This window comes from Hibiscus syriacus, unplaced genomic scaffold, assembly GCF_006381635.1.
Source record: "Hibiscus syriacus cultivar Baekdansim isolate YM2019G1 unplaced genomic scaffold, ASM638163v2 tig00110372_pilon, whole genome shotgun sequence".
NCBI lineage: Eukaryota > Viridiplantae > Streptophyta > Magnoliopsida > Malvales > Malvaceae > Hibiscus > Hibiscus syriacus.
The window spans coordinates 158240-229980 of record NW_024062709.1 but is presented as its reverse complement, the minus strand read 5'-3'; the positions used below and the strand labels follow the sequence as shown (position 1 = coordinate 229980).

Here is a 71741-nt window from a genome sequence, read left to right as displayed (position 1 = left end):
GAATTTGAATTTGTTGATTTTCGAATAGGAAGATATCAAATGAGATACATAAAGTTGACATGTTCAATAACTCATGTATGATATTTGAAACGTATAATAATAAGTTAATTTAGTAAGATGGAACATCAGATTCACAAGATTAAATTTTTAACGTTATAAATAAAACAAAGACGTTAACATAATTATTAATTTAAATTGATATATTAATAAATTAAGTATTAATTAATATTAAAACAAAAACCCGATAAAACATAACATCAATTTCCTTCATATAATCTCCTATCATTGTCCCCTAAGTTCAAATTTTAGACGCTCCTCCCTAGTTTCTTGTCCTTGTACTGAACAGATGCGTGAGGCCTAAAAGTTATGCGTATTTAATTTGTACATTTTTTGTTTTGTTAAATCGCTCAATCGGGCAAAAATCCTTAGATAATGCGTTGAAAAAAAAAATTCTTCAGATATGGCTGTCGAAGAATTATTTGCTGAAATAAGGTGATTACTATAGTAATCTGCTTGGTCGCCAGGTGGTCCAAACGACCTATGCAGGTCGCCATGCAAGTCGAACGACGTGAATTGGTCGCCAGACAAGCCATGTGAATCCGGGAACCCATTAGCGCTTAAAATCTTCCTTTGGTTCAAATTCCCGAAGAACGAGCACTCCATTTTTGCATGAACAAGGTTGAGATACTTGGCCCTAATGAATTTCCCGAAAGAAGAATATGGATTTCGAGCTAAAAACATCTTTGGATTTACTGATTTCAGGATCTTGAATTCATTGAAATGCTTTCTCGAGTCTATTCTTCTGGGTTTAACCTCTTTGTCGAGGCCAAAATCACGGAGATTGCAGCGTTCAAGCATTGTTCTACAGACAAAAGATTCAAAAGCGAAACACCTAAGATTTTGTTTAACAAAAACAAAACCCGGTTCAATGGCTTTAACAGCTATATCGAGATCTCGATTAGCTGAAACGATCTCAAAGCTTTATGGAGAGAATAAAAGAAGCTAGAGAAGGGAAAACAAAGGAGTTGGAGTTGGAGTTGGGGAAAGGGGTGTTGAAAAGTCAAGGAAAGGAAAACGGTGCATTAATGCACCGAATTCATTTGGTGCAATTGTCAAAAGCTTCAACTAATTTGTTGAAAAAATTGTAAAATCTTAAATTTAGTCATTGTACTTTAGGGTATTTATAAGATTAGTCCTTAAGCTTCAACTATAAATACCCTAACCCATTTAGCTTCAAAACCATCCCAAATCCTTCTAGTTTTCTCTTAATACTAGAGAATTTAGAGAGTTTTCTTGAGAGTTGTTTTCTCCTTTTTATTAAGAGAGAATTGTCATTGTTTTCTCCTTGTTAGATCGAGATAAGTTGTAATTCCTATTTTATCATAGTGAAATTATTCTACCGTTGCCCGTGGTTTATATCCTATATTATTTAGAGGGTTTTCACGTAAAATTTGTGTATTTTTTATCTTCAATTTTATTTTATCATATTATCAGTTGCGATTTTGCTCTATCCGATAGCCGTATTCTACAACAATTGGTATCAGAGCCAGATTTGAGTGTGTAATATTTGCTTATTGTCTTTGTGGTTGCCACCAAAAGGTGGATCATCCAACATAACAAAGTAAGAAGGTATTACTCATTCTTTGAAGGTTCCATGGAACTATTCACGATAGTGAAATAGTGGGAGCTATCCGTAATAGAAGCTATGGCAACAAAATTTGATATTGAAAAATTCAATGGGAGAAATTTCTCATTGTGGAAATTGAAGATGAAGGTTATCTTGAGGAAAGACGGTTGTCTAGAAGCTATCAGTGAAAGGCCAGTAGATTTCACAGATGACAACAAATGGATTGAAATAGACGGGAATGCTATGGTAAACTTTCATCTAGCATTAGCAGATAAAGTATTGTCAAGCATCGAAGAGAAGAAGACAGCTAAGGAGATCTGGGATCATCTCACCAAATTGTACGAGGCCACATCGTTGCACAATAAAATTTTCCTTAAGAGGAAATTGTACACTCTCAGGATGTCAGAATCTACTTCAGTGACGGAGCACTTAAATACACTGAACACGTTATTTTCTCAGCTTACATCCTTAAGATGTACAATAGGAGAAAAAGAACGTGATGAACTTCTACTTCAATATCTACCGGATTTGTATGATTAACTCATCATCAACTTAATGTCACCAATCTAGTCTTCGATGGCGTTGCAGCTGTTATTCTACAAGAAGAAAATCGGCACAAGAACAAGGAAGAAAGACAAGTAAATCTGCAACAAGTAGAAGCGTTGACAACGATGAGAAGGAGATCAACAGAATGTGGCCAAAGTAGCAGTCACAAACATGGTAGATTGAAGTCGAGAAGCAAAAAGAATTTAAAGTGCTACAAATGTGGTAAGAATGGTCACTTGAAGAAGGATTGTTGGAATCTAAATAAAAACTCCAATCCACAAGGCAATACCGCAAACACTTCAGATGATGAAGATGCTCTATGTTGTGAAGCGTCAACCATCGTGGAAGGTAGAAAAAGATTTGCAGATATATGACTCATTGATTCGGGAGCAACATATCATATGACCTCAAGAAGAGAATGATTTCATCATTATGAACCTGTCTCAGGAGGATCTGTGTATAGTTGCAATGATCATGCCTCAGAGATCGTTGGCGTGGGAACCATCAAATTGAAGATGTATGATGGAACAATTAAAGTTGTTTGAGATGTGTGGCACGTGAAAGGCCTAAAGAAAAATTTATTATCATACGGATTGTTGGATAATAATGCAAGCAAAATTGAAACACGAAAAGGAATCATGAAGGTGTTCTGTGGAGCACTTGTGGTGATGAAAGGCGAAAAGATAGCAGCAAACTTGTACATGCTGAAGGGAGAGACTTTGCCAGAAGCAGAAGCTTCTGTTGCCTCATGTATTTCAGATTCTGCAATGCTATGGCATCAGAAACTTGGACACATGTCAGAACAAGGAATGAAAGTCCTTGTGGAGCAAAAGCTACTTCCAGACTTAACAAATATATCACTTACTTTGTGTGAGCATTGCATAACAAGTAAGCAGCATCGGTTGAAATTTAACACGTCAAATTCTAGAGGTAAAAATGTTCTAGAATTGGTTCACTCTGACGTATGGCAAGCACCAGTTACATTCCTAGGCGGAGCAAAATACTTTGTCTCATTTATTGATGACTACTCAGGAGATGTTGGGTGTACTCTATTAAGAAGAAGTCATACGTATTTTCAACTTTCAAAAACTTCAAAGCGCGGATGGAACTTGATTATTGAAATAAGATCAAGTGTTTTAGAACAGATAATGGAGGAGAATACACAAGTGAAGACTTTGATGACTTTTGCAGGAAAGAATGCATCAAAAGATAGTTCATAATGGCGAACACTCCTCAACAAAATGGAGTGGCAGAGCGGATGAACATAACCTTGTTAGAAAGAACAAGAGCAATACTGAGAGCTGCAGGCCTAGAAAATCATTTTGGGCAGAAGTAGTCAATACCGCCTGTTATTTGGTGAATCGAGCTCCATCAACTGCAATAGAGCTGAAGACACCAATGGAGATGTGGACCGGTAAACCAGCTGATTATTCAAACATCCATGTATTTGGAAGTATTGTGTACGTGATGTACAACTCCCAAGAAATTTCAAAGTTGGATACAAAATCTAGGAAATGCAAATTCTTGGGGTATGCTGATGGAGAAAAGGGTATCGCGTGTGGGATCCCGCTACCCGCAAAGTGATCATCAGCAGGGATACTATCTTTGTAGAAGATAAACTACAAGGAAAATGAGAAGATGATAGTACTAAAAAGTCAGAGACTGCGCAGATACATGTGAAAAATGAGTTTGCACAAGGAGATTCTTCTGAAGCAGAACCAGTACATGATGAACAAGAACCAGATAGTTCTAAAGCTCCAACAACTCATCAATCAGATAGTGTGAGAAGACATCTCAATTGGCACTCAGATATTGTCTTTTAACAGAGGACGGTGAGCCATCAACATACCAGGAGGCAATAAACAACTCAGATGCTTCACTGTGGATGATGGCGATGCAAGAAGAAATCGAAGCCTTCATAAAAATAATACATGGGACTTTGTGCCACTACCACAAGGAAGAAAGCCAATTGGGTCTTCAAAATCAAGCGAAATGGTGATGATCAAGTTGAGGGTATCGTGCAAGACTGGTGGTCAAAGGATATGCTCAAAAAGAAGGTATTGATTTCAATGAAATCTTTTCTCTTGTGGTTAGACTAACAACAGTTCGAGTAGTTTTGGCAATGTGTGCTACATTGAACTTACATCTAGAGCAGATAGATGTTAAAACGGCTTTTCTTCATGGAAATCTTGAAGAATAGATTTATATGCTCCAGCCTGAAGGTTTTGAAGAAAAAGAAAATAAGAACTTGGTTTGCAGGTTGAACAAATATTTGCACGGTCTAAAGCAGGCGCCGAGGTGTTGGTATAAGAGATTTGATTCCCTTATTATGTGTCTTGGATACAACAGACTTAATGCAGACCCTTGTGTTTATTTCAAGAGGTTTGGTGATAACAATTTTGTTATATTGATGTTATATGTGGATGACATGTTGGTTGCAGGACCCAACAAAGATCATATTGAAGAATTAAAGGCACAACTGGCTAGCGAATTTGAAATGAAGGACTTGGGATCAACAAACAATATTCTAGGGATGCAAATTCACTGAGATAGAAGTAATAGGAAGATTTGGCTTTCACAAAAGAATTACTTGAAGAAGATCTTGTCACGGTTCAACATGCAAGATTGTAAGCCAATTTCTACCCCTCTTCCTATTAACTTCAAATTATCCTCCAGTATGAGTCATAGCAATGAAGAAGAGAGGATGGATATGTCTCGAGTATCGTATGCATTGGCAGTGGGAAGTTTAATGTTCGCTATGATATGCACAAGACCAGACATTGCACAAGCAGTGGGAGTGGTTAGTCGGTACATGGCGAATCCAGGCAAAGAGCATTGGAATACAGTAAAGAGGATCCTGAGATACATCAAAGGGACCTCAAATGTTACATTATGTTACGGAGGATCAAACTTACTTATCAATGGGTATGTTGATTCTGACTATGCAGGGGATTTGGATAAAAGTAAATCTACAATAGGATTTGTGTTCAAAGTTGTTGGTGGAGCTATAAGATGGGTTTCTAAGTTGCAGTCAGTTGTGGCTACATTCACAACAGAAGCAGAATATGTAGTAGCTACATAAGCCAGTAAAGAAGCAATTTGGTTGAAGATGCTATTGGAGGAGCTTGGGCACAATCAAGAGTATGTCTCTTTGTTTTGTGACAGTCAAAGCGCATTGCATCTAGCAAAGAATCCAACATTTCATTCAAGGACAAAACACATACGAGTTCAGTACCACAAAGACAATAAGCAGATATTACACACTCAAATTTGGCTCGGATACCAATTGTTGCGGAATATGGCTATCGGATAGAGCAAAATCGCAACTAGGGGATGGTGTTACAGTGAGGTTGGCGAAAGAGAGAAGCGACTTGCACAGGTCGTTCGGCTTGCATGGCGACCTGCACAGGTCGTTTGGCTTGCATGGCGACCAAGCAATTTACTGTAGTAATCACCCCATTTCATCAAATAATTCTTCGACAACAATATCTTAAGAAATTTTTTCTTCAACACATAATCTGAGGATTTTTGCCCTCTCAATTGTGTGTCCAACCAACCAAGCTTTTATTGATAATGTCTTCTTCTTATTTTGTTTGGAAATACAAGATGAACCGACAATGTGAACCTTAAAGAAAATTGTTAAGCATGTCAATATAGTATTTCCACATAATAAAACATAAGTATATTATATCATATTATTTAATAGCACCTATAATTTATTTTTCTTCTGAATTTTAAACATTATCATAAGAGCGTTATTTTATACTTTTAAATCTTGTAAAAACAATTTAATAATTATTATTTTAAATTTGAAATCATAATAAAAAATTTATTCACAACCACGCCTATAGGGTTGTAAATAAGACGATACAAACATATCATGAGCTATTCGAGATTGACTCGGTCAGAGCTCGATAAATACTCGACTCGAATTGGGTTGATATGAAACGAGCTACTTGATACTCGACTCGAAAAGCTCGTGAGCAGCTTGAAAATATAATATATTAAGACTTTAAATTTTTAAAAATAAATTATTAATAATATTAACATTTATGTATTTTTTTTAAATGCAATATAGGGTTTTTATGTATTTAAGGTTTAGGTTCGAGTTTGAGGCCTCGATCGATTTAAGTTTAAGATTTTTTTAATTTCGAACTTTTATGAGCTACAGTTCATGATTTCGAGTTTGATTCGTGCTTAAAAATTTTAGGCTCGCAAGTTTTCGAGTCGAGTCTAGCTCAACAATACTGGAGCTTAACTCGGCTCATTTACATTCCTAATCACCAAATAAGTTTTTGCAAATAAATTTGTTAATATTTATTTTTAATTTTCTTTAAATTTATTTATATATAATTTATTTTATAATTATAAAATATAGTCGAATCAACAATTAAAATCATACCTGAACTTAGACCGAAATTATTTGAATAAAAATATCGCATGGAGTGATTTGTACCTAAAATTCCAAAATATCAATTTTGTCATTAATCCAATGCCTTAAGCCTCATTTGCTTATTTATATTTTAATTTAAAAGATTACACCAACGTAAACTAATTATGGATAGTAATACAAAATTTTTAGAGGAATTGTTAAATAATAATAATAATACAAAATTCAAAAAACAATTATTAAAGATATATTACCAATAATTCGATCCCTTGTTGTAGTTCGATTGTCGATGCAGTTAAATACGTTTATGCTTTTTTTTTGAAGTTTTTAGATAGATTTTTAATATTTTTATACTATCTTTATATGACTAATTTTTTATGTTAATAATTATAGGAATACGTGGCGTTTGTTATAATATTAAATATTATCTACTTTTTAAATAAAACACGCGACTTTTATTTACAGAAGAAAAATATTTTAATAATGTTGCATTTTTATAGTCATTTATTAAAATAATATAAATAATGATCTTTACAAAAATGTATTTAAAATAATTTTCTTTTAAAGAAAAACAATCACTTTAGAATGGATTTGTATTGACCAACAAATACCGTCCACGTCATTGATTTGTCTCTAGTTTTGCCACGTGTGCTGCAAAGAGATATCAACAGAAGAGGTTAAATTAGAAAAGACTCGTACCACTTGAAAGGGTGTAGCTATTATACACGCAACGTTTCCGTGGTCGTGTTCATCCGTTTTCTCTGGTGGATACCCCTGGCCCTGCTACGTCCTCTTTAAAATTAAGGGTTAATAATTGCAATAAATTGTTTAAAATATAAAAAAATGAAATATATTAGAAAATTAAAAAAGTACCATATAAAATAACATGAAAATGGATCGAATATACTCCCTATTACAAATTAAAGGATGATAACTATTGATTACCGGTGAACAAAAGCCACGTCAACATAATTACATTACTCGAATTGAATAAATTTGATTGAAAGGATTAGCTAAAACGATTAAATTAATTTATTTTTAATTTTTAAGTTTAAAATTAAATGAATTCATAATTAATATATTTTTAGAAGAATTTAAACCCAAACCATACCCAAATATGTAATCCAATCCCAAACCCCAAATAACATAATACACCCAAATATATTATCCAAACCCAAAGTGCATTATATAAATTTAAATTTAAATAAAAAAATAATGCTTGCTACTCTCCTAATTTGTATTTGTAGTAGATGTTTATGCTTAATGATAGTAGAAAAGTAGAATACGGATAAGAACAAGAGGCACAAGAAATAAAATGAAAATTTTATATTATCCTTTAGTATACAGTATATTTATTTATTTTTTTCTTCTAAATTTTGCATATAAAAATATTTGTTTGAAAATTTTATATTTATAATTATAAGGAGGAAATATCTTATATAACTATAATCCTAATAGATATAAAAATCCTAATAATAAAATATAGATATAAAAATCATAAAACGTCAAATCTTGTATTCTGATTGAACCTATGCATGATGCGACCAGCAAATGCGAGGGAATACTAGCTGATCAACTTATTAAGCATATTACTCGATCAACTTAGGTTCTTCAAACTGATGCAGTGGGGTGACATTTCTATCAAGCAAATGCAAAACCATCACCATAATCAAAGAGCCAATAAACATTGGGATTGGCCCGAAAATCCAAAGCAACAACACGGTGGCATAGTAAATAGCTCGTAACCCAATCGACCAACAAGCACCACCTCTAATCACTGCTTTCTGTGCGTAACTCACCGGGATATCTGCATTGGGCATGGTGATCAAGAAACTCGCATGAACGAAGTTGCGAACGCATTGGAGAAACGAGCCGAATGCCAGCAGGAAACAGATGAGAAGTGCTATGTATTTGACTGAATTGATCGACGAGCTCGTGTTGCCGTAAATGAGGCTGCTTTTGATGAGCCTTTGCTGAGACGCATCCGCTAGCCATGTTCCGATGAGGGAACTCAATGTCAGCGATGTCGTCGCCAGGAAAATCGACGCCGATATCGTGCTGTCGATCGTCGTGAATGATATTCCTCTATCCTTTGCCTTATTCTGCATCATCCTTTCGACCCAGGCTTTCTGGAAATGATTTTCAAGGCCAATGACAGTTGTTTCAGGGAACTTGAGGCATCGATAAAGAAGGAAAACATGGTAAACAGACATGATCAATAGCCCAGTTGGGACCAAAGCAAAATCCAAGTATTCCTTTCTCCAAGCCATGGAATTGTTCTGGTCTTTCAAATGAAGCCTAGAGAGGAAGTATTAATAGGACATTTCTTGCCATCAAACCAGGGTGTGATTTATGAACTAATGAAGTTTCACTAGTATGGGACATTGTCTTCAATTGGATAAAAATGCAGCTTTTTTGCATTAAAAAATGTAGTTTTACTTTGCCTAACTAGATAAACCAGTTTTTGACGACTCAAAACAAGAATTCAGGGAAACTGGGTGGATGGATAGCTTAATAAACCAGTACCATGACATTATATTGCCCTAGAAAGGCTATTATCTGTAGGGGGGGAAAAAGTGGGCAGCGACGTTATATTGCCAAACTTAAATTCGGGATTGAGTAGCTCGGAAACTTCATGTGCATCAATATTGTTGAAATAGACAAGTACCAGAAACAAAATATGCAGTACCAGGTTCATTATTGTATAACATCGAGAATACTAATATCTACGAGAGAAACTGACCTTAGGATTCTTAGACATGCCAGAAGGATCATTTATGACAAACCAACCAAGTCGTCATCTAGGCACGATCCATCTCTAGAAAGTTGAGAGTTAGGACCGGAACTATTGATCCGAAAACTCCCATTGGTACACATGGACTGTCCCCAAAAGCAAGGTGCCGGTAGACTTCATCAGCAATAACCGGAATCTTGAGCTTCTCTGCAGTTTCTGCAATCTAATTACATTAAACATACTGTTAAATTTCTCCCGTTAAACCACTGCATCTCACGATCTGTGCACTCAAGTCTCAAACACGGTCATATAAAATGTTCCATTTTCCTGATGCATACCTACTTTTTTCAAATGTGGACAGTGTTAGTAAAATTAATGACTGAAAGTGACTGAAAAACGAGGAGTTAGTATTGACTGAAAAATATTAAAAAAATAACCAATCAGAACGATAATCATGTCATGGTAATCCACTTCCTTAGAAGCGAATTCACCCCGAAGTGGGTAATCGCTACAATGGAAGAATAGCCCCCTGAGGTTAGAACAGCTCTCCAAATTCCGTACACCCGAAAGATAGAGTTAACTTGGTGGTATTTCTCTTCTCTCAACTCAAACTACACTCAATATAGGTATATGAAAACCAAAGAGAGTGTTTCAAAGAAAATGTTTGCTTGGGATATGTCAAAATGAATGAAATTACCCACTATTTATAGGCTAAATAGTGAGGGAAAATCGTCATTTTCAAAGCACAATTTACTTCTATTAAACATATAATTAAATATCATTTAGAAATAGGTGAAAATTTTGAGCATTAACAAACAGTATGAACAACCGAAAATACCAAGAGGAAGTGAATTGGCATGTTAAGAAGTTCGGTGGAAGCAATCGAAAAATAAAACTTTTTGCACAACGATTTAGAGTGATTCTACTTCTAAACCAAGTCTACATCCACACTAAGGATTTCTCAAATCTACTAGATTTGCTTACCTTTAAGGACAATGTGTAATCTTACAAACTCTTCAAGGTTTATACCCCAAAACCTTGAATATATACTCTTTCAAAGAGTAATTACAAATTTAGCAAACTAAAGAAAAACCTCTTAAAGGCAAATAAGTTTGCACAATTTAAGCACTCACCCAATGCACACTTGAGAAAAATAAACAATATAGCTCAGAAGTGTGTTTACAACAAAGAATTTGACAAATTAAGCACAAAACAAAACTTTGATGTTGGTAGGTTGGTTCAATATGATACTTGTTTACCTTGTAAAGCATTGTCCTTCAATTTATTCATTCTCCATTAATTTTAGCCATTTGAAGCCATTGGGGATCATTATAGCCGTTACTCACTACCAAAAATAACATTTAATGCACAAGGGATCGATCTTTTTTCAAAAAAAATCGACCGTTGTAATAAAGGGGTCGATCCTTTAAGGGAAGGGATCGATCATTTTCATCGAGGGATCGATCCTTTTGGTGAAGGGGTCGATCCTTTTTGTAAAGGGATAGATCCCAAACTCACTGGAATCCAAGTGATCGATCCTTTTTCAAGGGGATCAATTCTTTGATCAAAGGGATTGATCCTTGGAAACTTAACTTTAAAGCGCAAAAATGATCGAGTTTGGTTTTGTAAAGGTTCGACTAAGTTGAAAAACATTTAAAACATATTTTCAAGTTAATTTGGACTTTGAATTATTTTTTATAAACTTTTGATAAATTCGATTAAGTCCAAAATAATTTTTGCAATTTATTATTATATCAAAATATTAATTCAACAATATCTCCCTTTTTGATATAACAAAACCTTTTGAAAAATTATTTTTGAAAAATGCTCCCCTTTGAAAAATAATAAAACACTTTGAGAATTTATGAAAAATTTTAAGCTCCAATTTTAATTTTGAAAAAAATAATCATTTTTCATTTTATAATTACTTCACCCCTTTTTGTTATATCAAAAATAATTCAACAATGAAGATAAGATATAATTATCGATAAGCATATTAAAGTGCCAAAAGCATAAATATCTCAAAATATCAAATGCATATAAATAAGTTCAAGTACTCAACAAGATAATTATCCAAATATCAAATAAACGTTCAAAGTACCAAACATCCAAAATCAAAAATCCAAAATGTAGCAAGGTCTAAAGATGCAATAATAATGATATGATATGCATGTCCTAAGATGGTGGTGAAGGAGGGAAAGAAAATCCGTCAAGCTGACGTTGAATCGATAGCATGTCCTAATATGATCGTAGCATCCTGACGACACTCTATCTCATAAAGGCGGGAGTCGAAATAAGCTCAGAGATAATCGATAGATTGAAACATCCTCTTCTCAAAGCCTCAGAAGAAATTTGAATAAGGTGTCAGGTCAACATGAGACGCTCTCTCTGGCTCCTCACAAATGTCATTATGGGCATCGTCCATGTGCTTATCTCCATCATGCTCATCCTCTATGTCCTCTCCATGGCGAGACCCAATGTATGGATCCCTCAGGCTCCTCCGAGTAGTTGATCTTTGCCATGGTACATCCCGTATACTAGATTCAGTCGAGCCTTTGATTTGATGACGCTCGATATGTCATTGAAGATCATGCTCTCAAGATGAAGCTTGTGACTTTGTTGGATGTAAAACATCCACCAATAGTAACTCTCACGAATGGTCGAGAATTTTATACCTCGAGCACGGATGCAATATGAGATGATAAGATGGAGCAAACAATCATTTAAGGAGAAGAGGGTCGCTCTATTATTTTTAAGGTGCATCGCAACAAGAAAAAGACTTTTTTAATATCATCGTTGGAAAGAGAGAGGTCAAAAGACTAGGCGATGAAATCAATAGTAATAGTGACGGACTGACCCATAAGATATGAAACTATGGTCCAATAGGTGGTGCCATCTCGAGAAGTGGATGAAACACGAGCATTTGATTAGAAAGCTTAAACCAAAAAATGATAAGTAGGACCATAACGATTTAGAAAAGTAAAAAGTTTCATATCCTTCAAGTTTTCCTCGTAAGGAAAACCTAAATTGTTTAAAAATTCAAAATCAATCTTTTCGGCTTCTTTAATCGATCAATATTCAAAGAATTAGTCAAAATTCTCATGAGCTTTTCTATTTCTAAAGCATTGATCAATCCCATAATCAATTTGACTCGATGATTGTCCCTTTGAAGCCATAGTTTTTCTTTTTGACATTTTGAAAAAAAGATTTGATGAAAAATTGTTTTTGATTAAAAAATGTTTAAATTATGTCAAAAATGAATTTAGGAAGATTTAAAAATAAATTTATGGTCGAATGTGGTTTTTGGTTGGGGACTTTTATCGAACACCTTGTGGGCGTAAGATAGAAATTTGGTATTTTAAAAGAAATTGATTATGGGTAAAAATCCTGCAACAAAACAACAATTTTAACAATAAATAAAGGTTCTCTAACCACCTAATTCAATCCAATTAATCCAAATTTGAAAAATTGTTTAGGGTTTTGAAAAATTCTTACCCAAATGTGTTGATTCATTCAAATTGATGAAATGATTCGTTGAAAGGAAATTTGAAGGAGTAATGTCGCATAAAACCCACTTGAAATTGATTTGGTTTGAATATTTTTAGTGAAAATTAGGTTTTGGGAGTTTTTGGTTTGAAATATGGCTTGGTAGGGTTTGAAATGCGCCTAAAATTGGTTTAAAAGCCTTTCTCCGCGATTTTGGCTTGAATGGATCGATCCTTCGCAAAAAGGGATTGATCATTTTGAAAAAGGGATCTATCATTTTTGCGAATGGATCACTCTTTTTTTAGGAATATGCAAGGGATCAATCCTTATACTTGAAAATGACATCTTTTATTCCAAATACCAAATTTGATGACATAAATGGATGCAACCTAAGTTATTATTGATATAAAATTAATAGTGGAAACTTAGAGGATACTAAATGTGCATGAATGTCAACTTGAAACTTAAAATTATGTAAATTTTCATTATTGATCAATATAGTCCATTTTGCACAAATAAGGTCCAAATCAAGTCACACAAACATATAATGGCTCTAAAGATATTAAACATGCATATTTTTTAAATTTTCTACATTTAAACATCATATTCTCAAAAATAACATATATGATCAATACAAAGCATAGATAACATGATTTCACCACAACAAACAAAACATTACAAATTTAAGGCCAAAATAATCATCATAAGCATGTAAGGCCATAAAATTGCAACTCATGCAAAAATAGCTCCCCCTAACTAATTGCAATTAAACACTATGTGGGGACACATAATCATGCATATAAACATTTTAAATCATACAAAGCACAAAATTTCATGAAATTAAAACTTGTTACCACTTGAATTAAGGTTGTCTTCCTTTCTTCAAGTTTCCTTAATGTGTTTTAGAGCCTCCAAATAGCTTGATATTGCTCACCATTGCTCCAACACACCTACAAGATACATTTACTTGATTTTTGGTACCCAAAGTGCTTTGGATCCTTGATTGTTAGTTCAATGCCTCTAGTTCCCATAGGAACTCATACTTTGATGACTATGATAATGGAAATGTGAACATTTTGCCATTATTAACTTTGATGAATTGTGAGAAATAATTTATTTCTCTTTTATTAAGCTATCAAGCATATTTTTCAAATAAAAAATGTCTTTTTCAAAATTTTCATTTTTCAATTTTGAAAGTTCCAAATCCTTTTTCAATATTTCATTTTTGCCTTCAAAATCCAATTTAATTTTCAAAAGAGAATCATTTTCGTTTTTAAATTTAGAAATTATTTTCTTGTATTTAGAATTGATGGTCTCAAATTCCAAAATCAATTCATCATAAGCATCTTGTAACTCATCAAAGAATATGAATTTAATTCATTTGAGTTAAAATATACCTTTGAATCTTATTAGATGACCATAAGGCAAAGATTGGCTACTTCATCCTCTTCATCATCGGCGATGTCCTTATCACTCCAAGTAGCAACAAAAGTCTTCTTCTTACTTGAACCCTTCTTATTTAGAAGTGAACATTCATATTTGGCATATCCCCTTCTTTGGCATTCATAGCACACCGGGGGACCTTTTTTCTTACTCAATTCATGATTCTCTTCGCTTCCTTTAAAAGACATAAATTTAGTGAATCTTTTGAAGAACTTGGTCATCTCTTCATCTTCTTCATGTACCTCTTCACTTGAATCTTCTTTATCTTTATTAGTGGACTTAAGAGCGATGTCAATATCCTTTTTCTTTTTCTCTTTTTTTTCTTATTCTTGCTCATTCTCTTTCACCATCAACTCATGAGTGAGAAATGAACCAATAAACTCATCAAGATTGAGGGACTTTAGGTTTTTTGCTTCAATTATCGACGTATTCTTTGATTGCCAAGACTTTGGAAGAGAGTAAATCATCTTCCTCACAAGCTTTTCATTAGGGATGATCTCTCCATAACCCTTGAGTCTATTGACAATCACGGAAAATGTATTCATTATAGCTTTGATGTCTTCATCCGGTTTCATCTTGAATTTTTCATAGCTATAGTTAAGAAGACTGATTTTTGTTTCCCTTACTTCATCGGTTCCTTCATAAGTGACTTGGAGCTTGTCCCAAATCTCATTGACATTTGACAAAGAGAAAATTCTTTCATATTCATCCGGGCCTAATGCACAAAATAGAATGTGTATGGCCTTGGCATTTTGTTAGAACTTATTTTTCTCTTCTTCACTCTAATCTTCCATCCTATTGGTTGAAGTAGAGTGACCCATCATTATAGAGTCTCAAGCTTCTAGATCACTTGCTTGAATTAAGAGCAACATCCTATTCTTCCAATAGGCATAATTTGCTCTATTGAAATAAAGTGGCTTGTTGATCGGTTGAGAATCTTCAATGTAGTAGTAGCCGGAGGTTGAAGCCATCTTGATTGGTTGATAGAATAAGTCAATAAAACTCTCCAAGGACCTTCTCAAGTTTGTTAAACCGTTGATAGAGACCCACTCTGATACCAATTATTGAGCTCGTACGAACAACCGAAAATGCCAAGAGGGCGTAAATTGGCCTTTTAAGAAGTTTGGTTGAAACAATCAAAAAATAAAACTTTTTGCACAACGATTTAGAGTGGTTCAACTTCTAAACCAAGTCTACATCCACTATCTTAGCATTCACACTAAGGATTTCTCAAATCCACTAGATTTGCTTACCTTTAAGGACAATGTGTAACCTTACAAATTCTTCAAGGTTTATGCCCCCAAACCTTGAATACACACTCTCCCAAAGAGTAATTACAAATTTAGCAAACTAAAGAAAAATCTCACAAAGGCAAATAAGTTTGCACAATTTAAGCACTCACCCAATGCACACTTGAGCAAAATAAACAATGTAGCTCAGAAGTCTGTTTACAACAAAGAATTTGACAAATTAAGCACAAAACAAAACTTTGATGTTGGTAGGTTGGTTCAATATGATTCTTGTTTACCTTGGTTTTCCATTAATTCTAGCCATTTGGAGCCGTAAGAGATCATTATAATTGTTACCTACAAGCTAAAACAACTTTTAATGCCACAAGGGATTGATCATTTGGTGAAAGAGATCGATCATTTTTCAAAAAATTCGACCGTTGTATTGAAGGGATCAATCCTTTAAGGGAAGGGATCGATCCTTTTCATTGAGGAATCGATCCTTTTTGTAAAGAGATCGATCCCGAACTCACTGGAATCCAAGGAATCAATCATTTTGTCAAAGGGATCGATCTTTTTGCTAAGGGATCGATCCTTTAAGCAAAAAATGATTGAGTTTGTTTTTGAAAAGGTTCGGCTCAGTATAAAAACATTTAAAGCATATTTTTAAGTTAATTTGGACTTTGAATTATTTTTTAATAAATTTTTAAAAATTTGATTAAGTTCAAAATCAACTTTGCAATTTATTATTATATCGAAATCTTAATTCAACAATAATCATGTAAAAAATGCACTAGGATGTTTTGTTTGTTAAATGTGCAATTGTAATCCAACCTAGGTTCAAATCTCATGAAAAACAGTCGTTGATATTTTTTTTCAATGAGGTTGTGATTAGGGATAGGATGAGTGGTAGGTGAGTCGGTCGATTTTTTATATAATTATTAATAATTAATTAATTAATTCGAATCAAATACTTTAAGGAGGTAATGGCGTCAGTTCATTGCGATTCATCTGTCAACTGGTGGGCCGTATCTGAGGGGGGTAACCCCGATTCTATTGTTGATGACAATATGTCTCGTATGAGTCCTACTGTGCTTGATTGCATGTGGACTTACTAATTACCACAACTTAGGTTGTGTTTGGTTCACGGAATATAAGATTACCAGTGGGAATAGGATTACCAGCGGGAATAAGATTATTGAGAATGTTGTATTTTGTATTTAATTCGTTTAGCAGGAATGTAATATTAGTGTGTTTGGTTAAAGGAATAAAATATTATTGGAATGTATATTTTACCAAATTCTCCTTATTATATATTTGTTTTTTAACAAGTTTAATTCTACTATAATATTACTATAATTAATTTATATATTTTCTTTAAAAAATTTAAATTCATAAAATTTATATAATTTTTTTTACAAAATTGAAAAGATAAATAGGTTTAATGAAATGGTAAAATTTTATTTTAACCCCTGAACTTTATATAAAATTCTAATTATGGACTTTTTTTTTGTAAATCTAAAATAGTTTAATGATAAATTTTATAATTTAACATTCGTAGAATTTTTATTATTCAACGACAAAAGAATTATATTTTTTGAAAAAAAATTTAAGGGCATTTTAGTCCAAAACGCTGGTAATCTAACAATACCTAAAGGAATGGGTAATCACATTCTCGATAATATACCCCAAAATATCTACTGTTAAAAATAAAATATTATCGAAGAATAAAATTACTGACCAAAAGGGAGAATTTATTCTCTAATAATCCTATATGTCATAAAGGAAACACGCCCTTAAGGTGTTTCTATTAATGCGTTTGAAAAAGTCTGCTGACTAATGTCATGCATTATTACTAAAAATAGTTATCTTGAGGATGGAATTAAGTGGTATATGTAGTCGTTAGGTTGTTAGTTGAGAAAAATAGTTAAAGAAAAATTGATGTAAGTAGTCGTATCATTTATGTTTTAAATAGTATTTAACACTGATAAGGAAAAAATTCTAAATGGATGTTATTTGTTAATCACAGTATATTAATAAAAAAAATAGATTCACATTATTTTTATTAAATTAAAATCTAAAAATTTATTCAAGCTGTATTCAATAGTTTGAGAAGACAACAGGGGTAAAGTGGGAATTAGGAAAAATCCACTCAAGCTTAAGATTTCCCTATCCTATTCCGGGTTATGGAAACTGTAGAAAGCTCAAATTTCAATAGTGTATATAATCAGAAAGCGAAGGAAACAAAAATGGCGAGTGCAGTTAATTGCTACCTGTCTTCTTCTTCCTGCTTCGGTCTTCAATCCAAACTCAAAAGCCTTTCACTTAAAAACAATATCAGCTCTTCTTCTTCTTCATATGGTTTGCGTCAAAACTTAAGTGCTTTTAAGACTCTCAGTTTCACCAATAATCTCTCTCACAATCTCCTCTGCCAAGGTAACTCTTTTCTTTTCCCAGGTTAAATGCCTGGTTGCCTGGAAAATGCTGGGGAAAGTTGAAATTTTTAAGTATATGTTTCTGGGTTTATTTGCATTTCCAATCCCCATTATTGTTCTTTACTTGTTTCCTAGTAGATTTTATTTCGGGACTCGACTGCTTCCTGAAAATGTCTTTTTGCGGAAATTGAGATTATGAGTTTAGAATGTGTGTTAATTTTGTGTTACAGGGACTCTTAGTTTTAGCACAATTACTCGAAAACCAAATCGTTATTCTGTTGTTTGTGAGGCTGCACCGAAGAAGAAGGCCGATTCAGCGGCTAAGAGGGCTCGCCAGGCCGAAAAGAGGCGAATTTACAACAAATCAAAGAAATCTGAGGTCAAGACACGGATGAAGAAGGTAAATACTTTTTACAATTCACTTAGCTGATTGCTTAACAATGGTTATTGTGTACTAGGGTACTTCTTTGTATGCCCTGTTTCATATGAATGAATCCTTTGTACTATTATGCATCACTTGAATACAGCTGAAACAACTTCGGTAAAGTGCTAAGTAAATATGTTCTATTGCCTGTTTGTAGATGATCCGTAATGTACCGCGAAATGCTAATGTGTTGTGTGTTATTGTTCAAGGTTTTGGAGGAACTCGACACGCTGAGGAAGAAACCTGATGCTCAAGCTGAAGAAATCTTCCCAATTGAGAAACTGATTGCAGATGCCTATTCAGCGATCGATAAAGCAGTAAAAGTTGGAACACTGCATAGGAACACCGGAGCACGCAGAAAGTCTCGTCTTGCCAGGAGAAAGAAGGCTGTTGAAATCCACCATGGCTGGTATACCCCAGCTCCAGCTGCAGATGCAGCCTAGAAGAGGAGCCATGTCCAGAAATCTTCTAGTTTCCCTAGGTAGTGAACCTAAACTGCTATTTGTTGCTCCATTGTCGGTTATGTTGTCTAAATGGTCTCTCTTTGAACACATTTTGAGGATCATGTTCTGTTGAGTTTGTAAAATTTGAACACATACTCTTTCCGTTTCAACGAATACTTGCATCAACCAGAAGTATCAGAATCTGAATGGCAGGGCCACTGCAAATCATAAACATGGTAGCTCGTTGTCGACTTTAACAATCCAATATGCTTGGTCAACATAAGAATCACAAAATCCAGAAAAGATTTTATAGCTTAAATATCCAATACCTATAAAGCAATACTTGATTAGTGGTAAATAAATAAAGGCCTGCAGTTGAAAACTAAAGGTTTTCTTCATTTATAGCATATAAGATTGGCACAGCACTAAAACCATGTTACAATTTTAGAGGAAGCATTACCCAGATTTGGTCCTTTTTAACCTTTTGGATCTAAGCCTCGGTGATTTGCTATTTATCCCTCGATCCTTCTTGTGTTTTTCCCCTTCTTGCTCATTCAACTTGTTCTTCATGGCAGTCACCAAAATCTCAGTCCTTGGTTCTGGAACCATTCCTTTAGATGTCATCTCATTAAAACAGCTCAAAGCCTCTTCAACCCTTCCCTTGTCATACAACCAATGAATCATAACTGTGTAAGATAGCCAGTCCGGTCCTAATCCACTTTTCTTGATATCATCCCACGTATGTTTAATTTTTTCTTCATGATCCCATTTCACGTACAATCTCAAGACCAAATTGTATGTATCACAAAATATATTGCAAGCGTTTATCTCCATCCTCTCAAAAATACCAGGAATCTCCTCCGGCTTCTTCGAAAACTTGAGCAAGTAATTGAAAGTTACATTGTCTGGTGAACACCTTCCTTCCCTTCCATCTCATCCAAGATCTCACAAACCTTTTCCATCCTCCCAATCTTGCCTAGGTGCTTGATAAGCGAGTTGTACGTTGCGACATTCACGGCACAACTAAATTTCCTTCATCTCGCTAAACACTTCCAAAGCCTCGGGAATCCTCTTCTTGAAGCATAGTGCATCGATGACACAATTACAGATCACCACATCAGGATTACACCCTTTCTCCCACATTCCCCGAAACAATTTCATCGCCGTGCCGAGCTTCCCCTTCTTCGTCGACGCCTTTATAAATGTTCCATAGGTAAACAAATCTGGTTTATATTTCGACTCAATTATGTCCTTCCAAAACCTTTTAGCCTCGCGTACATTCCCCAACACTCACCATCCGTTGAGAATAATATTCATTGTCTTTAAATCATAACCGAACTCTCCCCTTCTAGATTGATAAAGTTTCTGCAGTTTCTACGTGCTTATACCTACATAAACAAATTAAAAGAACTTGAAATGCAACCAAATCATCTTCGATTCCGAATTCTTTCCTCTTATTGAACACCCCAATCGCATCCTCCAACTTATGTGCAGCTTCATACCTGTTAAGCAAAATCCGAAAAGTCCATTCATCAAGAAGTCCTTCTCTTTCAGACATTTTATCAAACACCTTATTCAACTCTTCGAACCGGTTTTGCTTAACGAAATCCAAGGCCAAACCATCAGTTATTGTGACCACGCATTGATCAAGAGCTAGCTCAATCTCTTCTGTTCTGCTATTTCTATAGTTTTTTAAAACGTTCTGGAATTTCAACGAATACTCGTATGAATTTTGCTGAAAGCCAGTTGTTTCATCAGAATTTGCAAATGAATGGAGAAAAGCAGGCTTCTTTATGGTACCCAGAAATGAAATATGTGAATGCTTGCCTGGTTTTGTGGGTTTGGGGTGCAGTGAAAATGGGATTTCGGGAAACCAAATGAGAATTTCCGATGGATGGCTTTCTGGGAAAATGATTTTGAAATTTGAGATTGGATTATGAGAATTATGCTCGACTAGGGATGGCAAAAAAACCCGAACCCGACGGGGAAAATCGAAAATAGAATTAAACGGGTCGGGTTCGGGATGATAAACGGGGACGGGGACGGGAAAAACCTATTTATTTTAAACGGGGACGGGGACGGGGACGGGTTTGGTAATCCCCGCCCCGATTACCCGCCCCGATACCCGACCCGATAAATATTAAAAATAATTATTTATATATATATATATATATATATAATATTAATAAATTTAATTTAAATAAAAAATATATATTTATATATTTAATTTAAATATATATATATATACCCGGCCCAATACCCGACCCAATACCCGGCCCAATACCCGACCCAATACCCGTCCCAATACCCGTTTAAATAACCGTTTATGCTAAACGGGGATACCCGTTTCCCCGCGGTTTTCCCCAATTACCCGACGGGGATCCCCGTTTAAATCCATGCGGTTTTTTAAACGGGGACGGGGATGGGGGACCAATACCCGACCCGAACCCGGCCCGTTGCCATCCCTATGCTCGACTGTAGTTGTCTTACAAGGAAAGATTCAGAGTACGCTTAGGAACTCAAATATCCTACTCCTCCGGAGTTGTCTACAAATACTAACTTCAGAGTTCGAATTTTACCGATATTATTACCGAGAATATTATTACGTTCAAACAAATTATACTTGTGACACTTAATTATAAGTAAATTTTATTTTAATTATTGATCTTTAAATTTTGTCAATTAAATCATTTAATTATTTAAATTATACCAATAAAATCATGTCGTTAACATTTAACTGAGGTAAAAAATTAAAAAAATTAATACAATTACACATTCAATATTCAGCACTTGTATATTTTATCATTTTAGTCATAATTTTAATATAATTCATCAGATGACAACACATGCCACCACATGATTAGAGATTTTTTTCATAATTTTAATTTAATTCATAGTTTTGTTTAGTTGAGTTAAATTTCAATTATTGAATAGATAAATGAAAACATTTGAGAAAGAGAGATTGACCAGAACTGAATTCATAAGAAAGTGAAAAAATCAGAAAAGAAAAGAAAACTAAGAAGGCACTTGCCTTCGTCTAAACCAGATGGGACCAATCCAATGTTGCTTTAAATATCAGCAGCATATTACACAAGAAATCCAAGAGACAATAGTCTAGCCAGATTATCATATCATGTTGGCAGTAGACAAAAACTTAAAATCCTGAAGAGAAGCTTCAGTGGATGCACTCGAGTTGCCATGGAACCATCCACTCGGACAAATAAAATACACTTACAGTGTAATGTTCTGCCAGTATGGGATAAATGACCTAGGCGTTAAGGTATACTTTGCTGTAGTGATCTGCTGCTCTGGATAATGACTGTATAGAGACTCGAAAACCTGGACCCATCTGCACACAGGAAATGGACTTCTTATAAATCACAAGATAGAATTTAAACTCAAGCATGCCCCGACATCAACGGAAAGTTTGTGACGGTTGACATTGAATTAACATCTGAAATAATGAATATTTCATATGGTGGCAGGCGTACGAAATCGTACAGCACAATCTTCATTCTTCTTCTCCCCTCTCTCTCTCTCTTTGAAGTAAAGCATTTATAATCAACATCCGAAAGAGGTAATATCAGAGCATTCAATCATGCAACTGAAAGTTCCTAGCAATTACTAACTCAGCCAAGTTTCGTAGTGTGCAAATTTTTCTATTTTTCTGTCAAATTCGGCAAGAATCATAATTCACAAGCATATCAGGTAGAGTGCGAGTAGTTTTAATAGTTTATAAGATACCAGATTCTAAAAGAAACAGGCATCAATCATCAGCTGCTATAACAAAAATATAAATAAACACGAAGAACTTACGGTGCTGCATATATGGAAGGAGTTTACATATCCCGCATACTTGGAAGCTGTAAAAAAAACCAAAATTATGTATAAAGAACAAAGAATCAGACAGAAAACAGGGTCCATGCAAGAAAGTTACCGATGCCAAATTATTCTAGAATTTCATCCAATTGGTTGTTTTATGTGGTTTTCACTATGCTTGCTGGTTTACCTTTAGTTTATATTTAGTAACCAAACCGTGCCTTGCATGTTATACTTGGTTCTTTTATCTAGTGAATTGAATTAGAAATAGTTATAATTTGTTCCCAATCAAAGTTATTTAATTAACAAGTTAACCTTCCTCAATGATTATATTTACATTTATATTGGCTTATCTGCATGCATACATCCAAAGGTTATTTTTTTTCTCAATTTGCAAGTTTCTCATATAAATTTTATTTCAACAGCGTTAATATGTAACGAAGGGTAACAACTAACCATTTTCATAGTTTATGGTTTGTGGATAGGAAAATTTAAGATTAAACTTATTTTGTATGTAACTATTTTACAGCTAAAGATAATCCTATCCATAATATCTTCAGTTTTTCCTGTTCATATACTTCGACTCTATATCAGTTACACAATAAAAACTGATTTATCCTTGAAACATATTGTCACACTAAGAACAAATCTGCAAATATAAAATATTATCACTTACTCTTCTTTAATCCTGCAGGCTTCGCTTGCAAAAGAGAATTCATAAATCCACCCACATTATCACGCAAAAACTCCTCTGACAAGCTCACCTATACCACAAGTGTAAAGTTTCACAACCTCACTTTCAGCAACGACATTCTTAATCCACAAGATAATGTTCTTAAGTAAGATATGTAACCTTTCCGATCCCGACATGAACGATAGATGTTTTGTCCATTCTGAATTTTACTTGACCTTGTTTTGCTTCTTTGACTGCTTTGGTCACATCTTTGGTTACAGTTCCTTGCTATACAAGTAGTTGTGAGGGTAGTAACGAGTCAAATAGATTTGTTAAATTGCAGTTAACACATGCAAGTACGATGGGAAGTGTTTCAACTTGGCCATGAATTAACAAAAATAAATATTAGATGATAAACCTACTTTGGGGTTTGGCATCAGACCATGCTGATTCAAAATCTTCGATATCTGCAAGATGTATAAACAAACATCGGTTGAACCAAATGATAATATTAACAGGTGACGCCATGTAAAAGAGCATCTGAAATCAAGAACCTTATACAAGCGTTTCATGAAACTATGCGTTGAGAAACATCGGTCAAAGTCAACCTTGCCAGTGCCTGCCAAGGATACAAGGTCAGGTTCAGAGCGAAACCATAGATTACTTGAGAGTTATGTCAAAGGAAGTATTGACTCCAACATCTGCCTGTTCAAGCTAAAGGAAACATAAAAGAGAATACAAAAGTAAAAACGTAAAGGGCGTAAACTCTAACGAAGGTAATATAACAGTAATTAATTTACACAAGGAACAACAGAATTACGTAGATATAGAAAACAATATTAACAAGAGTGGTTTAATACTTGCAATTTCCTCGATAAGTTCAACACCACCAACAATATCAGCTCCGGCAGCTCTAGCTTCATCAGCATCTGTTCCTTCAGCAAAAACAGCCACCCTAACCTCCTGAAAATTCAAATATAGTATTGTAAGAAAACAATAAGGCAATTTAGCGCAACATATTCCCAGGATCTAGAAGAAAAAGCACTGAATACCTTCTTAGCACCATGAGGAAGTGCCATTGTACCACGAACAATCTGCATTTCGATTGAAAGAGCGTTGAGTATACGAAAATTAATTGTAAGTACTTCAAAATAATGTATGAGATTAATCTTAAAAAGAATAATCCAGACAGGCTAAGATACATACCAGTTCGGATCGCTTTTGGTCGATACCCAACCGCACATGAGCTTCAACGGTCTCGTCAAAATTCGCCTTGGCATTAGCCTGAACAATTACTAGGCATTACGTGCATAAATTAGCAATGACAATAAAACAACTAAACTAATACATAGACTAAGTACCGAATCTTCAATTACAATAAACAGAGTGTTTCTTTTTCACAGAAAATATAATGAAGAACTAACATACTAGTAACGTAGAGGAGATACTAAAATGTTTCAAAAGAAGAAGCATTTACACTGACCTTGACTTCCCTAATGGCATCCATCAAATCAAGAACAGGACGCTTCTCCTTCTTTTTCTCAGGCATAATCAGCAAAGGGAAGGGAACTTTCTCCTCCTCAGCCACCATTCTGAAAGGTTTCCTCCAAACTCGACTTTCCGCCTGAATTCTTCGATTCTCACTCGCCATCTCCTCGCTTTCTGCATTCCTCACTGCCCCGTCTCGTTCAGGGCGATCCTCGGGTAGAGGGGCCACGCGTGCGGGATACGACACGGATGAGATATTGGGTACATCTTTGACATAACGTAGGTCCTCCCGGTTCCACATGGATCGAGGCCCTTCGGGGGAAGCTGGAGTGGATTGAGGGGATTGTGTTTGTTGGTGTTGGGGGTCTTTGGGCTTGGGGTTGTAGGAGACTGGTTGAATGGGTGGGGATTGGGAAGAAGAAGAAGAGAGGGATCTATGAAGAGGGACGAAAGGAGAAGATGAGAAATGGGGGAGGGAAAGACGGCGTGATTGAGAGAGGAGGAGCTTGAAGCCTGCCATTTTTGTTTATTCCAATCCACTGCAATGGATGCTCGTGTGGCCGTCTGTAGTATGCAAAGAAGGGTTGGGGAAGAGAAAGGACAGGAGAGAATAGGGTTTTGGCTTCGGCAGGGGGGTTAGTTGGGCTAAAATATAATATTTTCAAGTCCCTAAACTTGATAGCGTTCACAATTTGATCCTTGATTTGTTTTATTGGTCTCTTTCTGATAGTGATATGATATTAGTATATACAAATTTGATTTTTTTTATTCATTTTGATGATATGATATTTTGAGAATGGCTCAAATAGCATAATATTAAAACCTCATATTATATAAAAATAAAAAAAAATATTTTTATATTAGATTTAAATTAATGTAAACAAAAATATTAATGTTAGAACAAAATTATTCAATTTATGATAAAACAAAGTCATGCCATGAATCAATAATTCAATATATGATCATCGGCTAAAGAGTCCCCCCTCCTAATAATGGCACAATTAGTCGATTACTCTTAATGTTTTGTACCAATGATTATTTTCCTCTCTAATTTTTAGGCTCTATTTGATAAGATATCTAAAAAGCACTTTTAATTTAAAAGATAGTTTTAATTATAAAACTAATATCTAACTGGTCAAAATTGAAAGAAAAAAAATATAGTATAAACGATGGTTTCAAACCATTCGTAAAAGCTATAATTCGAGCATATTCATTCCCATTTTACGTTAGAAGCAAACTTATATTTTCACTCTTACTAATCCATGGGTTTCACTTTAATTACGTATTTATATTTTATTTAAATAATTTAATAAAAACATCCTTAAAAATAATTTATTACTTTTTAATAATTTATTTTAATTATATAAAAATAAACAAAATTAATGATTTATATGTTAAAATATTAATGGTAAGTTATATAAAATATATTTTTATTATAATTATAATTATATCTTTATTTGTATTTTTTATTTTTATTATAGTTTAAATTTTTATAATATATATATATAATAATAATAATTTTTAAAATATGGTATAGTTGAAAATAATATAATTCATATATAAATGTAAATATAATTTAAATATTGTATTTTAAATTTACAACATAATGTCTATAATGGATATTTTATATTTTTAAACTCATTTTTTAACAACAACCTCAACAATAAATTTTAAATTACACTTTCGAGCAACACTTTTAAAAGTTCATTTCCACAAAACTTTTAAAAGTTACTTTTCAAAAGCAATGCCAGACTGGTCTTTAATTATTTTATCTCTTAACGTTTCATTTTTTATCAAAATAATTATTGTTATATGAAAATTATTGATTAATTTATTTTCAACACATGTTGCTTAAGTAGTATTTTCACATGTGTTCAATTACAGGCGTAACATATGTCATGTCATCATTTCGAGTATCATGGTACATGTCACATTATTATTATTGGTGACATAATATATATAACATCATCATTTTGGGTGACATAACACATTATATCATCATTTTAATTGATATGATACATGTCATGTTATCAATTAATCATATGTAAAAACAATATGTCAATAACATGTTGATTGTTACTAAACTAACAATTTTCATCTAACATTATTTGTTTTGACCAAAAATTGAAACGTTGATGGATAAAATGTTGCAAATAAAGAATATGAAACAAAATAACCTTTTTGTACCATCGTTAGAAAGTAATCATGTCATTATCATTTTCATGTATCATATATATTCATATGTATCAAGTCAAGAATTGATAAATATTTAAATGTAAGAGATCAAAATTTTATTTTTAGACAAAATTAATTATAAACAAAATAATAGATCAAAAATTTTAAATAAAAGATATTATATATACTCAATTTTATAAAAAATATATATAAAAATTGAAATTCAAATTAAAAAATAACATGAAAAATATGATATATTTAAACGTTTTCATGAAACTTTTAAAAAGCCAACCCATTGGGGTCAAGAACATGGCTAAACAAGACCCATAACGATTTGGGCTTTGTTATCAATTTTTTTTCCAGGGTTTTTTTGGCCTAATAAGACAAATAGCAATAATATTTTATCCCAATAGAACATGCTGAAGTTTATTTTGTGATTTATGATAATTGCTACAGTATTCTTGGAACTCGTCATGTCGAAGTGATGAGTTTTTTTAGAAAATCTATTTTATTCGCGAATTTCATATTTACTTATTTTTTTTAAACTTGTCATGTCGAGGTGACGGGTTCAATTAAATAATATATTTTGGATATGAATTTTTTTCGAATTTAAAAAAATAATGGAACTTGCCAGCTCGACATGACGAGTTCCTTTAAGTTTTAGTCAGCATGTATTGGCTATGAAAAGAGGACATTTTTTCTACGATGAACTTCTATACCACTGAAAAGTTTCTAAAATGAAATGAAATATTATTGAAAAGTTTCTAAAGTGAAGTTATTGGGCCGTGAAAAGTTTTTGTCAAAGAGATTAAATTGGTTGAAATGAAGTAATATATTACTGAAAATTTGTTGAAATGAAATGATATATCACTTAAAAGTTTTTGTCATTGTGCATTAAATAATCATTGATGATAGCTCATTTTTCTTTTAAATTGGTTAATATTTTGTGAATCTTCACAAAACTTCTACTTTTTACAACTTCATTGAACCACCATAAATTTCTTTTCCTATAATGGCTAACAATTTTTTCACAGTTGTCCATTCCAATGGCCAAATTATACAAATTGATGAAGGTGTTGTGTTTATGTCATAAAGGCCCATAAACATGATGTTCCCTATAGATGTAACTCATCACTAAATGAAGCAAAAAAGTGAAAGAAAACTTGGAGCTTCTATTTCATGTTTGAGTTATCGACACATAATTTAAGAGACTCCACTCACATATGGAGCAAAACTTCTTGAGGATGATGACGATGTTACTATGATGGTTGGATTACATCAATCTTCAAAAATCAAATAAATCGAGATATACACTGAAATGACAAATGTTGTAAATCTTCATACATCAAAAACTACACTTGTCACTGAAGAAGCATGACCATCAACAGATTGATGAGTTTAGCGAGGATGATGAAACTTTAGTTCCAATGATGATAGACTATTTATGATTGTTTTATTTTGTTAACATTTTGTTGCTAATTACTCCATGTTATCTATTTGACATTGCTAAATTGGGCCATTATTGTTCAATTTTGTGCATGACTATATTTTCCAGAAAACAATGTTTAAAGGGCGAATTCTGTAGATTTTTTATTTTTCTGGAATCAAGGCTGGACGCATGGGAATGACTTTAGGCATGATGATGTCGACATGGCAGAATATGTAGTCTAGTTAGCTACAACTTCTAGAAAACGATCCAGTTAACAGAATCAAAGAGGAAGGCTGGTCGGACGAAAGCTCTTTAAGAATCAAGAATGAACAATTTTAATTGGATTAAATGTTCGGGGACTTTTATTTTAATTAGGAATTATCTCTCTATTATTTAGGATTCTAGTTTGCTATTATTTAGTATTTACGTATTTGAATACTTTAGAATTATCTTTAAGAATTTTAATTCCTTTAGGTATTTTATTTTCTTTAGGTGTTCTAATACCTTTAGTTAATTTATTTTCTTTAGGTTTTCTCAAGTTATAAATATCCATCATGGTGAAGCTTTACATATGTATTGTTTTCTTGGCATTAGTTAGCTTTGGGATTTTTAAAAAGATTATTTTTCTTCTTCTTCTTTATTTTCTTTCTTTCTTTCTTTTATATGCCAAGTATAATTTCTATCATGCTTATCTTAACTTCCATTTAGGCGACAGCTGAGCAACGACTCAATCCGTTTTGTGAGAATTGAAAAAGCGTTTCACATCTTCAAATTTCTTTATTGATTCTCGGCAATCCATGATTTGCAATCGACCTTTCCTTAAAGTATCTTCACATTTTCAATCCAAGAGTGCATATTGGTTTGATTGACGTTGTGATCTATCGTTGGGGAGGAAAATCGACTTGTAGCAAATTCAAATCCCTAAGAACAAACTTAACAACAGTTTGCTAAGGGAAATCAAGATCGAATTCGATTCTCATCGAGACACCATAATCTGAGCACTTGATTTTCTAATACTAAAACACAACATTGGCGTTAACATCGATATACGATGTCAACCAAACAAGGGCTAATTCCAAGGATTGACTTTGAAAAATTAGTACATCAGAGAGAAGAGTAAGTTACAGATGTTGGACCTTGTAGACTTTAACCGGCAAGTATATGAAGTAAAATCTATTTCAGTGATCGAGACAAATTGAGGCAAAGCAAAGCTGGAGACTATCTCTCATCATAATTATTTTCAATCTTTTATTATTCTTGCATTCTTTATTTGTTTATTTATTTAATTTACTTTGTTAAATTCCCTTCTTTATTTTTCTCAAAGATTTTTTGGTTAAAGATAAATTCAAATCAACATTGGAAATTTCTAAATCTATGTGGATCGACCCTTTCTTTTACCCGCTCCTCATCTGAAGATAAGTTTGAATCTGAATTGTCAAAGTCAGAGTAATCATACGAAAATAGACTATTTAATAAAAAATAATTTTTTATATCACAAGTCATATTCAAAGCAAGTCATAACATATATAAGTTAAAAACCATAAAATCAAGTGAAACAAAATGATTCAAATTAACTACAACATAATATTTAAGGTAAAACATATTAAATAATAAATATAATTATATAACTATAATTAAAAAATAAATTTGGGGTTAAAAAAATCATAACAAAATTATATAACTATAATTATATAACTATTCTTTCACTTCAATCAAGCTCGAATTTTAGGCTTCAATCGAGCTTCTAATTTTTTTTGAGTTCAAGCATTTTTGAGTTCAAGTTTCAATATTATATTTCGAGTTTGAGTTGAACTTGATAATATTTAGCTTGTGAGTTTGAGTTGAGTTGAGCTTACTTTTAAAGTTTTCAAGTTCGAGTCGAGCTCAGCAATACTCGAGTTCGACTTGGCTCGTTTAACAAACGATGTTGTTTGGTTTAATTTTTTTTTAAAAAAAACAAAAATCCCGGTTTTTTCCGTTTTTTTCCAGTTTTCAGTCGATCTGGTTCGAACGGTTCAGCGGTTCTGGCCGGTTCACTAACAGCGGTTCAACCGGTTTAGATTGAACAGGACTAAGCAACGGTTCCCGGTTGAACCGGTTGAACTGGCCGGTCCGGCCCGGTTTTCAAAACAGAGCATTAAATTTAACATGGTTCAAGTGGTAAGCAGTTTAATATCGCTTAAGTTATATCTCAACCATCAAAGTCAGTTGTGTGACCTGAGTCGGTTTATATTAATCAAGACTAAATCTAGGAATTAGAGGACAACCAAAAAAAGAATATATTATAATAATAAATAAAATTATTTATTATTTTCATATAAAACAATACTAATTAGACAAAGAAAATAACAATTTCAAACGCATATTAATGTCTAATGTAGTCGCCCATGAATCTTTAGTAACATAGATTTTTGTAATTTTTTATATAAACTTCAAATTTAATTATAATTTTAGTTAGAGAGGAGAGGAAAGAGAGTTTTAAGAGAGAAAGATGAATATACTTATTAGATTTAAAACTTATAATTTAATAAAATATTGGGAATAAATATCAAATTAAATTTAACACAAACAACCAAATGTATTTTTTTAATTTTTACGATGTTAATGATATTAAAATCAATTTATATTTATTTTACAGTTTTCTCTATCTCAAACAAATGATATTCATCAACACAAACTCTATAAATATATATAGATTAACCATGAATTATGCAACACTCTCAAGTTTCCCGGAAGGTTCGACGGCATGGCATTCTGTAGAAGGCAGCAAAAATAGGCTAAAAAATCTAAAGCAAGGCATTGATGTTATTTTCTTGACGATCGCCTTGTTCCTTAACTTCACCATTTCTCCTCCTGGAAACCTCACGTTTCAGACAAGGCACCGCAGTGACATAGTAGTGCCATGTATGGGAATAACAATCCTCATATAACGTACCACTTACAAGCTTGCTTGCTTTGTTATTATAATATCCTCCCACTGTGCTATGGTACAACACCAATCGCCTCTCCCCCACTGTCGCTCCAGCTACTGCTCCTGCTGTTCGTATTGTTGCTTCTCGCCGACATCGATGAGCGCTTGCCTTCGATGCTGCTCGTTCGGCTCGTTGTAGGAGAAGGTTGTAATGGAAAGGCGTATGGCAAGAGTCGGCCAATGAAGAAAAGATGATCGGCCGGTGAGGTTTTATATGGATCTAGAGATGGTGAATCCGGGCGGGTGAAACACCCGAATTCGAAATCCAAATGTGGGTCATTTGGGGTGCTAGGGAAGGAGAACCGCTCACCGGAGCTTGACCTTTTCCTGCCACTCTCCATTGGGCTGTATCGGTTTTTTCAAAGATATTTGCATAGTTGATTTACCTTTTGATTATATAAGCATTACTTTAGATTATTTATAGAAACTTTATGTGTTATTTTTATAAGTGATTGTATGAATAAATCAAATTGAATTTCTTAATTATGATTTTTTTAATGTTTTAAAAGCGAAGTGTCATTAAAAATGCAAAACAAAAGGAATATATATATATATATATATATATTAATTTCATCCAACTCTTTGGATGAATCCTAGAATTGTAGACAAAGAAGTCCTTGAGAAATTTCCTTTTTGTCGCCCATCTGGGTTTCTTCGGATGAACTTTTGGGTCCATTTGAGTTCATAATGTCTTTTGGTCTTATCTTGGAACAAAAGTATCAAACTGAGTTCATTAAATGAATGCATATTACATTATAAATTTTTTAAATTATTCGGATTCGAGTGATAACGAGATTTAATTTCATATTCGACCTTATGAGTATACAATATCATTACACAGCTAGACAAGATGGCAAGAACACAAACATGTTGGAACTTCGATGATAGAGTTAGATTTCGAAGCTTCACATTGTTATTTATAGTCTAGTAAAAGTAACTAGTACATAGTGCAGGACATGAACCATCGGATGACAGAAGAGAGGGGGCATATTATTTTTGTTTTTGGTCCTTAATTGATTAAGCTCCCTTTTATTTGATCTGGGAACGCTTAAGAGATGAACTTCCATGGAATCCCATTGGAACTCTGCCTCTTTGATCATCACCATAGTAATGTGACTCTTTCGTCTGAGCACTCATCATCATCCCGCTACGACCACTCGAACCTTCCGCTGCCGATGACGACGACTCACCCGAGCTCTTCCGGCGCCTTTCGTTATGTCCGGCCAATCGCCTCCGACAGCTCCGCTTCGATTCATCAAACTCTGGCAGCTCATGGAACCTGTGAAAAGTGCATATGTGTTATAGGTAACAAAGGGGTTAGTCTTGATGGACTTGTTGATCAAGTAATTAGGTTAACCTGCTGCATTGCTGACAAAAGCGTTGCCTGACACCACCAACGATCACAAATGGCGCCTTGGCATGAATCTCACACACTTTATGTCGCCGGTGGTAGCGCTTGGCATCGGATAAATCGAGTCCGCATTTCTCGACTTGACAAGAAGGCGGCGACACCCCACCCCCGCCTGCGGATCCTCTCCTTCCATACGATTTCTTCTTCTTTTCATCTTCCGGAAAACCATGATCACCACCACCGAGACCCTCTTCCTCTTCATCTTGGGCGTCATTGTCGGCCTCCTCGGGTAAGAAATCCTTATTCATGTTTTTTTTTTGCTTTGGAAGCACTCCTTTCCTCTGAAAAACCTGCAGTGTGATTGCAGTGGAGGAGGGGGAGATATAAATAATGGAGGGCCTGTGTTGAAATGCTGATGAGTGCAAAGTTCTTTGAGGAAAAAGGGTAAAAAAAAAAAAGGATGTTAGGACCACTAATGGAACAACATGTCTTCTTGCTTTTCTTGTTTGCTTGTGCGTCAGTTTAGTGAATGATTGGGAGTTCAAAACAGAACCTGTTGGATCAATTACCGATCGGTCTAATAGGATGGAGCATCAGCTATCTTGAATAATATGAGATTTTTTAATCATAAACGTATATATTGGCAATGATTTTAGGGTTTTGGCAACCATTGTCCTTCCATTTTGATGATCATTCATAGCACAAATGGATTCCATTGACCGCGCACCTCAAAGCACACCGATTGTTTCAAATGATCAACCTATCACCGCGTTGCGTTTGAACTAAACAAAACAAGTTAAAATTCATTTGCTTAGTGTTTGAGGTCACAACTGTTGAGGACAAATTCCACAGGTTGTTAAAACTCAACACCTGTTACTAACACACCCTTGGGAGAGACATATCGAAGGTGCCACTCAACGGTATCCTGTGCACCGCTAAAACTGCATCCGCCAATCTTAAACATCATATAATTATATTGTACAAAAAATATAATCGGAAATTTCAATGGAAATAAAATAAATATTTTACCTCGGGCAAAGCTTTTATTGTATCAAGCCTTTACTCCTTTGTTTCTTTACCGTACTTTTTAACCCAGATGTGAAAGTAATATTTCCTTTGATTTTCATTGCATGGATGGGTGTAATGAAACCTTGCCAGTTTATCCGTTGGTATTTGTCTATAAAATTAATATTTAAAAGAAAAATGAATAAGTGACAGCGACACTACACAAAAGGTTTCACATGCCAATTGTACCATGGTACTCAATCAGATGTTCACCCGCTCCTCTGTACATATTTAAAAGATTGTGTTTCTAAGTAGTCTTTCAATAGTTGTTCGATTTTTTTTGTGGTTCGTTTGTTAATTCGATCAGATCTGTTTGTATCTATCTTTATTTGAGTTTCTTGATTAGATTTTTAATATTTCTTTGTATGGTGGTCCTTATGTGATCTTAAGTTTCTAGTTTTAGTTTTTTTTCTCAATGATTATAGAAATTTTTCCGATTATATGATTAATTTACTATTGTGATTGTAAATCTTTATTGTAATTTAAGATATTTCTTATTTTGAACAAAATTAATCGATTCTATAAAAAATATTTGAATTTAAGATTTTTAAAGAAGATAATATTCGGGATTACTAGCGAAGCAGTTTAATAGGTTGATGAAAGAAGTAAATGGGAGCCAACTATCATGTTGATTCCGTGGATGCATGGTCCAATCTTTCTTTTATATTTTACCTCCACTCTCTTCCGCATCACAGATGCTTTACCATTCAATACCATTTCTCTTCATAACTACAACAATAGTACGCCATCAAAAGTTCTTCACATCGCTCTCATTTTTGGTCCATTTCTATCTTCTTAGATTCTTTTGTTTCCTTCTTTAAACTTTGCATCAGATTTTAGTTTTAATTCCCCGATTTCACTTATTTCATATTAAAAAACATATATCTTATAAAAACGTGCATAAATCAATTCGACTAATTCTTAGACTCGTTTGAAGAAGAAGATATAATAATCTTCTTTTGTAAAAAAAAAAAATGAATTTTTATGTGTGCTTACAACTTGGTGAAGAGACAAATGTAGAGCTTGTAAAATGAAGGGTATTAAGGTACGAAGTCAAATGTTGGAGGTTAAGATATGATGATGAGAGAACAATTTATAAAGGAAAAGGACATACAGCTGTTCGATGAGATATTTCCAACATTATGCTTTCTAAAATGTCTGTATTTGGATCCTAAAATGTGAAACTTATAGTATCCCTTTACATTAATGAATTTCGTTTTATGTGTTTATTGGTATCAGATTCCAAAGAGCCTTGTTCTTGTTCATGAAAACCATGCAAATCGACAAACGTTGGAGAATTTTGTTCCATGCCCACGCACGACTTGATATTTCTTTTTGATACACCCACCGGTTTTTGCCTTTTTTTCCCCTTTGGCAAATTGACATTTTAATGTTTTCGAATATATATATTAATTCTGTGTTTATTAGTGACGAGTTTCATGAACACTATAATATTTGTCATATTCTTCAAAATAAAAACACATGTACCATAATGGGCTAAATAAAAAACCCGGATGCCCTAATGGAAAAAAAACCATATGTTATCGTGTACCAACGGACTAATCAAATTTCATGACCTCAACAATAAAATTACTGTTAGTTGGTCTTAATATTTTAGTTTAAATATATATTATGTCAATATACGAGTAAATTAATCTCTTTAAAAGAAATGTACAATAATCTATATACATTTCAAAAGTAAAATAAATAAATAAATAAACATAATCAAGTCACATTAGTAGTTAAAAGGATGATTGTTATTTTTAAAGATATCGGGTTTGAGCACTGCGATTGTAGGGTATTCGAACATTTATTCTTATATGGTTGAGAGTCTTTAGATCATATATTATCACTTGTAACCACCCTAGATTAATTAAAAAAATAAAAATTTACCCCCAAACTATTACAAAATTCAAATAAATATTACATGATAATCAATTTAAATAATTAGAAAAAATAAAAATTTATCCAATCACAATTAGACACGTGTCTTATACTAACAAAAAATCACTAACTTAAAGTGTTCTTATTTGTTAAGTTTTAAAATGTATATGGACTATATTGCTATTTATTAGATGAATAAATTTATTCATTTTAAAATTAATTGCTACCTAAAAAATAGATTAAATTAATTAATGATAATTTTAACATTTTAGATCAATTTATTAATATTTTTAAATATATATGACTTAAAATATCTATTTTATAGTAAAATATTAAAATGAGATTTTTATTATTACACAACGTATTGTAATAAACTTTATGGTAAATTACACATTTAATATTATAATTATCACTTTCGTTATATTTTCATAATTCAACTATCATTTTTTTCAAAATCATACCTAATATTATGGTTGATTTTATTTTGGTCACTCGTCGTTAAAAAGGAAACAATAGTCCTGGCATGTTATTTTTACATTTTTTTTCAATGATGATGTGGTATTATCTTATGGTGATAAGTCAACATTACCGTAAATATTTTAATGGTGGTTGACCGAAATGAAATAAAAGTAATAGTTGTTATACTAAACGTGTAGTTTACCCCAAACTTTAGTAAAAAAATCTAGTTATAAACTATTTTTGAAGTAACTCTAAAACACACAAACTATGCTCCAATTTAAGGGTCTGATCTATATTTAGAGATCCAATTTATATTTTGGGCCAATCCATTGTAAAAGTATACTAATTTTTCTAGTTGAAATTCTGAAAGAAAAATAGAAGCTGAAGTGGGAGATGGGCAGACCGCAGATGCCCTCACGGGATGACCGCAGATGCCCTCACGGGATGACCGCTTACAATTTTATTAAAGTTTTGATGGCGTGATCGCTGTGTTTCTTTCTGCAATGTATTTCAAATAAATTATTAAATATTTAAATTGTTCAAAATGATTTCTAAATTGTTTTGTTCCGTTAAATATATTATTATTATTTTTGTTGAATTATTATAGTTTTTAATCTATATAATATCATTTGTTAAATAGCTTATGGTAATTTTTTAACAAATTTAATATCATATTTTTTAGAGTGTTTATGAATTATGTACAATTTTAACTGAGATTTTGTTTCTTGTACCATGCACTAGGTATAAGGAGTGCCCCATATACCTTTATGTACTTTGAATCAATTTTATCCGGAACTAATATGATGTTTTTCATAGGCTTGATTGACAAAACAGTGGCGGCTTTCCAATAAAATCCTTTTTTTAAAAAAAAAAATTGTAATTCGAAGCCACCACAATATTCTTTTTTAATTCTTTTAAGATGCTTTTTGCTTTCAAATAAATGATTTCAAAGTTGAGACCACGCAGTCAGCAAAGCAGTGCACAAACACAAAACGAAATTTGTATTTTGAAGCCACCACCAACATTTTTCATTAATTAAATTATTGATATATTATAATAATTCATTTTAATATAAACAAATCAATTATAAATATAATTTTATTTATAGTTTATATTAATTGTTTGGTATTATAATTATATAAATATATTGATTATAATTATAACTTGAGGAAAACAATAATTCCGGCTTAAATTTGCCTATTGTTTATAATAGTTATATAAACATATTTATTGAATTACTAAGCTTCGTTTACTCTCCTTAAAAGTTGAAAATAAATTGTCTAATTTCATTTTATTTAAAAAAAATAAATTAGTTTAGAGAATTTAATTCTAAAGGTAATAAGAATTTATTAAGTGGGTATGATGGTCAATGGGAATGTTTTTTTAGATCTTGGATTTGAACAACTGTATCTATAAGATATTTGTGTGTTACTAATGATTAAGAAGATTATAAATAGATTTTACCTTGTAATCAACAATAATTTTAAATAAGAATCATAATTTGAAGATGAAATTAAAAAGTTCAAAAAACATTTGTTAGTCTAGGGTGATTATAAAGTAATATCTGCTCATAATCTTCTTAAATAAATACAACGCGCACACACATTGCAAACATAGTTGCTTAAACCCAAACCTTAAGGGTGTGTTTGGTTGGGGGAATGTGAGATTCCCATGAGAATGTAATCCACATTCCCCCGTTTGGTTGGCCGGGAATGTCATTCTCGGTAATCTTACATCACCAATAGTAGATTTTTTTGGGGTATATTACCGGGAATGTCATTACCTCCCTTTCCTTAGGTATCGTTGGATTACCGGCATTTTTGACAAAAATGCCCTTAAAATTTTTTTTCTTTCAAAAATATACTTATTCTGTCATTGAATAATAAAAATTCTACAAATGTTAAATTACAAATTTATCCTTAAACTATTTTACATTTACAAAAAAATCTATAATTAAAATTTTATATAAAGTTCAGGGATTAAAATAAAATTTTACCCTTTCATTAAACCTTTTTATATTTTTCATTTTGTAAAAAATATATATAAATTTTATGAATTTAATTTTTTTTAAAGAAAATATATAAATATTTTTCAACTTGTTAAAAAAACAAATATATAATAACGACAATTTGATCAAATATACATTTCAATAGTCTTTTATTTCTTGAACCAAATACGATAATCTTATATTCTTGCTAAACCAACCAACCACAAAATACAACATTCCCATTAATCCTATTCTCCGGTAATCTTTTATTCTCACTGGTAATCTTACATTCCCACTGATAATCTTATATTCCGTGAACCAAACGCACCGTTATATTTTGTTAGTCAATATATTTTGTTACATTTAACTAAAATTGAAACAGCCTAATGAATATTATATTCTTTAAGGGCCGAAAAGCAAGACAAGCAACATTTTACGTAATATAATATAGTATGTGAGGAGCACCATCCATCTCAGTCTATTCTTTAATACCACAAAAATGGCAGCTCCATTGAACATAGAGGCTGCTGATGGCTGTAGTTCAGAAGGAAGCAATGGAAAGTGTTGTACAAAAGTCATGGATTTCGCAGAGGCTAAGGTTCAGATCTTGTTTGCAGTCCCAATGGTTTTATCCAATGTTTTTTACTTCTCAATCACTATGGTTTCCGTCATGTTTGCTGGCCACCTTGGTGATGTCGAGCTTGCTGGTTCAACTCTTGCCAATTCATGGACCACTGTCACTGGTTTTGCTTTCATGGTAATTAACCTTAATTAGCCTTAATCTGGTTCTTGTTCTTCAGTTCCTGTCTGAAAACTTTGTAAACTCCAATTGTTGTTTTCTCAGACAGGTTTGAGTGGAGCGTTGGAGACTCTTTGTGGTCAAGGTTTCGGTGCAAAAATGTACAGAATGCTGGGGATTTACCTTCAAGCTTCCTGCATTATTTCTTTCTTCTTCTCCGTCATCATATCCATTTTGTGGTTCTTCACTGAACCAATCCTTGTCTTGCTTCATCAAGACCCTGAAATCTCAAGAATGGCGGCTCTTTACATGAAGTATCTGATACCTGGTTTGTTTGCTTATGGTTTTCTGCAAAACATACTGAGGTTTCTTCAAACACAAAGCATTGTAGTACCTTTGGTCGTGTTCTCCGTCATTCCATTGGGTATCCATTTCGGGGTTGTTTATGGTTTGGTAAATAAGACAAGCCTTGGTTTCAAAGGTGCTCCCATGGCGGCTTCCATTTCGATGTGGATATCGTTTCTTTCTTTAGTCATGTATGTCGTTTTGGCCGATAAATTTAAGAGCACATGGAAAGGATTGTCTTTTGAATCATTTCGCTACATCATAAAGAACTCCAAATTAGCCATTCCTTCTGCAGCAATGGTTTGGTGAGTTTTTTCCTATCATTTCTTATTCTGGACTTCATTTTTTCTCAAATTATTCATAGTGAATATCTGTATCGAACACACACTGAGACATGGATATATATATATATATACTCTAATTTTTTGCCAGTTTGGAATTCTGGGCTTTTGAGATACTTGTGTTCTTAGCTGGTTTGATGCCAAATCCAGAAATATCAACTTCATTGATTGCAATATGGTAGGCTTTTCACTCTTTTTGTTTCTCAATCATATATCCATTTTCACCGAGCTTTAATCATGGTGGATTCTTGTTCTCTTGATACCATCTGCAGTGTAAATACAGAAAACATTGCATACATGATCACATATGGCCTTAGTGCTGCAGCAAGGTTAGTTCTTTTACACCAATTGCGATCTATATGTTACTCAAACTCTATAAGTGCTAGATATATACTTATATATAATTCACAGCACAAGAGTGTCAAATGAATTGGGAGCTGGAAATCCAAACCGGGCAAAGCAAGCGATAAAAGTGACGCTCAAGCTGTCGATCCTTCTGGCTCTTGTAGTTGTTCTAACTTTAGCTTCGGGCCGCCATATTTGGGCTGGTTTCTTTAGCGACAGCCATTTAATAATCAAGAAATTTTCACAGATGACACCATTACTCACCATATCAATAGTTATCGATGCCATACAAGGCGTCTTATCAGGTTCGAAACACACATTGAATTTATCATATTGGTTTCATGTTCTCAAATCATGCCAGAAATTAACGAACCCAATCCAAAACCAAAAAGCAGGGGTTGCAAGGGGAAGTGGTTGGCAAAACATAGCAGTATTAGCTAATTTGGGGACGTTCTACTTTATCGGCATGCCAATTGCGATCCTTCTTGGGTTTAAGTTTAAGCTCCATGTTAAGGTGAGGAAATCATTTCACTATAGCCTATTCTTTATCGCTATCATTTCATAGTTTTTCTTTTCTTTTCTGCTAAGTGTTTTCCTGTTTGTGATTTATTCAGGGTTTGTGGATCGGCCTAATATGTGGTCTATTCTGTCAAGCTTGCACTCTTATGCTGATTACATTCTATAGAAAATGGGCAAAAATTGACCTTTCAGAAGAGAAAAATGATGAAACTCAACCTTCTGTTTAATTTCTCTTGAACTATAACTTCCTTGAGGAAATATATGGGTGTCGTTGGAACTAATACTTTGATTAATAAATTTTCTAATTAATTAATAAGTGGTAATTTAAATTCAAGCATTGATTAAGGTCCTTGAGCCCATCTTAGTTCCATCTACTGAGTTTTTTGTGATTTACCACCAATTGTTTGCCAAATTGCAGCGAAATTAGTGGCATAAAATTCAACATACAAGTGCAAAAAAAAAACTAAATCAAATCAAATTATTGAGCTATATATATGTAGTTTTCGCTAACAAATTTAAGAACACAGGGAATCGATTGTCTTCTGAGTCATTTCTTTACATCCTGCAGTATTCTAAAATAGATGTTCCTTCTGCAGCAATGGTTTGGTGAGTATTTGATCTTCACATTGGGAACTATATATAAGTGTACTTGGAACCCTGACGTTGATCCAAAATTTCATGTTAAAAGGGATAAATTTATAAAATTTGAAGAGGAGACCAACTTATTAAATTTGAGGGACAAAAGCATATTTTCATTAAGAAATATAAATAAAATATCTAAAATATATAAAAAAATTATAATTTTGGGAGCGACAGCTCCTACACGCAATCCTCTATTGAGGCTATTATACGGTTAGGTCTATGTGGCAAGAAGGGCTGCTTAAGATAACCGTTAGACTAAGAAGGTTATTCTGTTTAGCCGTTAGGGTACTTGCATGCTTGGCTTTGTACGTTGTATTTAAAACCCTTTGTACTTTCTTCTGTAATATACAACTGGTGTTTACTGTGTTCTTTCATCTTCTTGATATTTCATCATGGTATCAATCGCCATTGATCTTGGCATTGTTTTTCTAGCTTTCGTTGCTTTCTTTTAAGCATCATCTTTTTCTGCTGCTTTCGTTGCTTTTGGTGGTCATTGTGTGTGTTTCATGGAGTCATTTACTGCGAATGCGAGAGGATTCACAAACAAGAATATTAATGTTCTTCTTGATGAGATGAATTTCTTGCTTTGGGAACAATAGGTTCTCCTTACAGTTCGAAGTCATCGGCTTGAGAAGCTTCTGACTAGTGTGATGCAAGCTCCGTCGCAGACGGTTGTAGGTGAGGATGGTGTTACTCGTCCGAATGACGCGTATGAAGAGCTTCTTGCCCAAGATAGCGCCCTTGCATCTTGGTTACTCTCCATGGTGAGTCCTCATCTGCTTCTTCAATTTGTAGGGCGGAATCAGCAGCTGCAGTTTGGGAAACGGTGCTAAGTGTTTTTGCAAGTCGGTCTACCACTGCTGTCATGATCTTGCATTATAAGTTGCAATCGTTGAAGAAAGGAGGTGACACTATGACAACCTATCTCACGAAAGTTAAAGAATTGTGTGATTCTCTTGCATCTTGTGGGAGTGAAATTCCTCACGGGGTTCATATTGCCACCATTTGAGAGGATTGCCCAGTGAGTATCAACCCTTTGTGCCGTTATAATAACTATACAAGACCAACGACGAATTCAGAAATTAAAAAAATAGGGTCCAAAATAAATATTATAATATTGATTAATAAAAAAAGTTGCATAATCTAAAATCCCAAATAATAAAAAATTCAAAAGCAAAAAAAATCACTAAACACTATAAACAATTACAATTGTTCTCGGCGAGCTTTTATTCCTTGAAATCGTTTCAAGATTTTTTCATCATCGATTTGGACAAAAACATATCTTTCTTTATAAGTGACCAAACAATCATTTAGAAATTGATCACCTATGCTATTTTAAAACCTATTCTTCACCATGTTCATTTTAGAAGATAGTCTTTCCACATTTGCGGTTGTTACGGAGGGAATCAATACCAACTTTATGAGCAAATAGACTTATTGGTACACTTGATGCTTCTTTGTCTCGACTAGTTTCATGAAAAGTTCAATCATATCTTTCAATACCCAAAATCTATCATCCCTCTGCATATCAACAATATAATTATTAAGTTGATCATCAAGGGCTAGTCTATCAACACTTGTAAATTCATCGGGATATAATTCATCAAGTCTAAGTATCTTTTGTTTGTCAAAAGAAGAAAATTTATCAAGTAGACTTGAAGAAGCCATACAAGTCAATAACTCTATACTGACCTCATCAAATTGGTTGTTTAACTCTTGAAGCTGAAGATCAATAACTCCTAAGAACAATTCAATTTGAAAATGATGAATATTAGCAATATCCAAACGACAATGTTTCTTTCTTTCCAAAGTAGTATACACCACATCAATATCAAGAATATCATTGTCATTCTTGTTACAAAATGAAGTTGTTGTAGCAAAAAAAGACTCCCACTCATTTTTTCCTCATATTTTGCAATCTTTCTTTAGCTAAAGTAACAAGTGACATAGCATTGACAATATCTTGATGTTTTCTTTGTAAAGCTGTGTTTATTTCATTCACAATCTCAAATATTCTCTTCATTAAGTGAATCATGAAAATGAAATCAAATGACTCTATTGCAAAACTCATATTATCAGCTTTTCGAGCATCCTTACCAATTAAATTAAGCACCTCACGTATTGTAGAATACAAATCAATCACATTTAAAATCAAATTATAATGAGACCTTCAATGCGTATCACCTAGCCTACCTAAAATAAGCTCTTGGTTTAAACATTTTCCAGTCACAATTTCACCATTTTCAAAGGCTTTTGTAATTTTTTCAGCTTGTTTTCTTTTAAGCAAATTTTTTCGCTTACATGATGATCCAACAATATTCAACAAATCTCCAAGTATATCAAAAAGTCAACCACAATCTTTATTTTTCTTAGAAATGACAACAAGAGTTAATTGAAGTTGGTGAGCAAAACAATGTATGTAGTATGTAGATTGTGTTTCTCTCATGATTAGAGTTTTGAGATCAATAAGTTCACCCTTCATATTACTAACTCCATCATACCATTGCCCATGCATTCTTCAAAAAAAAAAAAATCAAAGAATGCTCATTAAGCAAAGAAAATATAGCTTCTTTAAGAGACAAAGGTGTGATATCTCCAACATGAACAATTTCAAGAAATTGTTCCTTTATCATTCCCTTTTTATCAACATAATGAACACACAAAGCCGTTTGTTCTTTTTGAGATGCATCATTACTCATCTACTAGTATTCCAAAATAATACTTACCAAGATCTTCCACAATTGCCTTGGTAGTTTTTTTTCCACAATAATTGATAATTACTTCTTGAACTGAAAGTGCAATCATTTGATTATTTTTAGGTGCATTTTTCAAAACAATATTTCTCACATCATTTTTCTTTTCCGCAATCCAATTCAAAAGTTTAAGAAAATTTCCTTTGTTACTTGATTCATCATGAGCACGAAATGTCAATCCTTGAAGTAAAAGAAATCTCAAACAATGAAGAAAAGTAGTCAAACGGATTCGGTAGTCACTTTTAGTTTGCTCGGTTTGTTGGTTTAAAGAAGCTTTCAAGGATGACTTAAAGTTCTTTAAATTCTCAAACTTTTGAAAAGCTTGATTATGAGCACTCTTTGTGGTCAAGGATTTGGTGCAAGGATGTACAAAATGCAGTGGATGTACCTCCAAGCTTCCTGTATTATATCCTTCTTTTTCTCAATCATCATATCGATTTTATGGTTCTTCGCCGAACCGATCCTTGTTTTGCTTCATCAAGACCCTGAAATCTCAACAACAGCTGCAATTAAACGAGTGTAACTGAAAATCATGTTGCAGGAGTTGCAAGGTGATGTGGTTAGCAAAACTTAATTTAGGGACTTTCTATTTTTATTGGCATGCCAATTGCTATCCTCGTTGGATTCTAGAGTAATCTCTACGTTAAGGTGTGTAAAGAGTATATGATCTGGCAGTATTTGATTAATTTAACTGAAGAATCATTTCATTTATTATGCACTGAATGTAATTTAACCATTTTTGGCAAAGAAAGGAGGAATATGATCTGGCCATTGATTATTTCATTTATGTTAAAGTTTCATTAATTAATTATGCACTAATAAAGTTATCATATTAAAAATTGAATTATGATTTCGCCAAGCATACCAAACAAGTATTTTCGAGTATAATATAGCATTTATAGTTGTGTGATGAACATGATCCTCTGAGAAGAGAGATTGGCTTACCCTCAACCACAAACAATGGGATGTTTCTGGAAAAGAGTTATGGATTTGGGGGAGGCTAAGGATCAGATCTTGTTTGCACTGCCAATGGTGTTATCCAATGTTTTTTACTACTTAATTACTATGGTTTCTGTCATGTTTGCCGGCCACCTGGGTGAGGTCGAGCTTGCTGCTTCAACTCTTGCCAATTCATGGGCCACTGTCACTGGTTTTGCTTTCATGGTTTAACCTCTTTATTTAACTTCAACCTGTTTCATGTTCTTGTCTGAAAGTTTTGTAAATTCCCATTGTTGTTGTTTTCAGACTGGTTTAAGTGGAGCATTGGAGACCCTTTGTGGACAAGGATTTGGTGCGAGGATGTACAAGATGTTGGGGATTTACCTCCAAGCTTCCTGCATTATTTCCTTCTTTTTCTCGATCATCATATCGATTCTATGGTTCTTCACCGAACCAATCCTTGTTTTGCTTCATCGAGACCCTGAAATCTCGAGAGCTGCGGCTGTTTACATCAAGTATTTGATTCCTGGTTTGTTTGCTTATGGTTTTCTGTAAAACACGCTGAGGTTTCTTCAGACACCAAGCATTGTTGTACCTTTGGTCGTGTTCTCCGTCATTCCATTGGGTATCCATTTCGTGGTTGTTCATGGTTTGGTAAACAAGACAGTTTTTGGTTTCAGAGGTTCTGCCCTGGCGGCATCGATTTCGATATGGATATCGTTACCTATATATGTCGTTTCCGCCAACAGATTTAAGAACACATGGAATGGATTGTCTTCTGAATCATTTCGTTACATCATACAATATTCTAAATTAGCCCTTCCATATGCAGGAATGGTTTGGTGAGTTTTACCAGACATACCTGGAAAGCATGTTGCAGGGGTTGTAAGAGGCTGTGGTTGGCAAAAGATGGTAGTATTAGCTAATTTGGGGACATTCCACCTTATTGGCATGCCCATGACAATTCTACTTGGATTCAAGTTTAAATTCTCTGCCGAGGCGAGGAAACTATGGATCACAGGAAAAAATCATTCATTTAAGAATTGCAACTACTTGATTTTTTTATCCAACTCTAATAGAAAATGAAAATCTAATTATTATTATTTTCTTAGTTTTCTCCACTAATTATGCTTTGGTGGTGTTGTGGTTTATTCAGGGCTTATGGATGGGGTTAATATGTGGTCCATCCCGTCAAACCTGCATTCCTATGTTGGTTGCATTTTGTAGAAAATAGGCAAAAATTTATTTTCTTTTCTTTCATTATAAATTTGTACTTTCTTTCAATTTTATATTCTCCATATAATCACATTATATAGTGTTTAAACCGAACTAAATTAAATTTAAATTTCGAACTCTAAATTTTTTCATAAAATATACATTAAACTCCATAAACGTGGAATGATTTCCATCGTTTGCCACGTAACCGGTCCAAAACTTAGCCTCAAAAGACTTGAAAAATCAACACCACCTAACATACGCTGCGTGTTATCTCATTCATTCAAATGATGTTACTCTCAACAATTTAGCCTACACATTTTTCACTTCCTCCCCAAAAACTGTTGATTTCCAAAATTGAAAGCTTTGGGTTTCCAGAGGTTTCTTTGAAGCTTCATGCGTGTATCTCTCTATATATAGTCGTATTCATCACACACAGAGATCAGATTTAACTTTTGCCTTTCTTTTGAGCTAAAGGAACAGTAAAAAATAAGGGAAAAAGCAGAGTCTCTCACCTATGAAATTTCAGAGGTTTCTCTCCCTGCTGCTAGTTTTATTAGCTTGCTTTGTTTGTTCGTCTCATTGCTATACTTTCTATGTTGGTGGGAAAGAAGGCTGGGTTTTGCACCCTAATCAGAAATATAATGATTGGGCTGGTAAACAGAGGTTCCAAGTCAATGATGTACTAAGTAAGTTCGTGTCTTGTTGGTGTTTTGATTCATTTTTGTTGAATTATTTCTTGATTTATGTGTTTCTTTGTTGTTGCAGTTTTTAAATATGAGAAAGGATCAGACTCTGTTTTGTTGGTGAAGAAAGATGATTACTACAAGTGTGAACGAAAGCATCCTTTGATGGAAATGAGCAATGGAACTTCGGAGTTCAAGTTTCCCCATTCGGGTCCTTTCTTCTTCATTAGTGGTAAAGAGGATCATTGTTCAAAGGGTCAAAAAATGATCACCGTTGTCATGGCGGAGAGACACGGTACTCCGTCGATACATCCACCACCGATTGTTAAGCCCCCAGGGAAATCACCATATCCGGGGCCAGCTCAGTCACCCAACCACCACCACGGTGGTCCTATTGCTTATCCACCCAAAGGCTCCTCCTCTTCACCGGCTCAGTCACCCGAGCACCATGGCCCTGTTGCTAAGCCTCCGACGGGTTCAACTCCGGGGCCAGCACAGTCTCCTTATCACCATGGACCCATTTCAAGTCCACCTTCTTCGGTCCCCACTGGCTCACCCATGGCTCATGGTCCTACGCCATCTACTCATCATGCACCACAGTACGGTCCGACGCAGTCTCCGGTGGCTCATGGTCCTACGCCATCTACTCATCATGCACCACAGTACGGTCCGACGCAGTCTCCGGTGGCTCATGGTCCTACGCCATCTACTCATCATGCACCACAGTACGGTCCGACGCGGTCTCCGATGGCTCATGGTCCTACTCCATCTACTCATCATGCACCACAGTACGGTCCGACGCAGTCTCCGGTGGCTCATGGTCCTACTGCAAACCCACCTACGTCAACATCTCCTTCACCATCTTCTTCAACTCCCGGCGGTTTATCACCGGCACCGTCTACGGGTCCGGGTTTAAGTCCACCGGCACCTCCACAAGGCATTTCTCCTTCTCCTACAACTTCGCCTTCCGGTTCTCCGGTACCGTCCGGAAATCAAACCAGTACCCCGCCCAACGGGTCATCTGCCACAGCGACTTATTCCAGTGTTCTGGTGCTTGCTGCTAGCGTCTTGTTTAGTATGATCTTTTAGGAGATTTTAGAAATGATAAATAATTTTTGTAATTTTTTTTTGGAATCCTTATAGGTGATTTTCTTTTTTTAATTTTCAGTTATGATTATTCGATATTTCATATTACTTTGTTATTGATTATTGTCGTGATGTTTAATGAATTATAGTTGTGTTTGAACTTTTCATATGTTAAGTTGCATTTTCTAATTTTAGTTTAATCATATACGTAAAGTTTGATTTTGATTTAATTTTACATATTTAAAAATAAATATATTTATTTTCTTTCTAATAGATATCATTATTATTTTTAATTAATCATTGGTATCCGATCTATTGATCGACTAATCTAGATTGGTTATTACATAGGCGAGGGAGACTCTCCTAACCTAATTTGCTCCATTCGCAAACGTCAATATTCGAATCCCCGACCTTGCTTAATAAATCTAGTATCTCATCTTACTAAATAAATCAAGATCAACGAACCTTGCATAATAAATATTTGTTTTTTAATAAATATTATCATTCGGTTATATAATATGTAGATGTGATATTATAGTATTTTAGTATCTTGAAGAAAAAAAAATTTCCCATTAAACAAGATTTTTACTCTACTTTTTGGTACACTGTTTTCTTCTGCCTCTTTGTGGCACTTCCTCTGGTTTGTCAGTCTTCTAGTTTTGCTAGTTGTCTTTTTCTTTTCCTGTGTTTCCTCGTTTTTAGTGGTTTCTTAGTTTTTTGGCCTGTGAAGGAGGGGCTATGAGGGATCTAGATCGCGATTTGGGTGTGTTAAATCTAGGCCAAAAGGAAGATGAAGTTTTAATTTTGACGCAATCTAGAAACAGTACACCGATCTCTTTTTACCACTTGTTTCGTTGGGAGGTCTCTGTCAACCTCCGATGATAAATTTTCAGGCAATGCGATCTACTTTGGCGAATGTCTGGCACCCTATTGTGGCGTCTCTATAACGGAATTAGGAGAAGGATGATATCTATTTCGTCTATTTCACGTGGTCGATGTGGACAGAATCGAACAGGGTGGCCCCTGGTATTTTAATTTACACTCACATTGATGTGGTTTTTTCTAGTGATTCAGAGGGTAATAGTTAGAGGTGCACATGTTTCTATGGCTCGCCTGGGGAGCCGTGTAGAAGGGATTCCTGGGATCTTTTTCATAGTCGGAATGATTGTCCTGATCTTCCTTGGCTTGTCATTGGCGATTTCAATGAAATTCTCTATGCTCATAAGAAAAATTGTGGTTTAGTTCACGGTGATCAGTAGATGCAAGAGTTTCTTTGTGCTTTAGAGGATTGCAATTTAACGTATATTGGCTTTGTTGGATCTTGGTTTACTTGGGAGAGAGGTAGAATGACTGCAAAAAACATTGGAGAGCCCCTTGATAGAGGAGTGGTGACTGATACCTGGGAGGTATTGTTTCCGAATTTTAAATTGTCTCATCTTATTCATTCGATGTCTGATCACTGCCCATTGTTGTTGAATACAAACTCTTTCAATGATACAAGTAAACGATGGCATTTTCGTTTTTATTCGTCTTGGCTATTGGAGGATTCCTGTGAGGTTGAAGTTGTTAAGTTGTGGAATGAGGTTGAGGGGATGCTAACTACAAAGCTTCAGCATGTTAGTCAGGGACTAGGTGTGTGGTTTCGACGTATTTATAAAGATAGGGGGTTACTTCTCATGATCTTCACAGGTGGTTGGGGGAGTTAGTTGAGTTAGATTCCACTGATGATGTTTTGGGATAAATGATCGATGTGATATTGTAATTGAATCTGGATATGGATAAATCAGAACTTTATTGGGAGCAACGGGCTAGTGCTAATTGACTGCGTAGGGACATTATCACTGCCTTTTCTCATAGACATTCTTCGAGTAGGAAAAGGCACAATCACATTGATTACTTGGATAACGAAGTGGGAAATCATTTTGAGAGGAGTGTTGTTGAGATGAACTCGTATGCTCGTGCTTATTTCATGGAGTTATTTTCTTTATCTGTTATTGATATTGATGAGGAGATTTTGGATGGCATTCATCAGAATATTTCGTAGGAGATGAACACAGATATGGGTAGACTGTTTTCTGTGGAGGATGTTTATACTGTAGTAAAATCCATAAGCCAGTTGAAAGCCTCAGCTGAGGATGGTTTGGGTGCACTGTTCTACCAACGTTTTTGGCACATTATTGGTGCAGAGGTTGCAGATTTCTATATAGGTCTCCTTAATGGTTAACCTAATATGAATTTGGTTAATCGAACTCATATTGTCTTGATTTCAAAAGTATCCAACTCGTTTAGGTTGTCCCAGTTTCGCCCTATCAGTTTGTACAATGTGCTTTTCAAGATTATATCAAAGATGTTGGTGAATTGAATGCAGAGCTTTCTGGATGTTTGCATCGATGAGTCTCAGAGCGCTTTTGTTCCGGGTTGTATGATTACGGACAACATCATTGTGGCCTATGAAGTTTTGCACTCTTTCGTTAGAAAGCGGGAAGGTAGGAAATGCTACTTTGCACTCAAACTTGATATGAATAAGGCCTAAGATAGAGTGGAGTGGAGTTTCATTTGGGCGATTATGTTGAAAATGGGCTTCTCGATGAACTGGATTGATATGGTTCGAATATGTGTGACTTTGGTAACTTATGTATATGTGATCAATGGCTTAGTGGGTGAGGTCTTTATCCCTTCGAGAGGATTAGGTCAGGGTGATCCTCTAAGTCCTTATTTGTTCTTAATTTGTAGTGAAGGCTTATATTCCGTGTTGCGTAAAGATGCTAGTAGGGAAGACTTTCAAGGAATAAAGCTGAATCAATGTGCTTCATCGATAACTTATTTGCTATTTGCATATGATAACCTTAATTTTGGTAAAGCAAATGCAATGACAACTAATATGATTAAGGACATACTTAGGTGTTATGGGGAATGTTCGGGACAACTGATAAATTTTGATAAGTATAGGTTATTTTTCAGTTCTAATGTGCACAATTAAAACCGAAATGATGTAAGTCGTATCCTTCAGGTATCTAATTCCTCTAACCCGGAGAAGTATGTGGGTCTTCCGGCAATTGTAGGTCAGAGTAAGAGGGTGGCATTTACTTATTTGAAGGATTATTTTTGTTCTCGCACTCATAGTTGGAGTATTAGATGCTTGTCCCAAGGCGGTAAGGAAGTGTTTATTAAATTTGTCTTACAAGCCCTTCCCCTTTATGCTATGAATTGTTTCCTCCTTTCAAAAGGTGTATGCAAATATATTGAGAGTATTATGGTGAAATTCTGGTGGCAAAAATCAAAGACGAGATGGGTTATTCACTGGTGTGCGTGGGATCAACTTTGTCAACTAGATTTTTGAGGGCTTAGGGTTTTAGGATATGAAAAGGTTCAATGTCGCTCTACTTGCAAAAAAAGGTTAATGATTATTCATAATCCTAGCTCGTTGGTTAGTCGTCTACTTAAGGCGAAATATTTTCCTCACAGTGATTTTCTGTCAGCTCGTCTTGGTTTTCAGTCATCATACATCTGGCGCAATACCTAGAGTGCCCGAGGGTTGTTGGAGTTGGGACTTAAATGGCGAGTGGGAACATACACCTCCATTTCTATATAGAACGACTACTGGTTACCGGGCTCTGAACTGATACAGATTACTTCTCTTCGGGCAGCGAATGTCGAGTGGGTTTCAGACCTAATTAATTATCCTAATCATGAATGTGATGTAGCTCGTATTTCTACTTTATTTAATGAGGAAGAGGCACAGAGTATTCTCAATATATCGCTTATAATTTTCTATAATTTAGATCGTCGGGTTTGGTGCAAAGATGGTAATTGTGTTTACAGCGTTAAAGGCGGTTATAAATTTTTACTATTAAAAGCGGTTATAAATTGTTATTTTCATCTAATAATGTTTATGTTGTTACTAAAAATGTGTATTCGCGATTGTGGGATTACGTGTAATTCCCAAAAACCCGGGTATGTAGTTTGGGTCAACCCAAGACCTTTAAGTTAATCCAATTAAACTGCCCAAGATATATGGACCAAGTTATATATGTATTGGGCTTAAGTAAGGCCCAAGAGATAAGGGTAAGTGATGTTTTAAGTAGTAAAAAAGAGATGGACCAAAAGAGTAGTTTACCTATATTTAGATGGATTTAAAGGTTTTAAAGGTTATAAACCCCCTTATTTAGATGGATTTCACGAAAATCTTCCCCAAAAATATCTTATTCTTCCTTCTCCAGAATAAAACAAAGAGGAGCAAGTTTTTAGAGTTCCAAGTTTAGTTTGAAGAAACCAAGGTAAGAACCTTAATCTTCTTCCTTCAAGCTCCTTTTTAAGCCCTAAATCACAAGTTTTTGATTTTTGGGAGTTGAGAGAAATCAAGTGTTTTAATCTTGTTTTTTTTTGTATATTTGAGTTGTATGAGTTATATTTAAGCTTAATCTAACCTCTAGTTGAGTAGTGATCCATTTCCTTGCTTGGTTTAGTTAAAAAGGTGAAAAAGCGTTTCCAAACAAATGATAAAGGTAAGGTGACTCCTAGTTGAGTTGAGGGAGATTTTAGCAACCAAGGAGGCCAGGTAACACACTATCAACCCTTTCATACTCTTAGTGATCATTAGAGATGTTTTCTATCTTGAGAGTTAATTATAAAGCTTAGTGTTGCATGATCATGGTAGTTTCATGTTTTGATGTTTAAGTACCTTATAAAGCCTTATTTATGCTCCTCTTTAATCACATAAGATTTTAAGAACGTTTGGGGGCCTCACTAAGGTCTTTGGGTTAGATGAATAGGAGATTTTTGAGCGAAAATATATTTTCTGCAGGTGGAGTATCGATACTTTAGAAATAGTTTCGAAACTCCCAGGTAAGTATCAAAACTTGCCAAAATAGAGGGCTAAAAAGTATCGGTACTTATATAAAGTATTGAAACTTTAACATGATTATCAATATTTTTAGTATATTTTGAGCAATAAAAGTAGTTTTAGACTCGAGATACCCCAACACGTTAGTAATTCTTCAAATAAGACTACAAGTGAGAACGTTAATGTTATTTTCAAACGTAGAAACAAGTTAAAGTTAGGAGAAATAAAACTAGCCTTGTTTGAATGCTCGGGAAAACGACCAGGACACCCAAGTTCCTTTAGAAAATGTAGCAGAGTCAACAATATAAATTCTATCTGAATATCCTTAGGTATGATCAAGACCCTTCGGACTAACTATGTTTACCGAGGCCTTCACACTTTTTAGAAGAAAATATGGGTTAGTCACGGGTATAGTTTCTGATGCATAGAATTTTGTGGGCCATATCCAGGGTAGACTAGAGGGGTGTGTAAGTTTTGAGATGTAAAACCCTCAACCGTACCATGATGTCTACTATAGATTAGAATGTGAGTATTTGAGAATACTCACTAAATTGGTTTTAAAGCAAACTAGCTTGGGCGCAAGGTCCAACACTCATGGAGTGGGCTAGTATAACATATAGCAGTAGACCTTATACCAATAGACTTGATCGCTTGATCTTTTCAGCGATGTTTTTAGTATATTTTAGTTATTAGTGTGGCGGGATGTTTCCGTGGGCAGGTTAGTAGATCCAGCAGTTCAAAAGCTTTAGAGAGATCAAGGTCCAGACCCAATACAGAGAAGAATACGTCACACGTTTCTGAAATGACATGTATATTCATAAATTCAGTTGTATTGAGTTGTAAAGTCAGTTAAGAGTCAGTCTGTAGGTACCTATATATTTTGAGGGCTCTTAGATATAAAGAGTTGTTTTAAAGTACAAGAAAGTAAGAATAAGTTGGTTGGCCACTTAGTTGGTTCCGTGTAGAAAATTAAATCGGTCGAATGTGTGTCGTACTAATATAAGGTGTTATATTTAGTGGCATTAGAGCGTCAGGATTGACATTCTTAGGACCCGCATGTTAGTGGTAGTCATTGTCAGTTAGAATCAGTCAGTGTCAGTAAGGAGTTTATGAGTATACATGCCTTACAGAGTTATATCATACTTTTGCATCTGCAATAGTAGAGAGCTCAGGCCCCAATAGATGTGAGTTTAAAGTGTAAGTTCGATAACTTAAGCTTATAAAGGAAGATAAAAGTAAGGTAGTGATATTCAGTGAGAAGCTCAAGGGTTTAAAGTTTATATCGACCATTTTGGCACAAAAGGTTTTCTTTAGTGAAGGTTTCATGGAGAAACTATAAGGTCGAGAAAGTAATTGGTTACCGTAGATGAGTATTAGATTAGAGTTTCACAACAGAAGCATAGAAGTTGATTTTAGTAGAAGAGTTGACAAATGCCATAAGGTCTCAGAGTTGTCTAGACCTAGTGGATAGAAGAGGTTATCAGGTTGTGCTTTAAGTTAACCCAATTAAGTAAGGATAGTAAAGAAAAAATTTAGTATTAGCAGTGAGTTGTGGTGTGCCATAAGGATTCCCAATTAAAGAGAGTTTTTTAGCAGATGATTTTAAGATAGGGGTTTGAGTTTATAGCCTTTAGAGTTAGATGTTCTAGCAGTCAAGATATGTCTTAGATGCCCAGTAGAGTTGTAGAGTGAGACCTTTCTCTAGGGAAATTTTGGGGATTAAATTTCTTATAGGATGAGAGAGTTGTAATTCCCCGAAACCAGGGTCAGTATTTTGGGTAAACCCGAGACTTTTAAGTCAAGCTAATTAAACTTCCCAAGATAGTTGGAGCAAGTTATATATGTATTGGGCTTAAGTAAGACCCAAGAGTTAAAAGTAAATGATGGTTTTAAGTAGAGGTAAAAAGGATAGGGACCAAAAGAACAATTTACCTATAGTTGGTTTTAAAGGTTATAAACCCCCTTATTTAGATGGATTTCACGAGAGCCTTCCCCAAAAATATATTTTTCTTCATTTTCTCTTATCCTTTCTTATTCATTCTCCAGAATAAGCCAAAGAGGAGCAAGTTTTTAGAGTTTCAAGCTTAGTTTGAAGAAACCAAGGCAAGTCTTCCCTCAAGCTCATTTTTAAGCCCTAAATCATAGGTTTTGGGTTTTAGGAGTTAAGAGAAATCAAGTGTTTTAAGCTTGTTTTTGGGTAAATTTGAGTTGTAGGAGTTGTATTTAAGCTTAACATAACCTCTAGTTGAGTACTAATCCAATTCCTTGCTTGGTTTAGTTAAATAGGTGAAAAAAAGTTTCAAAGTAAATGATAAAGGTAAGGTGACTCCTAGTTGAGTTGAGGTAGATTTTAGCAACCAATGAGGCCATGTAACACACTATCAACCCTTTCATAATCCGAGTGATCATTTAAGATGCTTTCTATCTTGAGAGTTAATTATAAAGCTTAGTGTCGCATGATCATGGTAGTTTCCATGTTTTGATTTTTAAGTACCTTGTAAAGCCTATTTATGCTCCTCTTTAATCACATAAGACTTTAAAATGTTGGGGGACCTCACTAAGGTCTTTGGGCTTAGATGAATAGGAGATTTTTGAGTGAAAATATGTTTTTTGTATATGGAGTATCGATACTATAGGGATAGTATTGATACTTGTTCATCATTCCAAGCAAAATATGTGTTTTCTAGGTAGGAGTATCGATACTCTTATAAGAGTATCGATATTTTAGGAATAGTTTCGAAAATCCCAGGCAAGTATCGAAACTTGCCATAATAGAGGGCTAAAAAGTATCGGTACTTATATAAAGTATTGAAACTTTAGCAGGAGTATCGATACTTCAGGGATAGTATCGATATTTTCTGTAACACTCATATCTCGTATACCTTTCCGTACACGAAATACCGATGCCACATCACTTTTAAAATATTTCCTATTTAGTAAAAACTCATAAGAATTTGTTTCGAAAATTGTTAATTAAACACATTTAAGTACAATTATAAAATAGTCATTGAAATATAATGCCAAAATTTTAAGCTACATACATTCCATAGCATTTTTCTTTTAATTTGATTACATGCCAATAATTTATTTTTTTTCAAAAATAAACATGATTGTCCTACTGTTATTGATGAGTCAATCTTAATTGATGATATCCGTTGCTACTGCTGCACTCCTTATTTGATTTTCTTTTCTTTTACCTACGCGTGAAAGCAACACACGTTAAGTATTTACTTAGTGAGGTAAAATATTTTAAGAAATCTTTATGAATACATAAGTATGCCATATTTATTTGGTTCATACTAAATCATATATTTTTTAGAGATCCTATAATCCTCCTCAATTAAACCATTTTCCATTCACAATTGCCTTAATGATTTTTAGTATACCTAGCATACCTATTTTCTTTATATTTTTCTTTTTCCATTTATCTCTTTAGTCATTATTCTTTATTTTTATTGAAAACGTCCATTCATGCTTATAATGCATCATTATATATTTTCATTTATAGAACTCGTTCATGCCCTTTTTATATACTATTATATATTTTATTTATGGCATCATTTCATGCCTTTTATACACTATTATTGTAACATCCTCAATACCAGGTTAGTGATCAAATTGTAAAGTTTCAGAATTTGGTGACTAGAGTAGAACCATGGATTAGTTCAATGATTTATTTGGAAATAAATCATAAAAGTTGTTAGTAATTATTAGATGAATTGAAGGGTAAAAGGGTCATTTGACAAGGAAGATTTTTATTTTCCTTATAAGATAAGGAAACCACGTGAGAAGAGAGAAAAGGTTCCAGAGTTCTCTTCTCTTCTTCCTTCTTCATACGTGAAGGCTTGAATCAAAGGTGAGTCTTCTATTTAGATAATTTCTGGATAAATTTAAGGTTGGGTTATGATCAGTAGATGATAACTAAGCTTAAGGAAAGCTTAAGTTATCTTAAAATCAAAAGATAAAGGAGTTAGGGAAGATTAAAGATTTGGAGTTCTTGAGTGAAATATTGAAATAGAGTTTCTAATAAGAATTGAAAGTTGAATTTGACTTGCCATCAATAAGAAAAAGAGATTATGAAGTTAGAAATGATTAATAACAAAGTTGAAAGTTTAGCAAGATTCTTAAATTTTAAGAATCATGATGAGATATGGAAGATAAAGATGGTTTATATGGATATAAGTTGGTTTAAGTAATGGTAGTTGAGTTTAATGACATGATAGGGGCTTAAAATAGAAGAATTGAGTGAAAAGTTGATGGTTTTCGGGCTTAAAATACAAATTCTGGGCAGGTGTATCGATGCACATTCAATGTGTATCGATGCACTCTTTAAAGAAGAAACATCGAATGTAATTAGTGCATCGATGCATAAGGAGTGCATTGATGCACCCCCTTAAAATGAAAACATCGAAGGTGATTGGTCTATCAATGCATGGGTAGTGCATCGATGCACATGTTAAAGAATGCATCGATGCACTGTAGAATGTATCGATGCACTTCAAGGGGAAATTGAAATAGACATTTCTTTTGGTCTAAGAAATGATAGATTAGAATATATCAATTGGATACTGATATGTATCAATGTATGATTATATAGATATCGAGCACAAACAAGTTCCAGAACGATTATAAAGTTAAGATTCGATCGAAAGAAAGGAAATCATAAAAGTGGATTGGAACTCAGTGGGCCCAGGTGAGTGCATATTATTTAGTATATGATGTTTAATAGGAAATAATACTTGCGACAAGTCTATTTCCAATAGTAAAATGTATGAATTCCTAGATAGAAGTATGTTTTTACTATGGTTCATATGTGTGTATGAGTCGATGTGGTGACATATTATTGTATATGTTGCATGATTATATGTGTTAACATGCTTTTGTATGTAATGATATAAGAAGTATGTGCTATGTGATATATATATATGAACATATGTGAAACTGAACTATGTGATTGCATGAGAAAGATATGAGCCATATGACATGATATATGTAAACATGGGAAAACAAATTATAAGATATGAACTATGTGATAATATGAAAAGAAGCAATGTGACTACAAGTATATGTGAAAGAAGCTATGAGCTTATATGAAATATGATATGAAAGGGTATAAGTGGAATGATATAAGTGAAAATGCCCATGTTATATGATACGAGAGCTATAGGTATAGTTTGCATGCCAAGAGTCGAGGGTTCTACGTGGTTCTTCGGGATATATATGTATCCTTTGGAACATTTACAGGGTCTTTTGAGACAGATTTGATCCACTGGAATATGTATATGGTTCTTAAGGAGTGGTCCTTCGGGACAAATATAGTACATAGGTCATTCGGGACAAAATTTTATAGCCCCTAGTGGGACCCCTTATGAGCTGTGGTGACAGCATAGTGCACAACCGCAATAGACTCACATATCTACAGTTCTCACAGGTGTACATGGGCTAATAAGAGATAACATTGAATATAATATGTGTGATATATATATATATATATATGTTTTGTGATATGAATTATATGATATGATATATTTGTGTGTTAATGATTATTTTATATGTTATAAGATATATGATATGAACATAATAGATCATATAAACAAGAAAATAGAAATATGAATGGTAATAATATGATAATGATAGAAAAGAAGATAATTATATGCATGTATGGATTTGATATATGAATGGATATGTGTTTTGGTATGATGTGATAGAAGTAATTGTTCATGCATGATTACAAGTTATAGTTTACATTATATATTTATTGCCTCACTAAGTTATAGACTTAGCGTGTAAGTGATTTACACGTAGGTTTCAAGAGGAGTGAAGAGTAATGTGGAACAAGACATATCATTTCTCCTTACTGAAAGTCAGATCAGAAGAGAGGTGAAGAATATGTATTTTAATATATAAAGTTCTAGTTGGCATGTATTCAAAAGAATATATTGTATAAGCTCTGAATAGTTTTGTAAACGTTTTGAATAAGTTATATGTTATAAAAGTTTTAAATTACTCACTATTTTATACAAGTAAATGTTTTGAAAAGTTAATGTGACACCTCATACTCGTATTCGGTTTTTAATACGGGTTGGGGGTGTTACATTTAATAGTATCAGAGCTAAGGTTTAGCCGATTCTAGGCTTAAACCGAAGTCAAATGAGGTTTAAAAATGTGTACATGTCAACTAAAAGTGAAAATTTTTATCTGATAGTGTAAGGAGTATGATGTCTTGCTAATAGAATAAGATTTGTATGATATAGTAGGAATTGATTATAGAAATTGTCAAAGTAAAGTAAATCAATAGCTGACAAATCTGATGGTGATAGCAATTCACTTGTCCTGGCCAGACAAGATGAAGAGCGAAAACCTCAAAAAGTGTCTTGTAAGATTAAAGGTTGATTTCAGAAAGTTTAAATCATATTAGAATAGTGATAGAAAATCTTTATTGTTTTGAATCGGAAAAGCGATATGGATTAGTTTTATTAGTATGTGGATAAGATAGAATATGGTGAACAAGTGTCACCATAATTAAAAGATCAAATGACGTGGTGAGTACTTATAGAAGAGCTCAAGATTAAGTGCATCAGTGACAAGAGTATATGATAAGAGATTGCATTTTAGAAGGAAAAAGTTAGCATTGGCTAACAAGAATATGTGATGGGAATGTACTGAAAGTATAAGATTATAAGATATTGTCAGGATATGATAACCAAATATGAAATGGATCTGGATACAGAGGTATATTTGGATCATGGTAATGTGGTATAGTAAAGGAAAATGAAGTAAGGATTTGTATATTTGAGTAAAGCTGAGGATTGATAAGAAGAGTTTAAGAATGAGTATATCGATGATCATATTATAAGACAAAGGAAGTCAGAATGTTGAGTTTGAGTAACGAAAATTACAGGATGTATGAGAATAGAGGTGAAATTGATAAGTTAAATAAACTAATTTTGAGGTAATTTCGATTGGAAATGATGTATATGATTGGTTGACTAGGGCTTGTTCCCTAAATTGAACATATGTTATTGACTAACTATCACAGTAAAAGTGATAGAGTTATGAGATTGGAGGAAAAGATAAAGTGGAGTTAATCAAGTATGATATGAATCTGGATGTGGTTATGTATTTTGATTATACATATATGATGTAGGGAAGGAAATAAGTATTGATATATTTTAAAAAGGGAGCTTTAAAGAAGTAAATACAAGTATAAGAAATAATAAAGAATGAAGTTCTGTATAAGAAATGGGTTATCAAAGTTACGAGGATGCAATGAAGATTGGTACACAGAGATGAGTATAGGTGATAGGACAAGAGTATATGAATATGAAAGGAAATATATGATTTATGTATAAGGAAATAGACAATTGAAGAAATAAAAGAATGAAAGATTAGGTAAAGGAAGTAGCATGAGAACATTAGAAGATATGTTCTTATTGATATGTTCAGTGAAAATTCTAGGACAAATTTTCTTTAAAGGAGGGGAGATTTGTAACATCCTCAATATCGGGTTAGTTATCAAATTGCAAAGTTTCAGAATTTGGTAACTAGAGTAGAACCATGGATTAGTTCAATGATTTATTTGGAAATAAATCATAAAATTTGTTAGTAATTATTAGATTAATTGAAGGGCAAAAGGGTCATTTGACAAGGAAGATTTTTATTTTCCTTATAAGATAAGGAAACCACGTGGGAAGAGAGAAAAGGTTCCAGAGTTCTCTTCTCTTCTCTTCTTCCTTCTTCATACGTGAAGGCTTGAATCAAATGTGAGTCTTCTATTTAGATAATTTTTGGATAAATTTAAGGTTGGGTTATGATCAGTAGATGATAACTAAGCTTAAGGAAAGCTTAAGTTATCTTAAAATCAAAAGATAAAGGAGTTAGGGAAGATTAAAGATTTGGAGTTATTGAGTAAAATATTGAAATAGAGTTTATAATAAGAATTGAAAGTTGAATTTGACTTTCCATCAATAAGAATAAGAGACTTATGAAGTTAGAAAGGATTAATAACAAAGTTGAAAGTTTAGCAAGATTCTTAAATTTTAAGAATCATGATGAGATATGGAAGATAAAGATGATTTATATGGATATACGTTGGTTTAAGTAATGGTAGTTGAGTTTAATGACATGATAGGGGCTTAAAATAGATTAATTGAGTGAAAAGTTGATGGTTTTCGGGCTTAAAATACAAATTCTGGGCAGGTGTATCGATGCACATTCAATGTGTATCGATGCACTCTTTAAAGAAGAAACATTGAATGTAATTAGTACATCGATGCATAAGGAGTGCATCGATGCACCCCCCTTAAAATGAAAATATCGAAGGTGATTGGTGTATTGATGCATGGGTAGTGCATCGATGCACATGTTAAAGAATGCATCGATGCACTGTAGAATGTATCGATGCACTTCAAGGGGAAATTGAAATAGACATTTATTTTGGTCTAAGAAATGATATATTAGAATATATCAATTGGATACTGATATGTATCAATGTATGATTATATAGATATCGAGCACGAACAAGTTCCGGAACGATTATCAAGTTAAGATTCGATCGAAAGAAAGGAAGTCATTAAAGTGGATTGGAACTTAGTGAGGCCCAGGTGAGTGCATATTATTTAGTATATGATGTTTAATGGGAAATAAGACTTGCGACAAGTCTATTTCCAATAGTAAAATGTATGAATTCCTAGATAGAAGTATGTTTTTGCTATGGTTCATATGTGTGCATGAGTCGATGTGGTGACATATTATTGTATATGTTGCATGATTATATGTGTTAACATGCTTTTTTATGTAATGATATAAGAAGTATGTGCTATGTGATATATATATATATATATATGAACATATGTGAAACTAAACTATGTGATTGCATGAGAAAGATATGAGCCATATGACATGATATATGTGAACATGGGAAAACAAATTATAAGATATGAACTATGTGATAATATGAAAAGAAGTTATGTGACTACAAATATATGTGAAAAAAGCTATGAGCTTATATGACATATGATATAAAAGGGTATAAGTGGAATGATATAAGTGACAATGCCTATGTTATATGATACGAGAGCTATAGGTATAGTTGACATGCCAAGAGTCGAGGGTTCTACGTGGTCCTTCGGGACATATATGTATCCTTTGGAATATTTACAGGGTGCTTTGAGACAGATTTGATCCATTGGAATATGTATATGGTTCTTAAGGAGTGGTCTTTCGGGACAAATACAGTACATAGGTTCTTCGGGACAAAATTTCATAGCCTCTAGTGGGACCCCGTACAAGCTGTGGTGATAGCATAGTGCACAACCTCAATAGACTCACATATCTACAATTCTCACTGGTGTACATGGGCTAATAAGAGATAACATTGAATACAATATATGTGATATATATATATATATATATATGTTTTGTGATATGAATTATATGATATGATATATGTGTGTGTTAATGATTATTGTATATGTTATAAGATATATGATATGAACATAATAGATCATATAAACAAGAGAATAGAAATATGAATGGTAATAATATGATAATGATAGAAAAGAAGATAATTATATGCATGTGTGGATTTGATATATGAATGGATATGTGTTTGGGTATGATGTGATAGCAGTAATTGTTCATGCATGATTACAAGTTATAATTTATATTATATATTTATTGCATCACTAAGTCATAGACTTAGCGTGTAAGTGATTTACTCGTAGGTTTCAAGAGGAGTGAAGAGCAATGTAGAACAAGACAGGTCAGTTCTCCTTACTAAAAGTCAGATCAGAAGAGAGGTGAAGAATATGTATTTTAATATATAAAGTTCTAGTTGGCATGTATTCAAAATAATATATTGTATAAGCTCTGAATAGTTTTGTAAACGTTTTGAATAAGTTATATGTTATAAAAGTTTTAAATTACTCATTATTTTATACAAGTAAATGTTTTGAAAATTCAATGTGACACCTCAGACTCGTATTCGGTTTTTGATACGGGTTGGGGGTGTTACAGTTATACATTTCATTTATGTCATCTTTTCATGCCTTTTATACACCATCATACATTTTATTTATGGTATCCTTTCATGCCTTTTATACACCAACATACATTTTATTTATGGCATCCTTTTATACCTTTTATACACCATTATACATTTCATTTATGGCATTTTTCATACCTTTTATACACCAGTATACATTGTTATACATCTAGTTTTTTACTCAAGGCATTTAACCTTTCATCCATTTGGCATGATTGACACATTTCTGTCAAATGCACAGTTAAGCCTCAAAAGCACTTAGCTTTTCATCTAACTGGCATAATTGACACCTTTCTATCAAATGCACAGTTAGGCCTCAAAGGCACTTAATCTAACTGTCATAATTGACACTTTTCTGTCAAATATACAGTTAGGCCTCAAAGGCACTTAGCCTTTCATCTAACTGTCATAATTGACATCTTTCTGTCAAATGCACAGTTAGGCCTCAAAGGCACTTAGTCTTTCATCTAACTGGTATAATTAACACATTTCTGTCAAATGCACAGTTATGCCTCAAAGGCACTTAGCCTTTCATCTAACTGGCATAATTGACACATTTCTATCAAATGCACAGTTAGTCCTTTAATTTTTTAATTTGGAATAGTTTCTACTCTAATACTTACTTTTAATATCAATTAACTCTCTTTTAATTTATTATAACCCTTATACATTTACACCCTTAGTTATCACATGGTAATTTACCAACTTCTTATTCCTGTTCATTTATTAAGATGCACACGTAGTGCCTATACAGCAGTTCATCTAGAGATTCTTTCAATTCAATAAATACTCTATGGTTTACATCGATAGTGCTAATATCGTTATTTATCAACCATCACTAAAATCTTTGTGGTTTGATACCCAATATCAATATAAAAATCCACTTCTTTATCAAGAATTTCTTAGGTTTATACATATATATTTCCCATATGGAAATTCATACACTTAGGATGAATTTCTTATCATTTTGGCACACAAGGTACCCCATATGGAAATTCATACACTTAGCATGAATTCCTTCCCATGTTAGCACACGAAGTGCCCTATATGGAAATTCATTCACTTAGTATGAATTCCTTATCATGTTAGCACACGAAGTGCCCTATACACGTAGAATGAATTCCTTCTCATGTTAGCACACGAAGTGCCCTATACACTTAGTATGAATTCCTTCACATGTTAGCACATGAAGTGCCCTATATGGAAATTCATACACTTAGTATGAATTCCTTCCTATGTTAGCACATGAAGTGCCCTATATGGAAATTCATACACTTAGTATGGATTTCTTAACATTTTAGCACACGAAGTGCCCTTTTTGTAATCACCATACACACATAAATATTTCATACTATTATGATTATTATAGCATATATATACATAATTAAATGTACTCACCTGACTTTCTTCGCTAAGTATCCAAAACGTAAGACTGATTACTCCGATATTTTGCCTTTACCCTTAATTTTGCTTGTCTCGGGAGCTTGGTTCCGATCTACTCAAGCATCCAATAGAACACGTATCATACTCAATATTAGTATATTTCCTAATCATTATACTTAAACCATACTCAAAAGAACATATCATTAACTTTCTATACCAATATCACCATATTTTTAACATTTCTGGCTCCATAGTATCGATACTACTACCCTAGTACCGATACTTCTATGATATAGTACCGATTACCCCTTTTGGTATCGATACCAATTTTAGGTTCGATGTTGCCTGGTATCGATACCCTTACTATGGTATTGATACTACCATGCTATTGTACTGATACCCCTTCCGGTATCGATACCAATTTTAAGTTCAATGATTCCTGGTATCGATACCCTTATCATGGTATCAATACTACTTCTTCGATATCGATACTGATTGAATCAGTATCGATACTACTCAATGAATTCATCCCATTTTAGCCTATAGTATCAGTACTATTCTATCAGTACTGATACCCTTACCCATATTTTTCAGTTTTTACCTCGATTATTACATAATTTAAGTCAAATTTTGTTAGGATTACCTCCCATAATGCTACTAAACTCTTCATTACTTATTGACTTTCCCTCATTTAGATACTTAAAACATCTAGTATCCTTCAAGAGCATTTGATTCTAAGAATCAGACCAAAATTTCTAACTTGTTTTTACACTCATCCAATGTTTCTTGTAACACCCTCAACCCGTATCCGACCCAGATCTGAGTTTGAGGTGTCACATTGACTTTTTAAAATATTTACTTGTATAAAATAGTGAGTAATTTAAAATTTTTATAACATATAACTTATTCAAAACGTTTACAGAACTATTAAGAGCTTATACACTATATTCTTTTAAGTACATACCAACTAGAACTTTATATATTAAAATTCATATTATTCACCTCTCTTCTGATCTGACCTTCAGTAAGGAGAACTGACATGTCTTGCTCTACATTGCTCTTTACTCTTCTTCTCATTTCTGTAACCTACGTGTTAAACAACCACACGCTAAGTTTATGACTTAGTGAGGCATTAAATTTATAAAAGAACTCTAACTATTTAAACATGAATAAGAACCTCATCTCATGATGTCACACCCAAAACAATATAACATTACATACAATGTAATATACATGTATACATATCTCATACTATTTCCATCACTAACCTTATTCCACTATCCATATTCTTATTATTTATGTCTTATAATCATATACTCATATAGTCATTCTTTTAAGCCACATATGATTCTTTTAATCACGTAATATACACATCATCTCATATATCATATCCACACATGCATATAATTATCTTATTTCCTATCATTATCATATCATTACCATTCATATTTCTATTCTCTTGTTTATATGATCCATTATGTTCATATCATATATCTTATAACATATACAATAATCACTAACACACATATATCATATCATATACATTGTATTCAATGTTATTTCTTATTAGCTCATGTACATATGTCACTAATTCTTTTTACCGTATAAACATATACTAAACATTTCTATACACATCATGGTACACATATATCAGTTCACAATCGAACACATATAGTATCATATCAATTGATTTATTTATTCCCTTTAAAGTCTATGTATTATCCCATGTATACTTTTGAGAACTTAAGGTATGTGAGTACATTGAGGTTGTGCACCACTATGCTGTCACCACAGCTTGTATAAATGTCCCGAAGGACCTATCCAAAGGTCATAAAGAACCTTGGCAACTGTCCATAGGTCCCGAAGAACCCAAGTAAACTGTCTATATGTTCCTTAGAACATAGGTATATTGTCCATATGTCTCGAAAGACATAGGTAATTATGTCCATATGTTCTGTAGAACATAGGTAAACCCTCGACTCTTGGCATGCCAACTATACCTATCGCTCTCGTATCATATAACATGGGCATTTTCACTTATATTATTCCACATATACACTTTCATATCACATGTCATATAAGTTCATAGCTTCTTTCACATATTCATGTAGTCACGTAATTTCTTTTCACATAGTTCATGTCAATTCTCATATGATTTCATATTCATACTTCACATGGCTCATATCACTTTGCATGGTCTCACATATATTTTCCATATAACTCATATCATATGATCCATATCTTATTCTTCTTTCATCATATATATCATCTATGTTCATTCACTTAATATCTTATATTATCATTTAGGTCAACCCAACTTAATTTATCTCACTTTTCATTTATTCACTTAAATATAATTCATATAATTGATACCTTATCATCATACCATTACCTATACCCGTTGCACATGAAATCACATATAACACCTATGACTATATTCATGCATAAATAATAATCATATCACCCATATCAACATTCATAAAATCATGCAATCAAATATTGGAAGTAGACTCATCTTGAGTCTTTTCTACACACATCATATACCAATGCATATGCACTCACCTTGGCCTCACTAAGTTCCAATATACTTTTATGCTTTCCTCTCTTTTGATCGAATTTTAACTTGATAATCGTTCTGGAACTTGTTTGTGCTCGATATCTATATAATCATACATTGATACATATCAATATCTAATTGATATATTCTAATCTATCATTTCTTAGACCAAAATAAATGTCTATTTCAATTTCCCCTTGAAGTGCATCGATACATTCTATAGTGCATCGATGCACTCTTTAACATGTGCATCGATATACTCTTTAACATGTGCATCGATGCACTACTCATGCATCGATACACCAATCACCTTCGATGTTTTCATTTTAAAGGGGTGCATCGATGCACTAATTACATTCGATGTTTCTTCTTTAAAGAGTGCATCAATACACATTGAATGTGCATCGATACACCTTGCCCAGAATTTGCATTTAAAGCCCGAAAACCATCAACTTTTCACTCAATTCTTCTATTTTAAGCCCCTATCATTTCATTAAACTCAATTACCATTACTTAAACCAACTTATATCCATATAAACCATCTTTATCTTCTATATCTCATCATGATTCTTAAAATTTAAGAATCTTGCTAAACTTTAAACTTTGTTATTAATCCTTTATAACTTCATATATCTCTTATTCTTAGTGATGACAAGTCAAATTCCTTCTCAAATTTCACTTATTAACTCATTTCCAGAAATTCATCTAAAAACTCATTTTCTTTAATCTCTTATATATCTTTCATGTTGTTGTTTTAGAACAAATTAAGCTTTCCTTAAGTTTAATTATCATCTAATAATCATAACCCAACCTTAAAATCAATAACTAATCAACTAACAAAGAAACCCACCTTTGAGTCAAGCCTTCACGTATGAAAAGGAATAAGAGAAGAGAACTCTGGAACCTTTCTCTCTTCCTACGTGGTTCCTTATCTTATAAAAGAAATCTTCCTTGTCAAATGACTCTTTTGCCCTTCAATTCATCTAATAATTACTAACAACTTTTATGATTTATTTCCAAATAAATCATTAAACTAATCCATGGTTCTACTCTAGTCACCAAATTCTGAAACTTTACAATTTGATCACTAACCCGGTATTGAGGAAGTTACACTTCTAATAATTCATTTACCTTTATGACAAGTCAGTTCTAACAATAAACCTCAATAAACACTCATATATTAACATATCATTTAAAAATCATTTTCTTAAATATCTAATATTTCCCTTATCTCATAGTTTTAATCTCATCTAATCATTCATTAAGCTTCTATCATGCTTAAGGCTTCAATAACTAACCAAAAATAAAAGGATAAACCATCAATTTAAAATCTCACCTTTACTATGAGGAGAGCTTGTCCACGGGGAAGAAAAGAAAAGGGTGATATCAACTTTTCCTCTTTTCCCCTTTTTTAAATCCCTAATAGGGATATATTTCAATTTCCCTCATAAAAGACCAAAGTACCCTATTTATTCATCTTTATATACAATTTAGTTCAAAACACTATTCTCAATCATTTTCTCATCTTTTAGCATTTATTCAATTAAATCCTCAAAATTGAAATCTTTTCAATAAAGTCCCTTATAAAATATTTGGGGCATTACACTTTCGATCTATTTTAAGCAATAAAGATATTTTTTTAGCATTTTAGACTCGACGTACCCCAATAATTTAGTAATTCTTCAAATAAGACTACAAGTGAGAACATTAATGTTATTTTCAAACGTAGAAACAAGTTAAAGTTAGGAGAAATAAAACTAGTCTTGTTTGAATGCTCGGGAAAACGACTAGGACACCTGAGTTCCTTTAGAAAAGCTAGCAGAGTCGATAATATAGATTTAATCTGGTTATCCTTAGGTAGGGCCGAGGCCTTTCTGACTAACTATGTTTGTCGAGACCTTAACACTCTTAAGAAGAAAGGGTATATTAGTTAGGGGTATGGTTTCCGATGCAGAGAATTATGGGGGCCATATCTAGGGTAGACTAGAAGGGTATGTGAGCTCCGAGATGTAGAACTCTCAGTCGTACCATGATGTCTACAATAACTTAGAGAGCGAGTATTTAAGAGTACTCACTAAAGCAGTTTTAAAGCATACTAGCTTGGGCGCAAGGTCCAATACTCAAGGAGTAGGCTAGTAGAACAGAACAAATAACAGTAGACCTTATACCATTAGACTTGATAGCTTGAGCTTTTCAATGATGTTTTTAGTATATTTTAGTTGTTAGTGTGGCGCTGAGCTAGTTAGCTCAGTCTTCAGATGTTTTCGTGGGAAGGTTAGTAAATACAGCAGTTGGGAAGCTTTAGAGAGATTGAGGTCCATACCCAGTGTAGACCAGAGTACGTCACAAGTTTCTTAAATGGCATGTATATTCGTGAATTTAGTATTATTAAGTTGTAAAGTTAGTTAAGAGTCAATATGTAGGTATCTATATAATTTTAGGCTCTTAGATGTAAAGAGTCGTTTTAAAGTACAATAAAGTAAGAATAAGTTGGTTAGCCACTTCGGTGGTTTCGTGTAGCACCTTAAATTGATCGACTATGTCGCGTACTGGCCTAGGGTGTTACATTGCGCGTGTCAAAGAAAAATCATATTGCAAGTGTGGTGATTTCTACAAAATTTTATCCCCACGAAATACAATTTATTTAATAGAAGACTGATCAATGACTCGTTATGTCTACTTTGTAATATTTACATGGAGACGAGTGCTCACGCCATTCGTGATTGCCATTTTTCTACTTCGATTTGGAATTTACTTCACATATAGTGGCCCATTCAAATTTCTGATTATGACTTTAATGATTGGTTTAGTTGGTTGATTATGCAGCATAACATTGAGCAAAGAACATAAATAATTATGGGAATATGGAGTATTTGGTATGCTAGAAATAAATATTGCTATGAGGGAAAAGTGTCCAGACCTGAGGAGTTATTTACGCTTATTCGGGCTCAATGTCACGATTATGCTCTAACGAATGCTTGTATTCATGGCCCTTCTCATATCATCCTGGTTTGGTGGTCTCCCCCATCTGTTGATATCATTAAAATTAACACAAATGCAATTTTCTTGTAATCAAAACAGAATGGATGGTTAGGGATTGTCGCTTAAAACTCGATGGGCTTACTAATAAGAGCATGCAAAAGGAAAATAGAGCACCTTACCTCGATGTTTGGTGCTGAAGACACGGCTATGTTGCATGATATTGTTTTTGCTCGGGATATGAGCTTCTGTCGAGTGCTGATTAAAGGAGACTCCAAGACTGTCATCAAGAAGTTTTCCTCTGAGTCAACGAATTTTTCAGAAATCGGGGCAATCATTGAAGAGATTCAAGGTCAAGCAAGGAGTTTGCATGTTTTTTTTTTTCCGTTTCATACCTAGAGATGGTAACCGGGTGGCGCACTTTTTGGCGTCAAAGGCTTCGCTCGGAGATGCTGATTAGTTATTTTTGAATTATGTTTCGATATAACAAATTTACGGCAAAATGTTTTTGGATTTGAATTGAATTTATTCAAAGTTTTTAAAAGGTTTCAAAAATAATTCAAAGTCCATTAAATTTAGATTTGAGCAAAAATGCTAAAGGGTGTCAAAGTGCATCCATGCACCCCTGCAGTGCATCTATGCACCTGCACTAGTGCATCGATGCACCATGCAGTGCATCCATGCACTCTATTTCGAATGCACTTAGTGCATCGATGCATCCTGCTGTGCATCGATGCATCCTTCTGTGCATCCATGCACGAAGGCTGCAACGGCTAGTTTATTTGAATTTAATGAAGGGGCATCGATGCACCATGATAGTGCACCGATGCACCATGTTATGGTAGCCTTTTTTAGTAGAAAAATCATCCCCAAACGGCTCCAAAACATCCCCAACGGCTATATACAACATCAAACACATTCCAAGCTATAAATACAAGCTAAGGACACTTGAAGAAAAATGAGAACAACTATCCAAGCAATCAAACATAAGAGAAGAGTGTTTCAATCTTATTTCATCTTTCTCTTGAAAATATTTTGTTCTTGTGAGCTCAATCTTGTAAACACCTACTTTAGAGAGGTTTTCTTGTTTACTTATTTTTATCCTTTTGTAAAGGGGAAATGTTCTAGCTTATCCCGTGTAAAAGCTAGGGAAGGTTCTAGTTTAGCCCGGAAAAACTAGGGAGTTGTAAGGTTATCTCTTTGTCATCAAAAGAAAGAATAAATTAGTGAATTTATTGGAAAATCCTTGGTGAGGAGCTAAGGTAGTGGACGTAGACTTTGGTTTAGAAAGTCAAACCACTCTAAATCGATGTGCAATTTTCTATCTTTCAATATCCTTACTCCCTAAACTCAAAAACCGTTCTGACCCCTCTTTGCAAACCGTTCCGGTTGTCGAATCAAGCTTTCGAAAATCCCAACAATTGGTATCATAGCCTAACACATTAAGAATGTTTAACCACCTTGAGACGATCCTCGAAGAAGCTCTATCAATTCCCGACACAACCGAAAATATGGTTTCCACCTCCGGCTCGTTCCACATGGAAGACTCCCTACCAACGGACAAGCCTCCATACTTCAATGGAGTCAACTATCGTCATTGGAAGAAATTAATGAAGGTATTCTTCCAATCCAATGATCTTGAAGCATGGGAGATAATCGAGAACGAATACTCTTCTCCAAAGAAGAAGGAGAATAAGCGGAGTGACAAAGAATGGAAGAAAGCTCAACTTAATGCCAAGGTCATGCACATGGTGTTGTGTGTATTTGGTCCTGAAATCTATGAAGGAGTTTCTTCATGTTCAAGTGCCAAGGAGCTTTGCAATGAGCTCGAGGAAATCCATGGAAGCAAGAAAGAATAACCAACAAAGGTGGTGTCTCTAATGGCTTGTGAAGAGCCCGAGGTATCTTCTAACTCAATTGAATTTAATTCATATACGTTTGATAAGTTACAAGATGCTTTTAATATGTTATATTCGGAGTTTGAGACCATGAACTCCAAATATAAGAAAATGATTTCAAAATTTAAAATCGAGAATGATTTTCTTTTGAAAACAAAAATAGATTTTGAAAGCCAAAATGAAATTTTGAAAAAGGATTTAGAGCTTTCAAAAATAAAAATTGAAAGTTTTGAAAAAGAAAATTTTGATTTAAAAGTTAAGCTTGAATGCTTAACAAAAGAAAAAGAGATCATTTTAAATAATTCATTTAGTTCAATAATGACAATATGCTCACATTATCATTATCATGGTCACAATGAACATACTTG

General features: G+C 33.7%; 7 protein-coding genes and 2 pseudogenes across 8 annotated transcripts; 5 read left to right on the top strand and 4 right to left on the bottom strand.

Annotated features, from left to right (window-relative positions):
* Positions 1 to 8032: 8032 nt before the first annotated feature.
* On the bottom strand, positions 8033 to 8864 carry LOC120121467. Its single transcript, XM_039140818.1, has one exon. The coding sequence runs from the start codon at positions 8831 to 8833 to the stop codon at positions 8153 to 8155; it is 681 nt and encodes a 226-aa protein (XP_038996749.1). The 5' UTR covers positions 8834 to 8864; the 3' UTR covers positions 8033 to 8152.
* An 8785-nt stretch (positions 8865 to 17649) lies between these two features.
* On the top strand, positions 17650 to 18890 carry LOC120121408 (30S ribosomal protein S20, chloroplastic-like). The gene is made up of 3 exons (XM_039140759.1): positions 17650 to 17891; positions 18121 to 18290; positions 18524 to 18890. Exons 1-3 carry the CDS (start codon positions 17705 to 17707, stop codon positions 18755 to 18757), a joined length of 591 nt encoding a protein of 196 aa, XP_038996690.1. The 5' UTR covers positions 17650 to 17704; the 3' UTR covers positions 18758 to 18890.
* A 248-nt stretch (positions 18891 to 19138) lies between these two features.
* On the bottom strand, positions 19139 to 21220 carry LOC120121359 (annotated as a pseudogene).
* A 542-nt stretch (positions 21221 to 21762) lies between these two features.
* On the bottom strand, positions 21763 to 25346 carry LOC120121407 (50S ribosomal protein L1-like). Its single transcript, XM_039140758.1, has 10 exons — positions 24733 to 25346; positions 24456 to 24533; positions 24302 to 24343; positions 24110 to 24212; positions 23804 to 23868; positions 23672 to 23716; positions 23430 to 23537; positions 23253 to 23340; positions 22574 to 22620; positions 21763 to 22106 (listed from the first exon to the last, which is right to left on the bottom strand). Exons 1-10 carry the CDS (start codon positions 25255 to 25257, stop codon positions 22026 to 22028), a joined length of 1182 nt encoding a protein of 393 aa, XP_038996689.1. The 5' UTR covers positions 25258 to 25346; the 3' UTR covers positions 21763 to 22025.
* A 6960-nt stretch (positions 25347 to 32306) lies between these two features.
* On the bottom strand, positions 32307 to 33070 carry LOC120121409 (squamosa promoter-binding protein 1-like). Its single transcript, XM_039140760.1, has 2 exons — positions 32670 to 33070; positions 32307 to 32591 (listed from the first exon to the last, which is right to left on the bottom strand). Exons 1-2 carry the CDS (start codon positions 32969 to 32971, stop codon positions 32342 to 32344), a joined length of 552 nt encoding a protein of 183 aa, XP_038996691.1. The 5' UTR covers positions 32972 to 33070; the 3' UTR covers positions 32307 to 32341.
* A 5487-nt stretch (positions 33071 to 38557) lies between these two features.
* On the top strand, positions 38558 to 41998 carry LOC120121358 (protein DETOXIFICATION 18-like). The gene is made up of 9 exons (XM_039140737.1): positions 38558 to 38815; positions 38903 to 39447; positions 39575 to 39661; positions 39756 to 39812; positions 39895 to 40133; positions 40224 to 40342; positions 40443 to 40568; positions 41589 to 41740; positions 41785 to 41998. The coding sequence occupies exons 1-9, from the start codon at positions 38558 to 38560 to the stop codon at positions 41996 to 41998; spliced, it is 1797 nt and encodes a 598-aa protein (XP_038996668.1).
* A 2704-nt stretch (positions 41999 to 44702) lies between these two features.
* LOC120121357 lies at positions 44703 to 45527 on the top strand (annotated as a pseudogene).
* Positions 45528 to 46398: 871 nt separating this feature from the next.
* On the top strand, positions 46399 to 47776 carry LOC120121462 (early nodulin-like protein 2). Of its 2 annotated transcripts, none has more exons than XM_039140812.1 (3): positions 46399 to 46585; positions 46665 to 46939; positions 46973 to 47776. In XM_039140812.1, the coding sequence occupies exons 1-3, from the start codon at positions 46414 to 46416 to the stop codon at positions 47669 to 47671; spliced, it is 1146 nt and encodes a 381-aa protein (XP_038996743.1). In that variant the 5' UTR covers positions 46399 to 46413; the 3' UTR covers positions 47672 to 47776. The 2 variants fall into 2 exon arrangements, with proteins under 2 accessions (XP_038996743.1, XP_038996744.1); XM_039140813.1 differs by having other exon boundaries at positions 46665 to 46943; positions 46977 to 47776.
* A 1151-nt stretch (positions 47777 to 48927) lies between these two features.
* On the top strand, positions 48928 to 49712 carry LOC120121355. Its single transcript, XM_039140736.1, has 2 exons — positions 48928 to 49307; positions 49499 to 49712. Exons 1-2 carry the CDS (start codon positions 48928 to 48930, stop codon positions 49710 to 49712), a joined length of 594 nt encoding a protein of 197 aa, XP_038996667.1.
* Positions 49713 to 71741: the final 22029 nt, after the last annotated feature.

Excerpts from the sequence above, each read along its gene's own strand:
- LOC120121467 (XM_039140818.1), bottom strand. The coding sequence starts at position 8,833 with ATGGCTTGGAGAAAGGAATACTTGGATTTTGCTTTGGTCCCAACTGGG.
- LOC120121408 (XM_039140759.1), top strand. The coding sequence starts at position 17,705 with ATGGCGAGTGCAGTTAATTGCTACCTGTCTTCTTCTTCCTGCTTCGGT. Across the intron at positions 17,892-18,120 it reads TCACAATCTCCTCTGCCAAG|GGACTCTTAGTTTTAGCACA; the intron begins GTAACTCTTTTC and ends TTTGTGTTACAG. Across the intron at positions 18,291-18,523 it reads TCAAGACACGGATGAAGAAG|GTTTTGGAGGAACTCGACAC; the intron begins GTAAATACTTTT and ends TTATTGTTCAAG.
- LOC120121407 (XM_039140758.1), bottom strand. The coding sequence starts at position 25,257 with ATGGCAGGCTTCAAGCTCCTCCTCTCTCAATCACGCCGTCTTTCCCTC. Across the intron at positions 24,534-24,732 it reads ATGCCATTAGGGAAGTCAAG|GCTAATGCCAAGGCGAATTT; the intron begins GTCAGTGTAAAT and ends GTAATTGTTCAG. Across the intron at positions 23,341-23,429 it reads TTCATGTCGGGATCGGAAAG|GTGAGCTTGTCAGAGGAGTT; the intron begins GTTACATATCTT and ends CTTGTGGTATAG.
- LOC120121409 (XM_039140760.1), bottom strand. The coding sequence starts at position 32,971 with ATGAATAAGGATTTCTTACCCGAGGAGGCCGACAATGACGCCCAAGAT. Across the intron at positions 32,592-32,669 it reads TTTTGTCAGCAATGCAGCAG|GTTCCATGAGCTGCCAGAGT; the intron begins GTTAACCTAATT and ends CACTTTTCACAG.
- LOC120121358 (XM_039140737.1), top strand. The coding sequence starts at position 38,558 with ATGGCAGCTCCATTGAACATAGAGGCTGCTGATGGCTGTAGTTCAGAA. Across the intron at positions 38,816-38,902 it reads TCACTGGTTTTGCTTTCATG|ACAGGTTTGAGTGGAGCGTT; the intron begins GTAATTAACCTT and ends TTGTTTTCTCAG. Across the intron at positions 40,569-41,588 it reads ATGATGAAACTCAACCTTCT|GTTCTCCTTACAGTTCGAAG; the intron begins GTTTAATTTCTC and ends TGGGAACAATAG.
- LOC120121462 (XM_039140812.1), top strand. The coding sequence starts at position 46,414 with ATGAAATTTCAGAGGTTTCTCTCCCTGCTGCTAGTTTTATTAGCTTGC. Across the intron at positions 46,586-46,664 it reads CCAAGTCAATGATGTACTAA|TTTTTAAATATGAGAAAGGA; the intron begins GTAAGTTCGTGT and ends TTGTTGTTGCAG. Across the intron at positions 46,940-46,972 it reads GGAAATCACCATATCCGGGG|CCTATTGCTTATCCACCCAA; the intron begins CCAGCTCAGTCA and ends CACCACGGTGGT.
- LOC120121355 (XM_039140736.1), top strand. The coding sequence starts at position 48,928 with ATGCAAGAGTTTCTTTGTGCTTTAGAGGATTGCAATTTAACGTATATT. Across the intron at positions 49,308-49,498 it reads AGTCAGGGACTAGGTGTGTG|GGACATTATCACTGCCTTTT; the intron begins GTTTCGACGTAT and ends TTGACTGCGTAG.